The following is a 72,089-nucleotide window of genomic DNA, read 5'->3' on the forward strand; positions in this document are numbered from 1 at the left end:
TGTGACCTTGACTATTGGTCACTGAAAGGTCATTGTTTTTCATTTGCGACCTTTTTGTGACCAAAAACAGAAGGTCAAAAGTTGGCGCTCGTAAACTGAAATTAACGACCTTCTCTGGGAGAAGGTCGTAGACATTTACGGCCAAAATATGTCTATTGTTTTGTTTTGGTCACTAGCAGAGTCCCCAGGCCACATAGGCATCCGACGTGGCAATCTGATGTGGTACAAGAATCGGCCCGGTCCAATTCGATTTTCTACATGGGCCTAGCCCAACAATTCAGCCTTTTTAATGTATTTTTTCCCTGTGCTTTTATTAGCTACATGGGTCTGACCCAGTAATTCGGCCCATGTATATTTTTAGGCAAGCCCTTTTAATATATGCATTTTATGTTAATTTCGGTAAGCTACATGGGCCTGGCCTACAATTTGGCCTTTTTATTTTCTAGCGCACAACATTTTGTAGTCAATTTATTTTTTATTTCCAGCTTTTTTTCCCAGCTCCAGTTTACAGATGGGTCCCAAATGTCAAAATTTTCACAACTTATTAATAAGAAATATATATGTATATATCAAACAGGCAGAAGAGAGAAAGCATATGAAAATCTTCAAATAATAGCTAAAATAAGTTTATTACAATATGCTATACAGAACAGAACACGTGAAACTACATACACTCATTCACATCACAAAAACCAGTTTCCATACACTCATTCACATCACATCAACCAGTTTAACCATCGAATCTTGCATACTCAGGAACTTCCGCTTATGTGCAGACCTACAGGAAGGGCATCTCTCCAGCATCATCTCTCGTAACCTAAAAGAAGGAACATAAACCATCATCAGAATTTGCAACTTTTTATCCTGCCAAAATATTAATACTTGTTTAAAACAAAGGATTGATGGAAAAATTATTTCCATAGCCGTTTGTTGGATACTAATGGTAGTTTGAGTAGGTAGGCTCAATAGTTCAATGTGTTAAAGAACCAGGTGCATTTTTCTCTACAGCCGAACTAGGTTTATAGTTCAAAGTCTGTTAAGCATGTGACACAAAACATTTTTTGTATTTCAGCATGATAGACCATAAACATAACTTGCTAATTGCAGGTTTACTAACTACAGGTCCTGTTATCGGCAACCAAAAGCATTAGGCGATGAAGAATAGTATATTTGGAATGCAATTCATTAGCCAACCACATATGATAGTCCATGTGGGTATTACATCAGGGAGAAGCCAACAGATAAGTACATATGACAAGAAACAAAAACAGAGAGGTCGTACAACACAGGCACGTGCATATCTCCATGACACCAACCAAGCAAGGAATGTACAAACAAGAAGCGCACCTTCAGCGTCTCATCATCGGTCATGATAGGTGTGCTGGTAGGTGGTTGACGATCCTCCATTCTTGTCATGCTTGGTCATGATCTGGATAGCGAAAAGAGGGAGGTTAGGAACATCACAATGACAGTACTGAGATCACTCAAGCAATCCTAATGATGCACAAACCTCACAATGTTGCCAACAAGGCAAGAACTTCCTTGATATTATCCTTGATGTTATCTAGCTCCAGGTTGTTTCGCTGCAGCTCGATATTTGTTGAACTGTGTGCGTACATGCATTAGGGCATACATACAATGTTCAAGTTAATATTCTCAGCAAACTATGAGGTAACAAAAGTACGTACCAAATGAGGCAGAATATAAGCTGGCACACAATTTGCATATTCCAAGTTGTATAACATCAAAGCTAACTTTAAACAAGAACGAGTGATAAATTACTACTAGAAAGCTAAAGAAAACAATAAACATCAGTTGTGGGTTTTCTTTCCACTCAGGGCTGCAAGCCACAGCTTCAGTCAGAGCTTTTCACTTAAACACAATGAAAACTCAATCCCATGTGTAAAGTTGGATACTAGTACATGAGAATAGCTAACCTTGACGACGATGTCAGCCTTGGCTTCCACCAAGGAATCCCTGAGGTTCTGGGCCTGCGCCGGACCCTGCAAAAGCACCATAAAGAAAAATCTATTAGAGCAGCCACAGACTTGCGAACTCTGATCCTACCAAGTGGCAGAACAGAGCAAATCTGTGTGAAATTGGCCACTCCATTTGACCGCACCGACTGATGTGTACATCCAAGCAGTGCATCGAGTAGACAGACATGGTAAATCTCTCGAGTGAGGAAAGAAACTATGCAGGGGACGAAAGGGGAAGCTGGGAGTGGACCTGGGAGCCCCATCCGATGACGCCGATCTGCTTGACACCCTTGAACGCCTCCGGGAGCAGCGGGAAGAGGTTTCGCCCGCCTCTCACCTGCAGCCGCACACGGAACAAATCATAAAAATCGAGAGCAGAAGCCAGGACCGGAGGGGGGGGAGGAACGAGAGATGGGCGCGTACCTCCTCGTGGTCGGCGATGGAGACCTTCTCCTTGTTGAAGACGGCGGTGTCAAAGTCGAGCGATGGCATGGCGGCACCGACCTTGGCCGGGGCCGCGACCATGGCGGCGACCGCCCGGCGGCAGGTGGGGGCGGTTAAGGCGCATGCGGGGTGGGATGCAGCCAGGGAGAAGGCGACGACGAATCACCCATTTTCTATACCGCCCGCGTCTCTGGTCCTCGGTCTCGATGACGACTGGGCTGCCCGAGGAGGAGGGGAAGAGGAGTGGGGTGGGAGCGGTTGGAGGCGGCGGCGGATCGAAGTCAGAGAGAGAGGTTGGGGGTGGCGGCTCCACCAGATCGGAGCGAGGGAGAGTAGAGGGGCTCGCTGGTTTAGGCGGGGGAGGGAGGGAGAGAAAGAATGGAGGCGGGGGGTGGGTGGAAAATGTCCATGAGGATTGACCTAGGGTTTCGGCTCGGGTGGGTTTGGGCCGTTGGATCCAGAAGCATCCTACGGTGGTTGATGCATGATCTGCGTGATATGATCATGGTCCAATCAGAACGCAACAAACCGTTTGATGACCTTATGACCATATAAATTGGTCGTGATCGATTCAAGATAAAAAAATTCATTCCATTTTTCAGTGCTCAAAATGAGTTTTTTTTGTGAAAGTCATATCAAATATTTGTTCAAATGATATCATATTTTGCACAAGTTTACATCGTGGATTTTCAAACAATATTGACAAAGGGAGTTTTTATTTCCTTTGCACGAAAAATCAATTTTACATTTTTCAAGTGCGAAAATAAGTTTTTTTGTGAAGGACCTACAATATATTTGTTGCAAAATAAGACCAAATCATTTTCCTAAAATACTAGGCCATATTTAATGCACAATTGACAAAATGGTTGGGTGTAAAAAGTTTTGATCCACCTCTCGTGAAAAAGACAAATTTCCACCGATTCAACTGGAAGCGGGTCAAATTTGAACTACAGCTGCCTTGTAGTTTGCTCTTTGTTTCCCGAAAATCATTTCTAGGTACATAAGTATCTATTTAATCAGAGAAACACCAAAAAAATTCCAAGATTCAACCACTAGCTAGGAACGGTCATTCCCGCCGTTTTGACCGCATTTTGAAACAGGTATAAAAAATTCAAAAAAAATCAAAAAATTGGGAAACCTTCGCATTGTGTCATTATATGTGGCCAAGTTCCCAGGAAAAATAATAAACTTGTAATACGGCAATTATTTTAAAAAACTCTTCTCAGAAACGAGCTATCACATGTGGAGATCAATGGCTTTCAAGCCAAATGATCAATCTTATGGCCACATTCATGGCATAGTTTGTTCACATGATCTCATATTGTGCACAAGGGTGCATATTGGAATGGCAAACAATGTTGCCTAAGGAAGTTTTCTTTTTCTTTGGACGAAAGAACCATTTTCCATTTCTCGAGTGCCCAAAAGGAGGTTTTTTTGTGAAGGACCTCCCAAATAATTGTTGCCAAATTGGACGAAATAATTTTTCTAAAATACTAGGCCATATTTAATGCACAATTGACCAAATGGTTGGGTGTAAAAAGTTTTTATCCACCTCTGGTGAAAAAGACAAATTCCCGCCGATTCGGTTGGAAGCGGGTCAAATTTGAACTGTCGCTACCTCGTAGTTTGCTCTTTATTTTTCCCAAAAATCATTTCTAGGTACATAAGTATCTATTTAATCAGAGAAACACCAAAAAAATTCCAAGATTCAACCACTAGCTAGGAACGGTCATTCCTGCCGTTTTGACCGCATTTTGAAACGGGCATAAAAAATTCAAAAAAAAATCAAAAAATTGGGAAACCTTTGCATTGTGTCATTATATGTGGCCAAGTTCCCAGGAAAAATAATGAACTTGTAATACGACAATTATTTTTAAAAAGTGTTCTCAGAAACGAGCTATCACGTGTGGAGATCAATGGCTTTCAAGCCAAATGATCAATCTTATGGCCACATTCATGGCATAGTTTGTTCAAATGATCTCATATTGTGCACAACGGTGCATATCAGAATGGCAAACAATGTTGCCTAAGGAAGTTTTCTTTTTCTTTGGATGAAAGAACCATTTTCCATTTTTCGAGTGCCTAAAAGGAGGTTTTTTTGTGAAGGACCTCCCAAATAATTGTTGCAAAATTGTACCAAATCATTTTTCTAAAATACTAGACCATATTTAATGCACAATTGACAAAATGGTTGGGTGTAAAAAGTTTTTTTCCACCTTTGGTGAAAAAGACAAATTCCCGCCGATTTAGTTGGAAGCGGGTCAAATTTGAACTGTAGCTGCCTCGTAGTTTGCTCTTTATTTTTTACAAAAATCATTTATAGGTACATAAGTATCTATTTAATCAGAGAATCACCAAAAAAATTCAAAGATTCAACCACTAGCTAGGAACGGTCATTCCCGCCATTTTGACCGCATTTTGGAACGAGCATAAAAAATTAAAATTAAAATCAAAAAATTGGAAAACCTTCGCATTGTGTCATTATATGTGGCCAAGTTCCGAGGAAAAACAATAAACTTGTAATACGGCAATTATTTTAAAAAAGTGTTCTCAGAAATGAGCTATCATGCGTGAAGATTCATGGCTTTCAAGCCAAATAATCAATCTTATGGCCACATTCTTGGCATAGTTTGTTCAAATGATCTCATATTGTGCACGAGGGTGCATCTTGGAATTCCAAACAATGTTGCCTAAGGGAGTTTTCATTCTCTTTGCACGGAAAATACATTTTCCATTTTCCGAGTGCCCGAAATGAGTTTTTTTGTGAAGGACCTACCATATATTTGTTGCAAAATTGAACCAAATCATTTTTCTAAAATACTAGGCCATATTTAATGCACAATTGACAAAATGGTTGGGTGTAAAAAGGTTTTATCCACCTCTGGTGAAAAAGACAAATTCCCACCGATTCAGCAGGAAGCGGGTCAAATTTGAACTGTAGCTGCATCGTTGTTTGCTCTTTATTTTTTCCAAAAATCATTTATAGGTACGTAAGTATCTATTTAATCAGAGGAACACCAAAAAAATTCCATGATTCAACCACTAGCTAGGAATGGTCAAGCCCGCCGTTTTGACTGCATTTTGAAACGGGCATAAAAAATTCAAAAAAATCAAAAAATTGGAAAACCTTCGCATTGTGTCATTATATGTGACCATGTTTATAGGAAAAATAATAAACTTGTATTACGGAAATTATTTTAAAAAAGTGTTCTCAAAAATGAGTTATCGTGCGTGAAGATTCATGGCTTTCAAGCCAAATAATCAATCTTATAGCCACATTCTTGGCATCGTTTGTTCAAATGATCCCATATTGTGCACAAGGGTGCATCTTGGAATTCCAAACAATGTTGCCTAAGGGAGTTTTGAAGCGGGTCAAATTTGAACTGCAGCTGCCTCATAGTTTACTATTTATTTTTTCCAAAAATCATTTATAGTTACACAAGTACCTATTTAATCATAAATACATGGTTTGGTGGAGATACGTCGAGGTTTGGGTGGTGGCCGAGGCCCCCAACTCTAGAGCGTGTAAACTCGCATGCCCGCCGCGTGGTCACCACGTGACCATGGCGTTGCCACGTGTTCTGGGTAGCCTAGGCATGTCTAGTGGGTTGGGCACTCCCCAGGTAGGTGCTAGGAAGAAAATTACAACATAAGAATCTCACGAGGAGACCGATCGATGCTTAAACATGAATTAGCAGCCAAGTGTTTGATTAGCGGTACGGGAAATGTGCATGGCTAATGGGCGTGAGTTTTGGCTGAGGATGATCAGTTACTAAGAAGACCGTCTTCACAAATTTTCAGCTCAAAAGGAGGAGCCTAGGTGGTACTTGCTTTGCAAACTACCACACTGGACATAACTACGAATGTTGAAGCTCGGCTCAAAATAATGAATGGATTGAGCTGGCATTTGGTGGAAGATGGTTACTTGGGCATAGGAAAGCACTGTAGAAAATGGATACTATTTGGACATGCCAAAGTGGTACTTCCTTCACAAACTATTGTTCTGAACAGAATAGGAAAATGAATATTTTTGAATTATTTTTGAACTAGGCAAGGAAGGTTTTTACATATTTGATGAAGATATGACCCAAAGAATTTATGAGATTTTTTGGGAATTTTGGGAATGACAGAAATATAGGTTGCTTCACAACCGAGGGCAAATATTGCCACATGGACATGACACATAGGCAAAACTGATGAGGTGGTGCCTAGTCATAGCAACCCACCACAATTTACAAGGCTATAACCATCTATATTGGTCTTTAACAACTAGAAATAAGGTAGCGGACTAGCGCTGTTTGCTTTATGACCATTTCATGTAAGGAAATTACGACCTTTCTGACCAAAATGGTCGCAATGGTTTAGGGTTTGGATCCCCCCGAACAGCTTTTGAACAATTGGTCTGAAATGGTCATAGATCTGTGACCATTTCTTCCAGGGTCACTAACAGAAGGTCACTAGTTGACATATTTCTTGTAGTGCTTGAAGATTTCCACAACATTTGGTTCAGGTACTTTTTGGTCCTTGCGGGCTTTCCTCTGCATTTCGAACAAGTCAATATAGATCTGATAATGTGGTACAACGAAAAGAGTGAAACAGAAGCTAATTACAAGAGCCTCGCAGTGTGCAATATAGCTAGAGATCATGTCGTCTGTTGGAATTTCACTTTTATACGGTTGGCCTTGTTCTTTGAATAGTTCACCTACAAGAAGATAGATTTGTGTGGCACATGCGTAAATAGGACTTCAACATGTGATCTGATCACATATATATAATGTACCTGATACTTTGGATCAGACCAGTGTTTAACAAGGCCCCTCCAGTCTTCATCCAATATATTTTCCACTGGAGATATTTGGGAAAGTTCACTGTTAGCCTTGCCTTCAAAGTGAGTTTTCCTCAAGTTATACCGATAATGTCGCAGAGCAGACTTGAAAACATGGGTGCAAGCTTGTCTGGTTGCATCATCTTGGCTATCCAACTTGAACCTCATCTGTTGAAAATTATGGGAGTCTCATTATCAGCAACCTAGAAAGTATGGGACAGAGAAAGACGATATTACTAGTTTCCATACATAACCATACTTACAGATAAATGGTCGAGGAAGGTGTTGAACTGGGTTTCGTCTTTGTCATTCCTGTATTGAATCCATGTTGGGAGGATACGTACATGACACCTAACGGCAACCGCTGCCTCTGATACTAACTTGGCTGACTCTGTAGCATCACATGGCCTTTTTAAACCTGCCTCAAAACGGATCTCCATTCTTCCTCCTCTAGATTTAGTTAACCTATCGAGCATTATCCCTGATGTTTGTTTCCTCTTGCGCCTAGGTGCTAGTCCAACAACGAACATAGGAAGTGTTAGTGTACATCAGACTGTGAGACTACATATAAAGAAGCATGCAACTGTAACTTGACTCCAGCAACTACCTTCTTGCAGTTGAAGCTCACAAGGTTCATCTGATATTGCCAACTAGTCTTGTGTCAAGAGTGCTTGGGAAGTAGTGTCAGGTGACAAAGGAGCTTGGGAGTGTGCTGCTAGCTCAGTTGACGCACGAGTAAGTCGTGCATCTCGTAGTACTGTGGTAGGTGTTGCAAGAACTAGGGCTGTCTCTACTTGTTTGGTGGCAGCTATTTGTTTCTGTTTGGCTTTTTTGCACCTCATGTAGCATGGGATGCCATGTTCGTAGAATTTTCCGCTAGACTTTGACCTTCTATTGCACCATCAGTACCAGCAGAATCTGCAGGATTCATCCGCTTCTCATTCCCTGCCATTCTGTGTTTCTTCCTCTTTCTCTGTGCGATGTTAAGTCAAGCTGACAAGAAAAACGAATAACAATTTAGTTCTTCAGAACAAATTGATGCGTGATGCAGACGAACTGAACTTTGATGTTAGGCAACCACATGATAGGAGGATGTAATATGTATGAAAAACAGGACGTAAGAGATAACCAGAACAATGATGTGTAAACTAAGAAGAAGACATTTCACCAAATTAGAAGCAATGCAATGGAAGGAAGACACCATATGAAAGATGCTTCAAATATCGCTCTGCCAAGTTAACAATGTCTCATCATAAATGGCGTTTTTACAAATGTGAAGCAGTACAAGAAATAAATCATATGCAAGATGCAAACAACATCACACTACCATGTTAGAGGTCTCTCGTCATTAGTGCCATTGCATATTGATAGCTTATGATGTGTAAACTAAGGAGAAGGCATTTCAACAAATTAGAAGCAAAGAAAGCTAGACACCATATGAAAGATGCAACAAATATCACTCTACCAAGTAAAAAATATCTCGTCATAAGTGCCATTTCAACAAATTAGTAGTACAAGCTAGAAAAGAATGTGAGATGTAACCTATATCACACTCCGAAGTCAAACGTGTCTTATGATAAGTGATTGTTGCAGGTTACACAACAGTAGTAATTTGACGTAAGAACATGGTGTGATAGACAGATATTGTATGTTCTAGAAACAGGAACACGTGTCTTATTCAAGTATAATGTGTAAAGTAAGCAGATGGAATTCAACAAAATGAGACGCAATACAAGCTAGACATCACACATAACATGCAACCACATATAACAGTGCCAAGTTAGAGGGAGCACTGGTGATGCTGCACTAGGGGAGACGTGCTCATCATAAACATAGTTTGTTGAGTGTCTATGCATGTGTTGTCTTGGAAATCATCTTGGGGGTGTGGAGGAGTAGAAACTGTAGAGACCCTCCGTTCGGAAGGAGCACCTTCATCCGCTGCCTTGCTAACTTCCTTCTACTTTATTGATTTTGAATTGTCAAGTAAATCTGACAAGAAAAAGCAATAAAATTCTCTCTTCAGAACTAATTCATGCATGATACTGACAATCACTACTTTGATGTAAGGCAAACACATGATACCAGGATGGAATATGAACGAAAAACAGGGCATGTTCACAACTGTTTGTGTAAACTATGCCGAAACCATTCCAGCAAATAAGAAGCAATCCAAGCTAGACACCACATGAAAGATGCAACCAATATGACTCTTCCAAGTTAAAAGCGTTCCATCATAAATGGAATTTCAACAAACTAGAAGCAGTGCATGCTATAAATCATATGAAAGATGCAACTAATATCGCACTGCATATACTAAAGGTGTCCCGTCATATTGATTGATGCGGGATACAGAAAAAACAATAGTTTTATGTAAGGACATGCTTAATAGACAGATGTACTATGTACTAAATACAGGAAGCATGTCACATTAACAGGTATAATGTATAAGCTAAGCAGACTAGCACATGCAGTTAACCAGATTGGAAGAATTACAATCTAGACACCATATGCAACATGCAACCACATATCATGCTGCCAAGTTAGAGCAAGCACCTGCGATGCTAGTGTAGGGGAAATGCTGTAATCAACTACAGAGCTACGTTCACTATCTTCATCTAGCATTTCTGTTTCTTGCGAATCATGTCGGGAGGCTGACGCTGCATTCTTTAAATGAGGAGTAGTCCCCTTGCCTGCCTGCCTCGTCATAAGTGATTGATGAGGGATACACAAGAACATTAGTTTGATGTAAGAACATGGTTAATACATAGATGTACTAGTATGTACCAAAAACAGAAAGGCATGTCATAGTCAAAGGTATAATGTGTAAGCTAAGCAGATGCAATTTAACCAAATTGGAAGCAATACAAGCTAGACATCCGGCTGGAGTGGTGAGCATGATCATCTAGGACCTGAGAGCCTGGTGGGAGGCGGGCTGCTTCGCCACCACCGCAGCTTTTTAGTTGGCTTCCAGGTGATGCCTATCTTTGCTGGGCTTATCACTGGCTCGGCCAGTGCCCTGACTACCTATTTGTCTTCTGGTGCTCACGGGATGGTCGTTCATGTAAAGAAAATATCTTTCCTTATCTTACCGACTTCGGCCTTTCGAATACAAGCTAGACACCATATGGAACATGCAACCACATATGACACCACAAAGTTAAAGCAAGCACCTGGGATGGTGGTTCATTGCAAGCAAGGTCATCAACTCCAGAGCTACGTTTACCGTCTCCATCTGCTGACACTGCACCCTTTATATCGCTGTAAGGTGTCGTGCATACCCACAAAGAAAGCTGGCACGACTTCTCTCTTTTCTTTGCTGCTTCTCTTTCGGCAGACTATGAAATACCCTTGCATAAAAACACAATAGTGAGAGTATGGGTGAAGTGTGTGCAGAACTAGTGCACTGTAAAATTAGCAGATAGCAGGTGGCTAAAAAATAAATGACAGGAGACATATGATAGCTCTACAACATTGCATGGCAAACAAAATTAGATTCTACTCTGTATGATTTTGTAATATATGAGCACAGGAAATGCAGGTACTCCTCCAGCACACCACCACATGTGGTCATATCTAAGATAACAGTCGACTGAAAATAAATAGGTCAGTCGATTTTTTCTAATGAAACGTCCGATCTATAAGGAACGGGCAGATGGTCTTCGTCTGCCTCCCGCCAGTCACTGTTGACGATCTTTCTCGAACCACCAGCGACTACCGGCCCAGGCCCCTGCCCCCGCCGCCCCGCCCTCCCATCGACCTCACACCACCGTCGTGCTTGGCAGCGCCCCCAGGCCATCCCTTTAATCCCGGGCGACCTCCAGATCGGGCGCCAGTAGCTCTAGGATGCACACACCCCTAAGATAAACACCAAGGCACTGCTTCCCCGGCGTAATAGGCGTACTAGCGCCTGTTACGCCGGGGAATGCTTCCGTTAATTGGGAATCAACTGGCCAGAAATTGAAATTCAGGGGGGCAACGGACCTCTAACTAAGGTGAAATAGTATATGAGGAGAAACCTTGTGCATCGTGAGTTACTAGGAACATCTAGTATCAAGAAGAAGCGGTCAACTAGTGTCTTCTGTGGGATGAATACCGTGCAAGCAGAGACGTAAGATTTGCACGAATAAAGGAAGAGGAGTACCTTTTTCGGTTGCCGGTGTGGTCACCTCCACATGTCGCGCCGATCTTCTTCTTTTTACCGGGGAAACCGATGTTCTGGAGGGTGCAGGCTTGGACGAACCGATGGCCAAATTGTTGGCTGTGTTCCCGTGGCCGTATGTCGGCAGAGGGGAAGCAGATCCGAGGCGGCGAAGGACGGCATAGCAGGAACAGCTCCGGTGCGGTGGAGGGTGGCAAAGTTGGAGCGGCGGCGGTGAGGCGCAAGACGGCGTGGTTGAACTGGCTTGGTACGGATGGCTCGGCCTCGGCTTCAACTACTAGCCGTGGAGGGCGTTGCGGTTGAGGTTGCGGTGGATGACGACGTCGGGGTATCTGCTCCGGCCTGATGGAGGAGGGCAGCGGTTGATGGGTGGGATGGGGTGGCGGACGGAGGACGCCGGGGTTTCGCGGCTGGTGGAGAGGTAGTTTTGGCACCCACGGAGTACGAATGGGAAATTGGACAGGTGGGGGGAACCATGTTTCGATCTGGGACGCGCTTGTTTTTGGCTTTTTTGAACAAAAGATGGGACGCGCTTGTTTGAAATTTGGGGAAAGTACAAACTTTGCACCCCTCTTAAATTTCGGACCTACTATGGGTCGGGGGTTGGATGGTAATCCCAAGTGTCCCAAATAGTGGGCGGGAGCAATTTTGGCCGCGCGCATGTGTGCTTAGGCGGCCATTGTGTATGAATGTTTTTCAGAGGCGTTTGCGTGGCGTCTAGATGAAGCTACAAACCTACCCCGGTTTACACCTTTGGATGTCGGGCCGGTAGGTTTCACGGGTCGGAGTTATTAGAAAAGTAATTTCCTTGTACTACCAAACATTGGTCTCACGCGGTTTCGAGCGAGTAGAGGCTCTTTTGGCGCTTCGTTCGAAATTTTGAAACACAAGCATTCACGTTTAGAGTATTCTTGAACTATGAGGATTGACCTAAATAGACAACGTCATATTTGGCCTTGTATGTTTGAAAACCTCATTAAATTATCCGCTTCTTTTTGAAATTTTGACACTTGAAAATCCTATAACTAAGATTATTTTGGAATGGAGGAGCTAAATTTGAATCTATTTTGTACACAACTACATATGCTATTATGTACAAAATCAGAGCAAAGATTGGTGCCCTCATAATTTAGGTATGGTTTACAAATGCCATGATATCAAATTCAAATAATTGAATGGACTTCATGTTGAATTCGATTTTTTAAACCACCTTAAGTTGAATTCAAATGTATGCTAGTTCATAGGTAGCTATTTATAATGTCCATTGTGTAACTTTCGTATGTATAATGTGCTTTACACACACAACATGAACTATACTCACGTTTATATTAGATTGCTAAAGCGATGCATTGTCTGGAATTCAAAATACTAACTATGTGGATCAATTGTGTCGAATAATAACATAGACATGCTCAAATTCGATATAATCTAGATGTCTGATGGATCAATGACCGCTCCTTACGCGAATTGCAAATATCATGATCCCCATCCTAATATTTGGATACAATTTATATCTTTAATTAATGTGTAGAGCAGTCTTTTATGTGTAGTTTCAGTCTCCATCAGTGGTCTCTCACACATGCTCACACACTCTCTCCCGAGGTGTCTTTCTCGCACACATGCTCTAGATATAACCCTCCCTCCCTCTCATAACCATTTACAATTGTTTTCACTAACCTTTATCACAAGCACTCTTCCTCTCGCAAACATACACACGCACAATCCTCATTGACCCTTTCTATATACGTGGACCTGCTTACGTGTCTCATGTACGCACATTATCTTTACGCCTGTCTCTCATGCATTGTCTCACACCTCTCTTCCTAATCAACGAGTATGATTCTAGCAGAGCATTCTGTAGGATGCCCCTTAAAGTTGGGTTGGGTGAATAGTAATATCAGAGATAAAGGGGTTACCTTAGTCCGAGAACCTAGGGTTACAAATCCTAGCCGGCTTTGTCAGTGGACATAGAGTCCTTCACAATTCTGTTATCTTTGTCTTGTACGACTAGTCATCCATGGATCTTCCTAAATGTTTCATGGGCCGACCAATGTGGCATAGGGCAGAACCGAACGAAGGGCCTCACCTCGACCCACCGGACCTGATGCAGTGACACACCCTCTGCCCCCACGTCTTATTATCTTCTCACACCCACACATATCAACACAAACACCACACACAAAGAAAATTTCTCCTGGTGCCTCTATTCCCTCCCCCCCTTGCATATACACACTCAAGGGAATGGAATCTCTTGTCGTGACATCATATTCGTCTCTCTCTCTCTAGACCACTCTCATTTCTCGTGCTATCTCTCCCCCCCCCCCCCCGGTCGGCCCTTCTATCCATGCCTCTCTCAAATACGTAATACACACACATACCTCTCGAGGCCCCACCAAATGCATCAACTACACATTCACACATGTTACATCACGTACCCCATTGATCTAAAAAGCCCTCTCTTCACGTTTATTTCGCATACAACATTCCTTTTGAATAAAGTGTGGCCAAAAAATTATTTTAGAGTTTCTACATATAGACAACATTACAAAGTTATATGGAGGAGTACGAACGCTAATTTGCATTGCATGGTGCCCACAATGATATTTATTCCGCATTGTGAATTTGTATATTTTTATAATATATACAAAGTTAGTCATAATAAAGAGAAACGAAGAGCATCTCTCTCTCCATCGCATACCCCCCCTGTACGACCCTTTCACGTATGCACACAAAACTATCTCTAGGTCCTCTAAAAGTAAGCCCCCAGAAAATTCACGCGTATTTCATCTTTCTCTCGCGATATATGCAATGACGATCATTGTATTTGAAGCGAAAGCACGATACGTACATTGGACTTCATAATCCACTCATTACGGTCACCATTTATGTTTAGTGGTTATTATACAGTCACGGGCTCACCGTACAACTCTATATTTTCTCATGACATGACTAGTTGACCAGTTAAACGCTCGACGTGGCACCTCTAGTGTTGCATCACATTATCTCACTACCATCGTGCCCACCTGTCGACTTGTATCTACTCTACATCTACACTCTTATAAAATACATAAAATACACTCTTATAAAAAATAGAGTTGGTGATGATGGTGTGCCTGCCATCCTGCAATATAGGCCGTTCGATTTATATCTGACGGATAGGAAAGAAACTATGGTAATTTTGCAGAAAGGTACCCACACACCTCTCCACATTTGCAAATAAGGCCTTCCCTCATTCATCCTTTTCTCTCACAAGATAAACAAGTCATACAAATGCATCTTGATGTTACGTGCAACGCACGGGTATCTTGCTAGTAAGAATGAAAACAAAACGACAAAAAATATTTGAACGGTGGTTCGAAGTCATGACCGCGGGCACAGCGGAGAAGGTGGCCTTGTATTGGTATGCTGAGCCGTCTGTTTTAACACACAGGAGCTGGTGTGGTGATTATACACACACGCACGCATGCACATGAACTGCATCCACGCAACACTCACACAAACACATGCACCCACGCACGCACGCAACACTCACACGTACACACATAGCCACGCATGCACGCAACACTCACACGCACACACGCATGCATGCACACACCAGTACACCACACGACCAACACACACTCTCACGCTCAAGTGCTCAACCTACACGTGCATGTGCACACATCAGGCCCTGACAGACACATACACAACCAGGTGATTCCCGCACATGGGTTGGAGCCTTGTCGCGCTTGCGTAAATTTGTGTTTATCTGACCTTTTCCCTATGCGAACTGACAGGTGGGACCCACAAGGAACGTGGTCAATTTAACTAGTCAACATGGCGCCACGCAGACTATTTGGTCGGTCAACAGAGTGCAATCCGATGCTGAACTATGAGAAAGTGACCGTATAATCACCGCAAAATGTATATAGTGACCGTAATCAGCTTATTCTGAAGTTCGGTGACCGTATTACGCTTTTCTCTCTGTAGGCCCTGCAAAACACATCTCTACACGTTCTCGCATGTTACATCTAACAACTATGCAATACAACACTACTACTACACTCTAACACACTAAATCATATGTGTTTTTAGTTTTACTAGATATCATATTGTTACTTATAATTATTCAATTTGCATACATTAAAATTGCCTTTGAAATGTATGGCCAGTATCGTCTACCGCGCGGGAAAAATTCCGCACTTTCCTGTTTAATTGGGTTTGTATCGATGGATCGTGCGAAATAGCAAAACTATAGTACTATAGAGTACAAGTGACAGTTCACTGGGCCGTCGTGTCGTCTACTCCTCCGTCGTAAGAGTGGAGCGCTCGCTTTCATAAATCTTCTAGTCCCTTTCACCAACATGTGGGACATCAAGCTACCGGGTCCACGTGCCATACCGGAATACAGTGCAGAGCGCCCCGGGCGAAGCACCCCAGTCATGGCGCCGGCGTAGTAATGAGCAATGAGGCGTCAAATCACAAAGTTGCACCTTTCCTGCAGTTAAGTTGGAGGTACAAAGTAATAATGCTAAAAAAAGAAGTTGGAGGGATGAAGCAACCATCATTTCACTCGTTGCTGAATCCGCTTCTCCCTCATCTTCTTCAACTTAACCACGTGTTGCTTCTGCCATTGTTCTGCCTCATGTGGGACTCGGATCGGCTTGGTAAGGCACTGACACGTGGGACCGCATGTTAGCAAACCGCCAGGACAACGTCCTCCGAAAATAAGAAACCTCCCCCGCCATCTGCGCGGCAAAATCACCTCCTTTTTAGTCATCTTGATTCTATAATTTTTTAGATCAATATAATTGAGATTTGTATAGATAGCACACAGGAGCAAAACCAAGTGGTACGGTTAAGGGCATCCACAATGTGTAGCCAAATGTGAAAATAGCTTTTGGCATCGTCGGAACCATTGTGGATGGTGTTGCCAAAGCGAAAAAGATGGAACCGAAGCTCCCTGATTGATTGATTGAAGGAATAGAAAAATGCACCGTCTCTCCTCTTTCTCCCATGCTTGGACGCATGTAGTATAGTATAGACCATAGAGTCTACTCCCCTGGCCCTTCTATCACAAATCACAAAGCAGTGAGGCATCAAATCACAAAAGCACGGACGAAGCAACCATCATTTCACTCTTCGCTAACTCCGCTTCTCCATCGTCTTCTTCAAGAAACCATCTCACCACACTAGTACTCCTAGTAGTACTAGTGAAGGACTTCCTGGATGCAAATAAGGCGGTTGTCTCGGCTTGCAGGCGGCACTTGCGAATGACTTACCGTGGTCTCCCTCAATGGTGTTCTCCGTCGAATGCACTTCGCCAAACCACAAATAAAAATATCGTCGATGTCACAGCAATGGGGAAGGAAGTAAAATATAGTTACTACCTCCATTTTTTTGTACACAAGGCCAGTATTATCAAAATTACAATTTGCAAAGGGCCACTACACTAATCGAGGCAAAATTGATAGGGTAACAACCAAGGACATTAATATCCCCTGCATGCATGCGGAAGTGAGAAGGTTGGGTTGCATGGTGCTGCATTAATCAAGCGATGAGGAGTGAGATGGTTAGCTCTTTGGTCTTTCGAGAAAAAAATATGCATTAATTGACAAGTAAAACAAGGATTTGTATCGATTAAATCCCGCGAAGGAAAACCCCGCCTTTCTTTTTTAACACTAGTACTCCTAGTACGTACGTACTAATCCTGCTTGGGTCTAGGCCTTGCATTGCCAAACTTCGCCACACATTTTTGCCAAGCTTGCCTAAAGTTTTCAAAATGAGAAGGAGGTACACTTGTGCACGGCTGTCGCGGTCGCACCGCACCCTCACACTGTCGCTCCTGCACGTCGCAGTCGCACCGCACCCTCACATAGTCGCTCCTGCACGCCGCAAACCCAACCAAGGGAATGCACCCTCACTGACACTTGCTGTCGCATGTGAACAAACCAAACTCAGCCATCCTATCGCTGACACATAATTTTCGTTCATAGAGTATGTTATCCAACCGCATGTTGGGGAGTATCCGTACGGCCCGTGCGGTGGTCTGTTGGGGAAGAAGAAGAGGTGAGGAAGAAGGAAAGAAGGGTTAGGAGACGTAGGATATTCATCCAACCGCCTGAAATGGTAGACTGACCCAAGTCATGCGACTTGCATAACAAATATAGTATGTTTTTACACAGCAAAAGATCCATAAAAACAACAACATAAAGAAAAACTATCACTGCTCGCGGAAAGAGACGGCCTCGTCGTCTTTGGCTACCGGCGCGAACCAGCCGTCGCTGCTGACGTGTGTCTGCGCACCGTGGTTGTCCTCGACCTCCAGCTACTCATTCAAGCGGAGCGTGCGGGTGCTCTGCACGGACGAGAGCACAGCCCGGTTCAAGTCGAGGACGCCCAGTTCCGCCTGTAGGAGGGACTCGATGGAAGCGGCATCCGCGCGCTCCGCGTCGAGTCGAGCCTCTGCCGCCCGGTCCAAGTCCAGGACGTCCGGTTCCGCCTGCAGGAGGGCGTCGATCAGAGCGGCATCCGTGCACTCTGCTTCGAGTCGAGCCTCTGCCGCCCGGTTCATGTCGAGGACGTCCGGTTCCTCCTGCAAGAGGGCCTCGATGGCAGCGACATCCACGTGCTCCGCCTCAAGTTGAGGCTCCATCGCCCGGTTCACATCCACGACATCCGGTTCCACCTGCATGAGAACCTCGATGGCAGCGGCATGCGCGCGCTCCGCGTCATGTTGAGCCTCTACCTCCCGGTCCTCCTTTAGTATCGCCATGTTGAACCGCTGGTCCGCCTGCACCATGCGGGATTCGGACGCCGGCACGAAGTCGACGTCCATCGTCTCATACCCATCAGGGGCCTTCTGCGCCGCGACCTCTGCCATGAACATTGGATCGGATTCCTCCTCCTCGTAGCTTGGCTTCAGAGAACTCGGGGATTGGCCCGCCGCAAAGCGAGCTTGGGAACGGAGGTCAGTGGCGCCGACCGCCGCCGTGATTTCTGCGCGGCGCTCCGGCGTTAGCATCTTGTAGTAAGTGATCTTGCGGCGCACCATGGCTTTCCGGCGAACTAGGGGACACTTGATGCGGACTAGGGGATCGAAAGGTGGGGGAATGGGCTGGAGATTTGGTGTGGCTTTAGGGCAGTGGCTAGCGTAGGCCGAGCAGCGAAGGTTCTGGTGTGAAGAGTGGTTCCGGTGATGACCGGTCAATCGGTTTTGACTGTACATCGCTCTTGTCGCGTTCGTGTTGCAGCCCGGCACGCTGGACCCTCCACGTCGCTCACCGAATGGAACGCGCTTCGTCTTGCGTTTTCGCTCGCTTGTGGGACCGCAGTTGAGAGAAAACCGACGTCCCTCCCCCTCCCCCGCCTGCGTCATTTATTATACCACCACTTCCTCCGTTTTATGCGGAGTAAATAAAAACAGAGGGAGTGTACTACGGATGAGGATCCCCTAACGTGGCCGAACCCATTGAGTAACTGACATGTGGGGCCTAGCAAGTATGGGGTCCGCCAGTAAGTGACCAAAAGGGAGGGTAAGGCAGGGATACCTACGCCAGAGGATCCACTTCCACTATACTACCTCAGTCCTGGTTTATTGGTCCCCTTCGTATTTAGTGTCAAATTTTGACCATAGATTTAACTAATAAACTGTCAATGCATGTCACCAAGAATTATACGATTGAAAACTATGGTCCAATACAAATCCAAGGATATAATTTTTTATGACATGCAATAACATTTTATTAGTTATATTTATGGTCAAAATTTAACACAAAATACGAAGGGGACCTATAAACCAGGACGGAGGTAGTACTACTTTGACCAAATGTTAGAGTAATAATATATGACATGCAACTTACACAAATGTTAGAGTAATAATATATGACATGCAACTTACACAAAGCATACAGGGTCTAATGCGTTTTTCGAGGCTAACTTTGAAAATGTTAGAGTAATAATATATGACATGCAACTTATACACAGCATACGGTCAATTTCGTATGTGAAAGGAGTTTCTAATGATATAATTTTCACATTATACATCTCATGTACTATTAATCTTGTCAATAATCAAATTGGAAACCATCTTGAGTACAAATCTAGGAGTACGTACGAATCTAACAATATTGATTGGGCGTTGTTGAATATTGATACCCTTTTGATCATAGTAGAGATACTTTGACTACACATAAAACTTATATGTAAACTAGAAAGGATAGGAGGGAGTATATTGTACATTCAAAAATGAAACAAACATTGACTACCCTTTATATATGATTTGCGGATGCTATGATCACCGGTTCGAAATTTTGAATCCGCCTTAGGTATCACGTGCCCCCACTCGTTCCCTCTCGATTTCATCTCGGGGTCCGGAGATCTATTTTGAAAGAGGACTAGGGTGGGTACATGCGAATGATACTCCGGGGAATGTTCAAATGAGGCATGCGGGAGGATGGACTCGACTGGAGGGCGACATGATCGATGGAGAAGAGGGTTGGAGAGGAATGAGAAATAAGCAAACACCACATGATTACACTTGAACGGATCAAATAAACAATAAGTTGTCTCGCTTGGCCTACATAGTGAAAGGCCTAATGCGCAACGCGGAGCACTGACCCTCGAATATGGCCGAGAAAATAGGGAAACCAACATGTGGGGCACACCCGTCGGGACGACGTAGCGCAGACTAGTCCAATGGAGGAGCTGGCCCACGACCTCCTCGCCACCGACAACCGTTCATGTGGGTCGTTGGGGCCAACAACAGGGCGCAGCTCCAGCACCGCCTCTGGACACGGCAACCGCGGTGAGCGACATGCTCATATCGTCGCTAGACACGGTTGGTTTCAGTGTGCCGAGGGTGGCGTTAATGCTGTGGCACGACCAACGGTATGTTTGGTTTGTGCCCAAGGTTGCCCCATCAAAGCATTGGGTAGCCAAAATTTTGGTTGAGGTATTGGTTGCCCATGATTTGGCCGACATTGGCAAGAAAAATGAACTAGAGTTGGCTAGAGTTCATTGGCATGCCAAAGAAATGGCAACCATCCAAACAAAGACCAATCTTTGGGTCATGACCAAAATTTTGGTTGAGGTATTGGTTGCCCATGATTTGGCCGACATTGGCAAGAAAAATGAACTAGAGTTGGCTAGAGTTCATTGGCATGCCAAAAAAATGGCAACCATCCAAACAAAGACTAATCTTTGGGTCATGACCAAAATTTTGGTAAGGTGCACTTTGGCCACAATCCAAACACACCCCAACACCCGGCTCGTCGAGGATGCACGGGGTGCAGCAACGCGTCCGCGGAGTGGTCTAGCGCGGCCAACTGCATCCTCTGGACCCGAGACCATGCCGGGTCGTCTAGCTTTTTCAATGACAGGCGGGGATCGCATGTGAGCAAAGGGCATGTCCAACGTTGCCACGACCGCAGCTGACTACCCTGGCACAGCAAAACCCTCGTCCCTCGCGCCGTCGCGCGGTGCGTTCCCAGCCGGCGCCAGCTGCCCGCATTCATGCCATCCGTTCATATGTCGTCGTTAAGAGGCTCGGTGCCCGAGGAACCAACTCCGGCGACTTAATGACGCACCTGGAGGCTTGGCCTCACCGGAATGCGCTACTTAAAGCGGTAACGCCCAGCTAACCTCCACACCATAGCGCATTGTCCTCCTACCTGGCACCACATCCGCCATGACCGCAAATGCGAACGCTCTGCGGGAGAGCTTGTCTTCGGGGATGAAGCTCGAGGTCACCGCCCTCGCTCAAGTCGCCTCTCACGACGCAATAGCGGCATAGCCAGACGCGGACGCGACCGCACAAGCGGTGGCCACGCTGCCGGCCGACGACGGGAGCACCGTCAGCCACGCGTCCTACTTGCCGCCGTCCAACGTCCGGCACCACCGAGGTCGGGGAATCCTCCGAGGATGACTAGGGCATGGGAGGCGGCAGGGCATGGTGTGCCAACTGGCCGGTCCGTATCCCGTGTTCTACTCTTCCTCGCCGGAGACCGCACCTTCACTTCACGGGTCTTGAACCCCGCCCCTGTACATAGAGATCGCAGATGGAGGACGTCAGTCACCGCCGTAGAATAGGTTTAGGGTCGGGTTTCTTTTATTTTTCTGTCCTATAAAACTTCGAAATGTAATGAAAATCTGCCGTGTTTGCATTAATCTCGGCCGGTGTATACGAACTTGCACAATAATATACATATTGTAGGAGTACTAGCAAGATGCTCGTGCGTCGCACGGAAGATCAAGATCTTGTGGGAGAAAAGGATGAACGAGGGAAAGCCTTATCTGCAAATGTGGAGAGGAATGCGGGTAAATTGTCATAGTTTCCTTCCTATCCATTAGATATAGATCGGACAGCCTATATTGCAGGATGACAGGCACACCATCATCACCAACTCTACTTTTTATTGAACCGAGACAAATCTAACATGCGAAGTAAAATAAACACATAGGGTCTATACATACACAAATTATCTTAGGCAGTCCAATAGTAGGAGCAATGCTACATCCACGTAATGGTTTACGTAAAGTTACAAACTGATGTGATGTGGGACTATTTGATTGGATTAAAGGAGAGGATTAGGCCCACCCCACTTGAAAATCAGGGGGTAATTACGAACTGATGGAAAGTATACGTAGCAGCTACGTAGCCCTTTGTAAGTCTAGGATTAGGCTCCCAATAGTACGTCCACTACACATTCACGCATTTCACATCTTTCTACATCTACGGGATCCTATGAAAGGGTTAACGTAAATTGCCTCTCTCTCTCTCCTCCCCTGATTTTCATGGTGGTGGCCCCCTCCCTCCCCCCAATCTACAATTAATAGCTCACACGTTTCACATTATGTTAATTACGTAACTGGGATTATGTAGGTGTAGCATTACTCGTCCTAAAAACCCCAACTAAGCCAACCTCCCAGCATATCGCGCGGGAAAAGACCCGGCCGCGCCGTTTTAGTCGGGATTACCAGATTACTAGTAGTAGGATCGATGGATCGCGCGAAGCAACAATTTTTTTTGAGGGGGCGAAGCACCTAGTTTAAAAGGAAAAAAGGAGGTACACTCAAAACACTCCTGTCGCGGTCGCATTGCACCCCACACACGTTCGGTCCTATACACGGCTCATGCAAACCGAACGCACTTCGGCTTGCCTCTTCACTGACACGTGGGACTGCACTTGGAGAAACTGACCATGCGCCAAACTCCCCCCGCCCACCGCGCGAAAATCCTCCCCCCGACCCCACACACAAAAATTCCCCCCAAATTCGATTCAACCGCCCTTCGGCCAACAGGCCAATAATATTCCCCAAAACCCCCATCCCCCTCCACTCCATTCACTCCGCCAAAGCCGCCCTCCCCGCCGCGTCGATACGTTGGCGCCGCGGTTCGTCGAGGGGACGCACGGTGATCCTCTCGCTCCCACAGTATGCTCTCGTAGACTGCCGTCCTCTAGCCGCGCCGCCACCTCTGGCTACGTTCTTGTGGAGGCGCACGGCGGTCAGCGCTGTCACCGCTGGCGACATTCCTGTGGAGACGCATGGCGGTCAGCTTCTTCCATGGTACAAGCATTCTAGACCGAGGCCCCGTTCATGTCGGTGTAGCGCTGAATGTTAGCTGATGACACTGTTAATCTCACTGTTTGCTGAAGTAGTTTACTGTCAATATGCTCTGCTTAAGAAGCTTCCTTGCCCTGTTCTACACTCAATCTGCTTAGCTGAGATGGCATGCCAAGGCCAATTAGTTGCTAAAATATCCTGCCATATATTTATTGTGACGTAGATTGCCATGGTCTAGTAGCCAATCTGTTAGGTGAAATAGCTCTACACCGTTTTATACTCGATCTTTGTTGCTGCGATGGCCTTCAATAGTTTGATGGCTGTGTGCTCGGCCTCATTGACTGCTGAAACAGCCTGCCATAATTTAGCACTCAAATCTGTTTGCCGCATTAGCTTTACATATATTTTGTTACTTAGATCTGCTCGTCCAAATATCTTGCAATAGCTTTAGACATCGACCTAGGTATTTTTTCTGGACTTCATAAAAAAGCATATATGTTTTTCATGTAATATCTAGTAGAAGAACTAATTTGTATGTCTAACAGATGGACATGACTTGGATAACTTCTGCTCAAAGATTCTCTGTTGCATATGTCGAGGGGGTTGAAAACTTCATGAACTTTATCAGAGCTGAGTACGGTGGTCCGAAATCAGATGTGCTCTGCCTGTGTAGCAGTTGTATGAATTCGGTTACAAGAACCCAGCCAACTGTGCAAAATCATCTACACTTGTATGGGATGTCGGTCGCATATACTAGGTGGGTTCATCATGGTGAAGTTGTGAACGTCAATGTTATTGACTACGTGGAAGCAGCAGATCACCATCTTGATCTGCCTAATGCTCAGGTGGAAGAGGAGGAGGAGGTGGTTGTGGCGGAGCCAGTGAGTTTGACCAACATTGGAACAATGCTACGAAATGCTTGTGCATTTCATGAGCTTTCACCTACAGAAGAAAAACAGTGGGCCCGCATGTTGGAACAATGCAACATTGCTGTCACCCCAGGAAATAAGCTGTCAGTATTCTCAGCTATGGTCACCTTTCTTCAGGTGAAGACATCTGAGCGGATGACTAACAAATCATTCGATGCGATGTTGGTTGCTTTCCGGAAATCTTTCCCAGATGCGTCTAAGCTGCCACACACCTACAGTAAAATGAAGAATTTCCTTCGTGCAGTTGGAATTGGATATGATATGATCCATGTTTGTAAGAATAATTGTGTTCTGTTTCGGAAGGATTATGCCAACTTAAGTGAATGCCCGAAATGCAAATCATCAAGATGGAAAGATGGCGATGCTGTGAAGAGGATTCCTCATAATGTTCTGAGACATTTTCCAATTACACCAAGATTGCAGAGGTTGTTTCATGATGCTGAAACAAGAGAGGATATTGTGGCATTCTAGGAACCAGGAGTACAGAGATCAGAATGTAATAAGCCATCCATCTCATGGTAGTGAGTGGAAAAGCTTCAATGATAAACACAAAGAGTTTGTTGCTGACCCGAGAAGCATTAGACTTGGCTTAGCTTCAAATGGATTTAACCCATTTGGCCACCAGAGCGCCACATATAGCATGTGGTCAGTGCTTGTTATCCCTTACAACATGCCTCCAAATGTCTGCACCAAAGAATCAAACTACATGATGGCCTTGCTCATCCCAGGTCCAAAAAGTCCTGGAAAGGATTTTGATTTGTTCATGGGGCCTCTTGTGGAGGAACTTCAACAGCTATGGAAGGGTGTTCTCACTCGAGACCTATACAGCAGCCCACCAGCTGATTTCTTTCTGCGTACTGTTGTAATTTGGTGCATCCATGATTATCCGGCTTTGGGCACTATGTCAGGGCGAACGACACATGGTTACAATGCATGTGTTCGCTGTGACAGGAATCCGCTATCATACGCAATACTTAGCAAGATTTGTTACATTGAACACCGCCGTTTCCGTGCCAAGGACAAGCCGCATCCTAGAAAATACTGAAGACATGTGTTCAATGCAAAGCATGAAAACCGTGATGCGCCAAAGAGGCTCACCGCCGATGAGTTTCAAGTGGAATTAGAGAAGGTCAGGCATATTACACCAGGAAACCATCCTGGTAATGGTAGCGGGAAAAGGAAGCGTGGCACAGTAGAAGAGAGATTATTGTTTACCCGCAGGTCCACTTTGTGGGACTTGGAGTATTGGAAAGATTTGGATCTGCGGCATAATCTTGATGTGATGCACATCGAGAAAAATATATGTGACAGCATTATCGGCACACTTCTTAACATTGAAGGCAAGAGGAAAGATACCTTAAAATCTAGGATTGATTTGACAACCTAGGTATCAGAAAGGATTTGCAGGTGCAAGATGAAGGTAAACCACGGGATATGGCACCAGCTGTGTACATCTTGGACAAGGTAAAAAGAAAAGAATTCGGCGAGGTCCTGTCACATGTGAGATTCCCACATGGATTTGCTTCCAACCCTGAAAGGAGAGTCAGTGCAGATGGAAACAAGGTACAAGGGTTGAAAACTCATGACTGCCATGTCCTACTTCAAAGGGGTTTACCTGTTATCCTTAGAGGATTGGGCCGCCCTGACTTATACAAAGCAGTTGCAGAGTTGGGACAATTCTTCAGGGAACTCTGCAGTAGAAATATCAGGATAGATGCTTTGGAGCATCTTAGAGACAAGATACCAACTATCCTATGCGACCTTGAGAAGATATATCCTCCAGCCTTCTTTTATGTCATGGTACATTTGGCTGTTCATCTACCTGATGAGGCACTACTTAGAGGTCCAGTACAATATGGCTGGATGTACCCTATTGAAAGGCGGCTAAGCACTTTCAAGGGCTATGTTAGGAACAGAGCTAGACCCGAGGGTTCCATTGCAGAGGCCTACATTGCTATAGAAGCATTGGCATTCTGCTCAAAATACATTGAAACAGCTGATCAGCATAGCAAAGAGGTGGGTGAAGACAATCCCGGGTTCAATGTTTTCGATTATTCTGTTCGAGTTACAGGGAAGAGTCGACAAGAGGACAAACCTAAAGATTTGGAAAAATGGTTTGGTATGTGTTGAATAACTGTCCTGAGATACTACCTTATATCAAGTAAGTGCAGTACTGCAGCTTATACATCGTAATCTACTAAACTTGCAACACATTCTTATGTATTTAGATGTTTGACGCGATCACTATGTTGTGCAGCATCTACAAAGAGGAGTTACTGCTGCAAAATCCAAGAAACATTGACAAACTGGTTATGGCAGGATTTGCAAAATGGTTCAAGAACCATGTAAACTTTTGAAGTGCACTGTCAGTTTTTTTGATATATTGAGTACATAAGATGACCAGCTCGTCTATTTTCTAACCATAGGTTAAGAAGATGCGGGAGGATGGGCAGGCAGTTGATGATGCCCTTTACTAACTGGCAATGGGTCCTGATACTCGGGTAAGACATTATGAATCTTGCGTTGTTGGAGATGTGCGCTACAACACCCTTGCACGAGACGAAGGCAGGAAGGCACAAAACAGTGCCATCATGAGCACGGATACGTATGACAAAGAGACAACTGAAATGTATGCTAACATAACCGACATTGTTCAGTTGCAGTATATCTCCAGTTTCGAGGATCATCGGTGTGTGGTTCTGTTGTGCTGTCGTTGGTATAACCTATTTTCCAGGATCGCAAAACCCAGAGCTGATGATTATTTCAAATCCATCAATGTCAAGGCAGCGTACCAGACCAACGAGCCTTTTATTTTGGAAAATCAAGCAACATAGATATTTTTCTTGGAAGACACATTTGCACGTAGCGATGACTGGAGAGTATTGCAAAGGTTTGAGCAGAGGAATTCGTTTAATGAAGTTGCATAACAAGAAGATGCTTACACTGCTCCTCATTTACAAGATAACACAGATGTTCCTAATATCTTTGAGAACCATCACGTCAATGACGCCGGCAAAAAGATTGCCTGTCGTGCTGTGGACATACAAGAGTTGATCAAGAAGAAGCCAACGTTCGAGGACGTTGAGGACGAAGAAGAAGATGACACCGTGGGGAATTATGATTCAGACTGATACACATGGCGAAGATGTTGACGCTGCTGCTGCGGATGATGATTACATTGCTTTTGTCATATTTGCCTGTCAGAAGATGGTTTTTTATCTACTATGTGAAATTGTGTTTGCTATGACAACTGAAACCTGATGAACATGTTGTTTAGTATTTTGCTATGAGAACATCACTTGTTATGTATGCTGATTTGTGTTTGGTGATTGTATGACAACTAAAACATGATGACATTGTTGTTTAGTTGTACTCATATTTGGCTGTGAAACTTGAATTTGATGACATAGTTTGGTGTTGGACTGCAATTTGCTCGACCTCTTCGAATGAGAACAAAGCTGACCCGACAGGGCCTCTGCTATTTATTTATTTATATGAGCAAAAGGGGATACCCCTGATTTCCATTAATAGAAATCATTATATGTTCACAACACTACGCCCAGCCTGCTACACAGGTTTCATTCATTACTAGTTTCAGCAAATTGCTCATGTCGTAGCCACTGAATACATCACGAGTGCTACATACACTGCAAATAAAGAGACAATCATCCTACAGAGCACATCGATTTTACCCATTATCTTCACAAGCTCTTTCATCTCCTCATTGCTGTCAAGGCCATTCAGCAGCTGTTGCTTGGCCATGATCAGAGGAACTACATCTTTAACCTTCTGCTCTGCATCTTCCTCTATTGTCGTTCCATCAGTTACTTGTCCAACACCCCAACCTGGTGGTATTGGGATTCCTCGGCTAACCAAATAATCAGCGTAGTTGCATTCCCCCACATCAGCAACTTCCCAGAAATATCACACAAATCTTCCCTTTTCTGCACAAATCAAATTGGAAGATCATCAACCAAACTATTAAAAAAAATCAGCAACTAAAAGCAGCAGAACAACACTTAAACATATTATTACCCCATGATTCGGGCATTTGTAGAAGACTCAGCCAGGGTTGCGGATTGTGGTTCAGATGCGACAAATGACTCTGTGTGATTTGCAGTAGTGGCACCACACCAATGGCAGCGGGTTGCGATGAGCAATCGGCTGCGGTGCGCGTGGCGGCGGGGGTGTTATGAGACCCACAGGCGATGGTACAGGTGGCGACTTGGCGCATATCTGGTTGTTGCCTGCTGAAGAGCAGGTGGACGAGCAGCCAGCGGACATGGTTGCTGTGGCCAGAGCTTCTGATGCTAGGCAGAGTAAGTAGAGAAGAGGAGAAGTGAACGTTGGATATGTCAGTTTCATTACTTGCAGAGTAGCATAGCACCATATATAGTCATAGTCTAGGTTTGGATTCGAACCAGCTACAGGAGCATGTCTTTCTTTTTTCTAAAACTCGGCAACGTCTCTTTACTGGTACACTAGCTTGTTCTGTACGCCTTCCCAACTCTTTGATTTTCTTTCCCTTTTTTGCGAGGAAGGAAGGAGGACAAAATTGAGAGTTCCTAGGACCTCTCGGTTGAAAACCAAGGGTGCTAGTCACTTATGTGGCGAACGTTCCTTGTGAGGAGGACGGCAGACGAATGCATTTTCCTCGCAGTTTTCTTCCTATATATAAAAAAGTATGCTACTTGGTGTCCTCTTAGTCAACAAACGATTGTGCCAACCTTGACCGTTGGATTGACATTCAACGTCTGTCACCTTTCTTCAGACTCTTCTTCCTCGAGCCGCCAAAGCCAAACCAGCACCGGCGGGATCGCCTGCTCCCGCCTCCCACGGCTGGCTGTGATCTTCCTCGGCTCCTGTTCGTTCCCATCCGAGGCCTCACCATCGTCCTCCGCCTTGGTTCGCTCGCCACGGCGCCGCCCTCCGGTGTTGTCAACATGGTCAACAACCGAGAGGAATAAGGAGATGATTGTACATGGTGAGGATGACAGTAGGGACCCAGCAGCGCACGTAGAAATTTTGTTTTTTCAGGACGGAGAAGGGTATCAACCGGGTTGTGCGGGACCTGTGGCCCGTCTAGCCCAGGCTTTTATTTCATATGTTTAGCACATGACCAGCCCAGTTTGTTTTTTTCCTTTCTGAAAAATGGCTAGCCAGCTATTTTGTTTTTTGCAGAATAACCAACATAGGCCTACTTGCTTTTTTACGCCCTGCTGGGCCGGAAATCTTTCAAGACGAGGAGGGATACATTTTGCCCAGAAATGGGCTATAATTAATAAGAAATGGGCTATAAGTAATCAGAAATGGGCTATAAGTAATCAGAAATGGGCTGTAAAATGAAAAAATACAGCAAACAGGCAATTAGTTCCAAAATACTGTTTTCTTTCGGATTTTGATATTTTAAATTTCATTGTTTTTGTGCGGGAAAAATTTCATTGAATTTAAATTAAGGTATATTTAGATTTAAAATTAATTTGAATCTGGCTAGAAATTTCGGGTTGTATGCTGTTTGGGACAGATTTGGAGGCTGACTTGTGGGTCTACTAGGTTGACGTGTACTTTGGCTTTGTCAACTTAGTCCACAAACAATTCTAGCAGCAGTGACCGTTGGATGTTAATCCAACGGCCGTGCTGCTTCTTCAATATCTGATCTTCTTGCTCCAGCCGCCCAAACCAGCACCGGTGGGACTGCCTGCTCCCGCCTCCCGTGGCCGGCTGTGCTGCCGCACAGGCCGCACCGCCCCACCCTACTTCATCGCTGGCCAGGCCATTCCTCTACTCACCCACACCTCCTGTTATTTTCCGGCGACGGCAACCGGACCAGTAAACCCTCGTACTCCCCATCGCGTGGGCAACCATTGCCGAGTCTTCCCCGGCTCCATGTCGTTCCCTTCCTAGGCCTCGCCGTCCTCCACCGCCATGGTGCTCTCGGCGCGGCCTGGTCAACATGGTCAACGAACAACATCCATCGGCCATGGACTGTACGCGCAAAATAATGATTCCTCCACCTGACAGCTGGGACCCACCAGAAGGGCCTCTGTATTTCGCGAAAAAAACATTCCCCTCGCTGACATGTCGAATCCACCAGCTATATCTTTGCACGCAAGGAAGTGCCTCCTTATTACGCACAAAAAATGAATGCCCTGTGCTAGTTGGGACCCACCATAGTGGGAGGATGACTTGTGGGCCAACTAAGTTGACGGGGACGGAGGGCTTTGTCAACTTAGTCAATACGAACAATTCTAGCTCCAGTGACCGTATGATGTCCATCCAACGGCTGTAGTGCTTCTTCAACCTCTGGTCTTCTTTCTCCAGCCTCCCAAAGCAGCGCCGGTCGTGCCGCATGCTCCTGCCTCTCGTGGCCGGCTATGCTACCACGGAGGCCTCACCGCCCCCTACTATTCCCACCGCTGGCCAGACCCTGTGGCGATGGCAGCCTCACAACGCAACCGAACCAGTGAACCCTGGTACTACTCTCCGCGCGGGCTTCCACTGCCGCGTCTTTCTCGGCTCCATGTCGTCCCCTTCCTAGGCCTAGCCGTCATCCACCGCCGTGGTGCTCTCGGCACGGCCTGGTGAACGTGGTCAAGGAACGACTTCCATCGGATGTGGACTGTACGTGGAGAGGTTGATGGCTGGGTCCACGGCCGCAGCAAGGAAGTGCCTCCTTATTACGTGGAAAATAATGATTCCTCCACCTGACAGCTGGGACCCACCAGATGGGACACTGTATTTCGCGGAAAAAATGTTTCCCCCTGACTGCTAGGACCCACTAGCTTCATCTTCGCACGAAAGGAAGTGTGTCCGGGCAAAAAAAAACGATTCGCCCCCCTGACTACTGGGACCCACCAGCTACACCTTCGCACGCACGGATTGGGACCCACCAGCTACATCTTCGTAGGCAAGGAAGTGCCTGACAGTCGAGACCCACCTGATCGAAGCGTACGTAGCATTGTCATCCTAGTCGCGAACATGTATGTACATACTGGTCGATGTAGAGGCGCGCACGTGTCATAGTAGAGGCGGGCACGTAGCATGTACACGTACGTACAGCGGCCAGGGTGCAAGAAAGTAAATACGGCCACGTATGTGTACATACAGGCGGGGTCTCGAACGCCTACTCGCGCATACGTACGGCCAGGGCTCGTGTACATGGCTGGGTCGGAACGGAGAAACAACGTCGTCGTCGTGTTCATGGGGAGCCAACCGGCTGGGTCGGAACGGAATGCGTGGTCGTGTTCATCGGGAGTGCTTGGACGGAACAGGAGATGGAAACGAGGCATGGCGTACCATAGAACGGCGGAAACATACCTCCTACATTCGGAACGGGGTCCTGTTGATCGGGAGGGGTGTGGCGTACCGCAAAACGGAGGAAACGGACCTCCTACGGTCGAAACGGGGGTCCTGTTGATCGGGAGGGGTGTGGCGTACCGCAAAACGGACGAAACTGACCTCCTACGGTTGAAACGGGGGTCCTGTTGATCGGGAGGGGTCTGGCGTACCGCAAAACGGACGAAACGGACCCCCTACGGTCGAAACGGGGGTCCTGTTCATCAGGAGGGGTGTGGCGTACCGCAAAATGGTACTCCACGAGATACTGTTCATCTCCACCGTCGACCTCCTCCAGCCTCCACGGGCTACCGTCGACCTCCTCCAGCATCCACGGGCTCCTGTTCATCCAACCTCCACTGCGCGCTACTCCACCGGCTCCTGTTCAACCACCCCTCCACGGGCACCCCTCCTATGTCTACTGTTCATCCAGCCCTCCACACCACGGGGTCCTATTCAACCACCCCTCCACAAGCACCCATCCACCGTCTACTGTTCATCCAGCCCTCCACACCACGGGGTCCTATTCATCCAGAGGCAACGCCACCGCTCACTGTTCATCCAACCCCCCCCCCCCCCCCGCAACACTCACTATTCATCCAATCGATCGGCTTTAGTTAGCAGCAGTAGCGAAGGAATCGCTCGATCGAGTTCAGTTAACAGCCATCGATCGATCGCTCGGGTTCAGTAACGTGTATCCTGTACTGCAATCACTCGGGTTCAGTTAGAGCCCAACGCCTTGCTCGGGTTCAGTTAGAGCCAACGCCTCGCACACACACGCGTACATGTATGAGAGAAACGCGCATCGCTCGGCCCCCAACCTCCCACCGTAACCGGCAACTCCCCAAAATTTTCCTCCCCCTCACTTCTACCACGGTTTTTTCCTTCATGGACGGCCCAAAGAATGTCATGCAGCTGCGTCTCCGGCCTGCCCAGGACGAAAATCCCATTTTCTGTCATGATTTTTTGTCATAGAAGTAGGAGCCCACCACATCTATGATGATACCAGGTTTTGTCACAATTATAGTCATAGAAGTGTCATATGTATGACAGAAAAAAAATCGTTCGGCCCAAAATGTCACGGATGTGTCTTTTTTTTGTAGTGTGAGGATCTGCTTTTTAAGCACATCACAAAGAGTCTGATGCCCTTTGAGGCTTTTGTACATGCCTGTCATGCAAAATTCCTTCAGCCCTGCATCATTAGTGATACTTGCATTGTTCTCAGATGAGGAATTAGTGATAGCAAAGACAGATGAAGAATTTGTAGCGTTAGAAGCATTGGAGCATTTGGGTGAAGAATTAGCACTTTCACGTTCAATGCACTTCAGACATGGAGGAACAAATTCTTCCTGAGTAGCACTGATTTGTTGAGCAAGTAATGAATCGAGCTCCTTCTGAAGATCTTCATAATCCACTCTTAGCTTTTCAAGATCTTGCTTTCTTTGAAGAGATTCAGAAGAAAGCTTCTCGTGATCAGATAAGAGAGTATTATGATGATCTTGAAGGGCGTCAAACTTGGACTGAAGTCTCTGAAGACTCTCAGCCAAAGCTTTTGACTGATCCATTTCTTCACCAAACATATCATCGCTCTTATTTAGCATGTATTGAACTTTTTCCAAAGCTCTTTGTTGTTTAGTGGCAAGGGAAGCAAGTTTGACATAGCTAGGGCCAAATTCATCACCTGATTCATCATCACTAGATTCGGAAAGGTAGCATTCAGTTACCTTGGCACCCTCTGCCATGAGGCATAGTGAAGAGGATGACGATTCAGGTGTGAAATTCATCTCCTTCAGAGAATCCTTGTAATCCTCAAACCAAGGATCATGACGAGTACGATGACCTTCATAAACTTCAGAGAGACGGTCCTAGATTAGCTTCGCGTGATTGAGATGCATGACGTTCCTAAACTAATTTCGGGACAAATAGGAGCAGATGACATCGTTTTCTGTGAGGTTGAGTAGACTGTACTTGCAAATGTCATCAACCTCCGCCATCTTGCATAGATCGGTAAGACCAATCTCAGTGACGGTCCACAGTTCGCTGTCCATAGCCATGAGTCGCTTCTTCATCATGGCCTTCCACCGAGGATACTCATGACCGTCAAAGATGGGGCAAGATATGTTCCTCAATCCTGCAGTCGACATAACTAAAAGTTCAGGCGGTTAAACCAAAATCACACAGAACAAGGGAGTACCTTTCTTTGATACCAATTGAAAGTACGTTATATGAACTAGAGGGGGGTGAATAGGCGATTTTTATGAATTCTTCATTGAGGAATTTGCTGGTGAGGAAATTCCTAAATGAAGAATTACTAGCAGCGGAAAAAGTACTCAAATGTAATCATAACAGAGAAAAAGCATGGTCATCATAATGGAATGAAGACAAGCATAGAGTACAGAAAGCGTAAACGCCGGATAACACAGAAAGAAGACGGACAGACTAAAGAAATTGAACTGAGGAAATTGAGAAAGTCTTCAGTCAAAGTCTTCAAACAGATATGAAGAGGCACACAACAACAGAAATGAGGAAATGAAAGAGTTGAGGAAATAGAACCAGTAAGTTTGGTGAAGACAATGATTTGGTAGACCAGTTCCAACTGCTATCTCAGTTGTACATCTGGTTGGAGCGGCTGAGTATTTAAACTCGAGGACACACAGTCCCGGACACACAGTCCTCACCGTATTCTCCTTGAGCTAAGGTCACACGAACCTCGCCCAATCACTCGTGGTAAGTCTTCAGGTGACTTCCAAACCTTCACAGACTAGGTCACTCGGCGATCCACAATTCCTCTTGGATCTCTTGGATGCTCTAGACCATGACGCCTAACCGTCTGCAAGAAGCACAGTCTTCAAAGGTAACAAGCGTCGGATCCAGGCAGGATCAATCTCTTCAGTGATGCTCAATCACTTTCGGTTTGTAGGTGTTGGGTTTGAGTTTTCCTCACTTGATGATTTTCGCTCAAAGTCCTCAGAGGATGGGATGCTCTCAAATGAAAAGTGTCAGTTTCTCTCGGAGCATCCAACCAGCTAGTGGTTGAAGGGGGCGACTATTTATAGCCTAGGGAGTAGCCCGACATGATAAGACATAAATGCCCTTGTCTGATATGACCGTTAGGTGGGTAAATATTTTGGAACAACTTGCATAGCACATCAACGGTCGCAATATTTGACTCTCAAATTCCTCAGGGCTATCATGTTCCTCACTGTGTAGGCAATCCGCACTGACGAATTCCTAACTCCTTAGTCAGAACAAATTCCTCAGAGACCAGAAGAACTTCATCTCTATCACTGAAGAATATGACTGAACTGTATGAGATTTCCAATGCCTTCACTGAAGGGATTGGTAGGTGTAGGATTTTGAGTTGAGCATCACATGGAAATTTTTCCTTAGTATTTCCTCGACCCCCTTTAACAGTACGGTGTTTCCTATGAGTCAAGAAAGAGAAAATGAAACTATAAAAACAAAAGTCTTCACGCTTCGTGTTCCTCGAATGATTGCCAAGTCTTCAAGGTTACACCAATTTCTTCACTTTCAAAGTCTTCAGAAAGTCTTCGTAGATCCAAAGTCTTCAGTTGAAGAACTTCATTTTTAGGGGTCGACTTTCTCTGTAAATATCAAACTCCTCATAGACTTATAGACCTGTGTATACTCACAAACGCATCAGTCCCTTAACTTATAAGTCTTCAATACACAAAAATCACTAAGGGGCACTAGATGCACTTACAACAAGAGATGAACTAGGGTTTGAGAGGAGATGGTGCTGGTGAAGATGTTGATGAAGATTGACTGTACCTCGATGAGAGGATCATTGGTGATGACGATGGCTTTGATTTCCCCCTCCCAGAGGGAAGTTTCCCCGGCAGAATAGCTCCGCTTGAGCCCTAGATTGCTTCTACCTAGGTTTCGCCTTGAGATGGCGGCGCTTCGTCCTGAAAGCTCTTTTCTTCTTTTTCTAGGTCAAAACCCTCCTGATACGTCTCCAACATATCTATATGTTTTGCTTGTTCCATGCTGTTAGCTTATCATTCTTGGATGTTTTACAATCATTTTATATCAACTTTATATCATTTTTTGGGACTAGCCTATTGACATAGTGCCCAGTGCCAGTTGTTGTTTTTTGCTTGTTTTTGACTTCGCAGAATATCAGTACCAAACGGAGTCCAAATGCAGCAAAATGTTTTGGAGAATTTTTCTGGACCAGAAGACACCTGTTGGGCCAAAGATGTACCAGAGGGGGGCTCTGAGGGGAGGACAACCTACCAGGGCGCGCCTGACGGCCCAGGCGTGCCCTGGTTTGTTGTGCCCACCTCGGACGCCTCCCGCACCGCTTGTTTGCTCTATAAATACCACCAAAATCCAAAAACCCTAGGGGAGTCGAAGAAACACAATTCTAGCCACCGCAAGTTCCAGAACCACCAGATCCAATCTAGACACCATCACGGAGGGGTTCATCATCCTCATTGGTGCCTCTCCGATGATGCGTGGGTAGTTCATTGTAGACCTACGGGTCCATAGTTAGTAGCTAGATGGCTTCCTCTCTCTTTTGATTCTCCATACAATGGTCTCTTGGAGATCTATTTGATGTAACTCTTTCTGCAGTGTGTTTGTTGGGATCCGGTGAACTTTGAGATTATGATCATATCTATTTATCCATGAAAGTTACTTGAGTTTCTTTGATCTCTTATATGCATGATTACTTATAGCCTCATATTTCTTCTTCGAATCTTTGGTTTAGTTAGGCTAACTAGATCGGTTTTTCTTGCCAAGGAAAGAGATGCTTTATGATGGGTTCGATCATGCGGTGTTCTTTCCCAGTGACAGAAGGGGCAGCAAGACATGTATGTATCGTTGCTATTAAGGATAACAAGATGGGGTCTACTCCTACATGAATAGATCTTGTCTACATCATATCATTGTTCTTATTGCATTACTCTGTTTCTCCATGAACTTAATACACTAGATGCATGTTGGATAGCGGTCGATGTGTGGACTAATAGTAGTAGATGCAGGCAGGAGTCAGTCTATTAATCTTGGACGTGATGCCCATATAATGATCATTGCCTGGATATCGTCATAATTATTTGAAGTTATATCAATTTCCCGAAAGTAATTTGTTTACTCTCCGTATGCTATTTTTTTCGAGAGAACCCACTAGTGAAATCTACGACCCCCGGGTCTATTCTTTATCATATTTGCTTTGAGATCTATTTTTATTTGCTTTTGCTTTCAGACCTATTATTCTAAAAACCTAAAAATATTGTGTTTCACTTTTTCTTTATTTATTTTATTTTGTGTTATCGCGAGATCTATTTATCCAAAATCTTACAAACCAATCTATCTTTTACCCGAGATGGATTGACAACCCCTCTTACGCGTCGGGTTGCAAGTATTTGTTCTTTGTGTGCAGGTACCATTTACATACTGTTGCTTGGTTCTCCTACTGGTTCGAAAACCTTGGTTTCATAACCGAGGGAAATACCTAACGTAGCTATGCTGCATCATCCCTTCCTGTTCGGGGAAATACTGACGCGGACACGAGCCAGCAAGAAAGATTTCTAGCGCCATTGCCGGGGAGACATCATCAACATCTATCAGGTTCCTAATCACAAATCTCATCTCCTTGCAATTTACATTATTTGCCATTTGCCTCTCATTTTCATGTCTCCCACTTCACAAAAATTTGCCATTTTATTCGCCCTCTTTTTCCGCTAGACATTTTCTCGCCAGATGTCTTATTTGCTTGAATGTGTCTTCATGAGTGATTTTGGTATGGCAGAAACAAATGATGGCCTAACTCCTGAATTTGAAGATCTAGCAATCTGGATGCTAAAACTTTTGTCTTGGGGCAAGGAAACGTTATAGAAAAAGAGCATATCCAAGAATTTTTCGTTTGTGTTGGAAATTTGACTCATGATGAGCTCCTATACTTAAAAGAACTAAATCTTATTCGGAAGCTATTTCAGCACTAGTTCTGAAACTTGAAAATAGATTTATTTGTACCCTTCCTACCTTGCAAAGATTGTTCTATGAGCTACCTATTATAAAGAATCCCAACGCTAAAAAGTTGGCTACCCTTGTTCTTATGAATGTATTTGATTACACAATACGAGAAGCTCGGGAAATTTTTGATTTTTATAGTATGAACCATGAAAAACTTGTAATAGATGAGATCCTTTATAATAGTGATTATATGTTGAGACACCTACTTGGAAATAATCATTTTTTTATGAGAATCTTGAAAAGGAAATCCCTGTTTTAGATATAATTCAACAAGTTTTTGCCGGAAATCAAAGGGGGTATGGTGGTAAGCAACCTGATAATGCTAAAGTTTCTATGGATAATGTGTTTCAAGTTATTTTTGCAAAACCTCATGACAAAAACTAAAAGTGTGTTATATCGACTAGAGGGGGGGTGAATAGGCGATTTTTACAAATTCATCACTGAGGAAATACAGCTTGAGGAATTTGCTAAGTGACGAACTACTAGCAGTGGAGTAAGTACGCATGTCCAAACATAACATGGCAGTAACACAGTCATCATGATGATATGAAACAAACACAGAGCACAGGTAGCATGTAAACAGGATAAGCAGGCAGAAGACAAGATGAATGAAGAAATAGGATTGAGGAAATTGGGAAAATCTTCAGTCAAAGTCTTCAAACAGTAATGATCAATTTCATCAATACATGAATGAAGAAAAGGAAGGGTTGAGGAAATAGAACCAGTAGCTTGGTGAAGACACTGATTTGGTAGACCAGTTCCAACTGCTGTGACAATTGTACATCTGGTTGGAGTGGCTAGGTATTAAAACCTAAGGACACCCAGTCTCGGACACACAGTCCTCACTGTATATTGTTGAGGAAATCGTTAACTGGTAGCTGCTCGGTTGGCTGGTGAGTAGGGGATTAATCGGCTAATCGGCAAGTTAATGGGCCATTTAATCAATTAATCAGACAATTTATCGGTTTATAGGCTACTCGGTGACCCTACGACTAGGGATTAATCGGCAAGTTAACTGGTTAATCAGATGAATTCTTAAACAAGGCTGTATTGTCCTTGAGCTAAGGTCACACAGACCTCGCCCAATCACTCGTGGTAAGTCTTCAGGTGACTTCCAAACCTTCACATGCTCGCTCACTCGGCGATCCACAATTCCTCTTGGATGCTCTAGACCATGACGCCTAACCGTCTGGAAGATCCACAGTCTTCAAAGATAACAAGCGTCGATTCTACACAGGAACAATCTCTTCAGTGATGCTCAATCATTTTGGGTTTTAGGTTTTGGGTTTGGGTTTTTCCTCACTGATGATTTTCTCTCAAAGTCCTCGGAGGACGAGATGCTCTCAATGACAAGTGTCAGTTTCTCTCAGAGCAGACAACCAGCTAGTGGTTGTAGGGGGCTGCTATTTATAGCCGGGGAGCAGCCCGATATGATAAATATAAATGCTCTTCAATTATATGACCGTTAGGTGGATAAGATATTTTGGGACAGCTGGCGCGTAGCATATCAACGATAGGAAATTTGAGCTCTCAAATTCCTCAGGGCTATCATGTTCCTCACTTGTAGGCAATCTGCACTGGCGAATTCCTAACTCCTTAGTCAGAACTAATTCCTTAGAGACTAGAAGATCTTCGTCTCTGTCACTAAAGAAATTTACTGAACTATATGAGATTTCCAATGGCTTCACTCGAAAGGGTTGAATATGTGTAGGCTTTGAGATGAGCATCACTTGGAAACTTTTCCTTAGTTTACCTCGACCCCCTTTAACATTACGGTGTTTCCTACGACTCAAGAAAGAGAAAATGAAACTACAAAAACAAAAGTCTTCACGCTTCGTAATCCTCGCATCAATATCAAAGTCTTCATGGTCAGAACAACTTCCTCATTTTCAAAGTCTTTAAGAAAAATAAAGTCTTCAAATGAAGACATTCATTTTTAGGGGTCAAATTTCATCATAAATATCAAACTCCTCATAGACTTATCAAACCTGTGTACACTCACAAACACATTAGTCCCTTAACCTATAAGTCTTCAATACACTAAAATCAGTAAGGGGCACTAGATGCACTTACAATCTCCCCATTTTTGGTGATTGATGACAAATAGGTTAAGTTTTCAATGGGGCTAAACATATGAAGTGTAAATACTGATATTGAGGAATTTGATTGCAAGATATAGAAGAACTCCCCCTGAATATGTGCATATTTGAGGAATTTGCTTTGGATTGCAAATGCACATTGTAGAGTAATATCATGGAGATCTCCCCCTATATCTTGTAATCCATACACGCATTTAACATATGATATGAAGAATTTGAAATGAATGATGGAAAATGGTTGTCTGAGGAAATTCAGCATGTGTGCATTAAGGTACTTGAGGAAATAAGCATGCAGAAAGTAGTTCAAAAGTATCAGACCACCATCAGACTTAAGTTTACAACTCATCAGAGCAAACACCTCAGAAGAGCAAGAGTTGTAACTTAACGAAAACAGCCCATATATAAGATCCACTTGAAGATTAACTCAAATTTCTCCCCATTTGTCATTGAATGACCAAAAGGGACTAAAAATGAGGACTAACGCCCCTAAAGAATATCATCATGATGTTGATGGAGGAGCGCCAGCATTGTTGGGGTCATCCGTTGAAGTAGGGCCTGCCATAGTGTCTTTGAGATCTTTAGCTTCATCTGTCTCACGCGATGAAGAAAATGAACTTGTGACCAGTTGAGGAACTTTGACCTTGTAGAATTTCTTCGAAGGAGGCTGAGACCAGTCAAAGTCCTGTTGAAATCCCATCTGCTTGAGATCTTCATCACTGTAAAGATGTGACAGAATAGCCCAAGTGCGATCGAAGACTTCATGCACATAGTAATGATTCTTCTTCACAGAGTTTTGCGGGACAGTCATGTTCTGAAGAATTGAGCCAAATTGATGCTTGACCCATTTGTGATTGTGATCGACCTTCTGATGAAGACTCAGAAGAAGCTCATGATCAGTCATCACGCGTGGGTCAGTGGCTTGAGGAGTTGGCTTTGAGGCTTTGGCCGCAGAATCTTGAGTTGTAGAGTCATTATTGGTGGAATAAGCTGCAACTTTGCAAAACTAACCATCCAATGGACAAGTGCCTTCATTAATAGCAATAGCTTTGCCTTTTTCATCAACTGAAGAAATGGTCCTTTTGAGGACTTCAATAGGAGGCAAGAAGCTGTGGTGATTCTGACAATCTGCCTTGTAGTGAATTGATGACCTAGTTCTAATGAATTTCATAATCCATGGTGCATAACGTTTCAACTCAAACGGTGACAGTGCAACATTCACCAAAGTCCTTATGAAGAAATCATGGCAATTAATGGGAATACCATCTATAATGTTGAATAGAAAATTCATCATGATTCCAACAACTTCTTCTTCAGAGTTGTGGCCTTTGATAGGACCGAGGGTTTTGGTCAGAATGCAGTAGATTGTCCTTGGCACATAAAGCAACTCCTTTACTAGGAAGGTGGTTCTGGGAGCTTCACCAGCCTTTAAAGGCTTCATCAGCACTTGCATCAGGTGATTTTGAAGCTCAGGGTCTTCATACATAAGCCTTGCACCTTCAGCAGGGGGACTGACAAGAACGACATGAAGCAGTTCAGAGACCGGGGCTTTGTAGTGTGTTCAGTCATCCAATCAAGCACCCATGAATTCACATCAGCCACATTGCTAGTGAGGTGCATAGTGGCAGAGAATTTAAGAATTAACTCTTCATTCCAATCGCAGATATCAGCATAGAAATTCAGTAGCCCAGCTTCGTGAAGAACATTCAAGATAGGTTGGAAGCAAGGAATAGACTCCATATCAACATGAGGAATTTGACGGTGCTCAAATACCTTGTCCTTACCAAATAGGAGTGATGAATCTAATTTCATTTGACTTGCAGTCCAGAACCGCTTGCATCAAAGTCATGCTGAGTCATATAGATTGAAATCACTGTAGAAATGACGCTCAGCGAAGAAATCGCCAGCCTTTAATTTTGGCCTTTTTGCATGAGGATTTTGCAGCTTGGGCTGAAGATTTGCAATTGAAGGTTTCACAACCTCTTGCGTCATAATCTTTGGAGCTACTGTCTGGGGAACTGAAGCTTCAGGTTCTTCAGCTGCAGTTTGATTCTCCATTTCTTCAGCTATTCAGTTGGAATTTCTTCAGGAATGGAAAGAAGAGAAGTTTGACGTCCTTCAGATCCCATTTGAATTTCTTCAGTTTGCATAGTTTACTGAGGAATTGGATGCAAAGGTGTGGTCAATGGTGAACTGGGGTGAAGTCTTTCCCAAAAGTCATCATTCAGCACATAGCCTATATCCACGTCTTCTTCCATTTCTTCAACGCCCGCCTCTTCAGCTATGAACTGGGGCATATCCGATGATACTAGTTGGGTGGAAGGGATGTCTTCCACTTCAATTTCTTCATCCAACTACTCTGAAGAAGCAGTAGAAGGATTTTTCCTCATCAGTGTCATCTGGTATGACATATTCTTCACCAAATGGGACAGTTTCCTTTAATGGTACGATAGAAATTGGAACAACATCAATTGGATCTTTGAAAGAGCTCATCAAAGTCCTCCCTTTCTTGGGAGCCGAGGACTCTACAGAGGTTGATGCTTTCCTCTTCTTCACAGCTGCCTTCTCTGAAACCTTGGTTTTCTTCACTTCTGATGCAGAAGGAAGAGTGATATTCTTCATCTTTGAAGATTTTGCAGGAGGAGCAGATGGAGTTGGTTTGTTTCTTCAGGCACGACTGATGCAGTCGCCCCGGCATCTTGAGTTTCTTCAGGCATAGCATATGCTTTAGCTAGCCTGGGTTGTTCTTCAGGCGCAACATTGATGGTTGCCCTGGCATGCTCTTCAGGTGCTGGAATTTCTTCAGTAGCCCTGGATGTTGGGGAACGTAGCAGAAATTCAAAATTTTCCTACGTATCACCAATATCTATCTATGGAGAAACTAGCAACGAGGGGAAGGAGAGTGCATCTACATACCCTTGTAGATCTCTAAGCGGAAGCGTTCAAGTGAACGGGGATGATGGAGTCGTACTCGTCGTGATTCAAATCACGGATGATCCTAGTGCCGAACGGACGGCACCTCCGCGTTCAACACACGTACAGCCTGGTGACGTCTCCCACGCCTTGATCCAGCAAGGAGAGAGGGAGAGGTTGAGGAAGACTCCATCCAACAGCAGCACAACGACGTGGTGGTGGTGGAGGAGCGTGGCAATCCAGCAGGGCTTCGCCAAGCACCATGGGAGAGGAGGAGTAGGGAGAGAGGTAGGGCTGCGCCAGAACTTCGTGTGTAGCTCCCATGCACCTCCCCACTATATATAGGGGTGGAGGGGCTGGTTTCTTGCCCTCCAAGTCCATTGGGGCGTTGGCCAAGGTGGGAGGAAAGAAATCCCATCATTTCCTTCCCCACCGATTGTTATCCCCCCTTTTTAGGGATCTTGATCTTATCCCTTCGGGATATGATCTTATTCCTTCTAAGGGGGGATCTTGGTGCGCCTTGACCAGGGGTGTGGGGCCTTGCCCCCACTACCCACGTTCATGTGGGTCCCCCCATGCAGGTGGGCCCCACTCCGGAACCTTCTAGAACCTTCCCGGTACAATACTGAAAAATCCCGAACATTTTCCGGTGGCCAAAATAGGACTTCCCATATATAAATCTTTACCTCCGGACCATTCCGGAACTCCTCGTGATGTCCGGGATCTCATCCGGGACTCCGAACAACATTCGGTAACCACATAAAAACTTCCTTTATAACCCTAGCGTCATCGAACCTTAAGTGTGTAGACCCTACGGGTTCGGGAGACATGCAGACATGACCGAGACGTTCTCCGGTCAATAACCAACAGCGGGATCTGGATACCCATGATGGCTCCCACATGTTCCACGATGATCTCATCGGATGAACCACGATGTCAAGGACTTAATCAATCCCGTATTCAATTCCCTTTGTCTATCGGTATGTTACTTGCCCGAGATTCGATCGTCGGTATCCAATACCTTGTTCAATCTCGTTACCGACAAGTCACTTTACTCGTTCCATAACACATCATCCCGTGATCAACTCCTTGGTCACATTGCGCATATGATGATGTCCTACCGAGTGGGCCCAGAGATACCTCTCCGTTTACACGGAGTGACAAATCCCAGTCTCGATCCGCATAAAACAATAGATACTTTCGGAGATACCTGTAGTGCACCTTTATAGTCACCCAGTTACGTTGTGACGTTTGATACACCAAAAGCACTCCTACGGTATCCAGGAGTTACACGCTCTCATGGTCAAAGGAAGAGATACTTGACATTGGCAAAGCTCTAGCAAACGAACTACACGATCTTTGTGCTAGGCTTAGGATTGGGTCTTATCCATCACATCATTCTCCTAATGATGTGATCCCGTTATCAACGACATCCAATGTCCATAGCCAGGAAACCATGACTATCTGTTGATCACAACGAGCTAGTCAACTAGAGGCTCACTAGGGACATATTGTGGTCTATGTATTCACACGTGTATTACGATTTCCGGATAATACAGTTATAGCATGAATAAAAGACAATTATCATGAACAAGGAAATATAATAATAACACTTTTATTATTGCCTCTAGGGCATATTTCCAACAGTCTCCCACTTGCACTAGAGTCAATAATCTAGTTCACATCACCATGTGATTAACACTCACAGGTCACATCGCCATGTGACTAATACCCAAGAGTTTTAGGTTTGATCATGTTGCTTGTGAGAGAGGTTTTAGTCAACGGGTCCGAACCTTTCAGATCCGTGTGTGCTTTACAAATCTCTATGTCATCTCCTAGATGTAGCTACCACGCTCTATTTGGAGCTATTCCAAATAACTGTTCTACTTGGAGCTATTCTAAATTGTTGCCCCATAATACGTATCCGGTATCTCTTCTTAGAGCTATCCAGATAGGTGTTAAGCTTGCATCGACGTAACCTTTACGACGAACTCTTTTACCACCTCCATAATCGAGAAAATTCCTTAGTCCACTAGTTACCAAGGATAACTTTGACCGCTGTCTGTGATCCATTCATGGATCACTCTTGTACCCCTTGACTGACTCATGGCAAGGCACACTTCAGGTGCGGTACTCAACATGTCATACTGTAGAGCCTATGTCTTAAGCATAGGGGACGACCTTCGTCCTTTCTCTCTATTCTGCCGAGGTCGAGCTTTAAGTCTTAACTTCGTACCTTACAACTCAGGCAAGAACTCCTTCTTTGACTGGTCCATCTTGAACACCTTCAAGATCATGTCAAGGTATGTGCTCATTTGAAAGTATTATTAAGCATTTTGATCTATCCTTATAGATCTTGATGCTCAATGTTCAAGTAGCTTAATCCAGGCTTTCCATTGAAAAACACATTCAAAATAACCCTATATGCTTTCCAGAAATTCTACGTCATTTCTGATCAACAATATGTCAACAACATATACTCATCAGAAATTCTATAGTGCTCCCACTCACTTCTTTGGAAATACAAGTTTCTCATAAACTTTGTACAAACCCAAAATCTTTGATCATCATCAAAGCATACATTCCAACTCCGAGATGCTCACTCCAGTCCTTAGAAGGATTGCTGGAGCTTTGCATACTTCTTAGCATCTTTCGGGATTGACAAAACCTTCCGGTTGTATCACATACAACCTTTCCTCAAGAAAATCGTCGAGGAAACAATGTTTTGACATCCTATCTGCAAGATTTCATAAATAATGCAGTAATCGCTAATATAATTCCAACAGACTCTTAGCATCGCTACGAGTGAGAAAACCTCACCGTAATCAACTCCTTGAACTTGTCAGAAAATATCTTAACGACAAGTCGAGCTTTCTTAATGGTAATTCTTACCATCATTGTCTGTCTTCTTTTTAAAATCCATCCGTACCCAATGGCCTTACGACCATCAAGTATTTCTTCCAAAGTCATGGATCTGTTCTCGGATTTTTATGGCCTCGAGCCATTTATCGGAATCCGGGCCCACCATTGCTTCTCCATAGCTCGTAGGTTCATTGTTGTCCAGCAACATGACTTCCAAGACAGGATTACGTACCACTCTGATGTAGTACGTATCCTTGTCATCCCACGAGGTTTGGTAGTGACTTGATCCAAAGTTTCATGATCAATATCATAAGCTTCCACTTCAATTGGTGTAGGTGCCACAGGAACAACTTCCTGTGCTCTGCCACACACTAGTTGAAGAGACGGTTCAATAACCTCATCAAGTTTCCACCATCCTCCCACTCAATTCTTTCGAGAGAAACTTTTCCTCGAGAAAGGACCCGATTCAAGAAACAATCCATATTGCTTTCGGATCTGAATTTGGAGGTATACCCAACTGTTTTGGGTTTCCTATGAAGATGCATTTTATCCGCTTTGGGTTCGAGCTTATCAACCTGAAACTTTTGCATATAAGCGTCGCAGCCCCAAACTTTTAAGAAACGACAACTTAGGTTTCTCTAAACCATAATTCATACGGTGTCATCTCAACGGAATTACGTGGTGCCCTATTTAAAGTGAATGTGGTTGTCTCTAATGCCTAACCCATGGACAATAGTGGTAATTCGATAAGAGACATCATGGTACGCACCATATCCAATAGGGTGCAACTATGATGTTCGGACACACCATCACACTATGGTGTTCCAGGCGGTATTAATTGCGAAACAATTTCCACAATGTCTTAATTGTGTGCCAAAACTCGTAACTCAGATATTCATCTCTATGATCATATCATAGACATTTTATCCTCTTGTCACAATGATCTTCTACTTCACTCTGAAATTACTTGAACCATTCAATAATTCAGACTTGTGTTTCATCAAGTAAATATTCTCAACATCTACTCGAATCATCTGTGAAGTAAGAACATAATGATATTCACTGCATGCCTCAGCACTCATTGGACTGTACACATCAAAATGTGTTGCTTCCAACAAGTTGCTATCTTGTTCCATCTTACTGAAAACGAGGCTTTTCAGTCATCTTGCCCATGTGGTATGATTTGCATATCTCAAGTGATTCAAAATCAAGTGAGTCCAAACGGTCCATTTGCATGGAGTTTCTTCATGCATATACACCAATAGACATGGTTCGCATGTCTCAAACTTTTCAAAATGAGTGAGTCCAAAGATCCATCAACATGGAGCTTCTTCATGCGTTTTATACCATTATGACTTACATGGCAGTGCCACAAGTAAGTGGTACTATCATTACTATCTTATATCTTTTGGCATGAAAATGTGTATCACTACGATCGAGATTTAATAAACCATTCAGGTTTAATACTAATCTTGATGGTAGAGGGAGCGTGCGATGTTTGATCACATCAAACTTGGAAACACTTCCAACATATATCGTCAGCTCACCTTTAGCTAGTCTTCGTTTATTCCGTAGCTTTTATTTCGAGTTACTAACACTTAGCAACCGAACCGGTATCTAATACCCTGGTGCTACTAGGAGTACTAGTAAAGTACACATTAACATAATGTATATCCAATATACTTCTATCGACCTTGCCAGCCTTCTTATCTACCAAGTATCTAGGGTAATTCTGCTCCAGCGGCTATTCCCCTTATCACAGAAGCACTTAGTCTCGGGTTTGGGTTCAATCTCGGGTTTCTTCACTGGTGCAGCAGCTGATTTGCCGTTTCATGAAGTATCCCTTCTTGCACTTGCCCTTCTTGAAACTAGTGGTTTCACCAACCATCAACAATTGATGCTCCTTCTTGATTTCTACTTTCGTGGTGTCAAACATCGCGAATACCTCAAGGATCATCATATCTATCCCTGATATGTTATAGTTCATCACGAAGCTCTAGCAGCTTGGTGGCAATGACTTTGGGGAAACATCACTATCTCATCTGGAAGATTAACTCCCACTTGATTCAAGTGATTGTTGCACTCAGACAATCTGAGCACAAGCTGAATGATTGAGCTTTTCTCCCTTAGTTTGCAGGCTAAGAAAATCGTCGGAGGTCTCATACCTCTTGACGTGGGCACGAGCCTGAAATCCCAATTTCAGCCCTCGAAACATCTCATATGTTCCGCGACGTTTCGAAAATGTCTTTGGTGCCTCTACTTAAACCATTTAACTGAACTATCACGTAGTTATCAAAACGTGTTTGTTCGATGTTCGAAACATCCACAAACGACGTTTGGGGTTCAGCACACTAAGCAGTGCATTAAGGACATAAGCGTTCTACTGTCCGCATAATCGCTACTGTCAACTTTCAACTATATTTTCTCTAGGAACATATCTAAACAGTGGAACTAAAGCGCGAGCTTACGACATAATTTGCAAAAAGGTCTTTTGACTATGTTCAAGATAATTAAGTTCATCTTATGAACTCCCACTCAGATAGACATCCCTCTAGTCATCTAAGTGATTACATGATCCGAGTCAACTAGGCCGTGTCCGATCATCACGTGAGACGGACTAGTCATCATCGGTGAACATCTTCATGTTGATCGTATCTACTATACGACTCATGCTCGACCTTTCGGTCTCCGTGTTCCGAGGCCATGTCTGCACATGCTAGGCTCGTCAAGTTAACCCTAAGTGTTTTCGCTGTGTAAAACTGTCTTACACCCGTTGTATGTGAACGTAAGAATCCATCACACCCGATCATCACGTGGTGCTTAGAAGCGACGAACTGTAGCAACGGTGCATAGTTAGGGGAGAACACTTCTTGAAATTTTGTAAGGGGTCATCTTATTTACTACCGTCGTCCTAAGTAAACAAGATGCATAGTCATAATAAACATCACATGCAATTATATAGTTGTGACATGATATGGCCAATATCATATAGCTCCATTGATCTCCATCTTCGGGGCTCCATGATCATCTTGTCACCGGCTTGACACCATGATCTCCATCATCATGATCTCCATCATCGTGTCTTCATGAAGTTGTCACGCCAACGACTACTTCTACTTCTATGACTAACGCGTTTAGCAATAAAGTAAAGTAGTTTACATGGCGTTCTTCAATGACACGCAGGTCATACAATAAATTAAGACAACTCCTATGGCTCCTGCCGGTTGTCATACTCATCGACATGCAAGTCGTGAATCCTATTACAAGAACATGATCAATCTCATACATCACATATCATTCATCACATTCTTCTCGGCCATATCACATCACATAGCATACCCTGCAAAAACAAGTTAGACGTCCTCTAATTGTTGTTTGCATGTTTTACGTGGCTGCTATGGGTTTCTAGCAAGAACGTTTCTTACCTACGCAAGACCACAACGTGATATGCCAATTGCTATTTACCCTTCATAAGGACCCTTTTCATCGAATCCGTTCCGACTAAAGTGGGAGAGACTGGCACCCGCTAGCCACCTTATGCACCAAGTGCATGTCAATCGGTGGAACCTGTCTCACGTAAGAGTACGTGTAAGGTCGGTCCGGGCCGCTTCATCCCACAATACCGTCGAAACAAGATTAGACTAGTAACGGTAAGCATATTGAACAAAATCAACGCCCACAACTACTTTGTGTTCTACTCGTGCAAAGAATCTACGCAATAGACCTAGCTCTGATACCACTGTTGGGTAACGTAGCAGAAATTCAAAATTTTCCTACGTATCACCAAGATCTATCTATGGAGAAACTAGCAACGAGGGGAAGGAGAGTGCATCTACATACCCTTGTAGATCGCTAAGCGGAAGCGTTCAAGTGAACGGGGATGATGGAGTCGTACTCGTCGTGATTCAAATCACCGATGATCCTAGTGCCGAACGGACGGCACCTCCGCGTTCAACACACGTACAGCCCGGTGACGTCTCCCACGCCTTGATCCAGCAAGGAGAGAGGGAGAGGTTGAGGAAGACTCCATCCAACAGCAGCACAACGACGTGGTGGTGGTGGAGGAGCGTGGCAATCCAGCAGGGCTTCACCAAGCACCATGGGAGAGGAGGAGTAGGGAGAGAGGTAGGGCTGCGCCAGAACTTCGTGTGTAGCTCCCATGCGCCTCCCCACTATATATAGGGGTGGAGGGGCTGGTTTCTTGCCCTCCAAGTCCATTGGGGCATTGGCCAAGGTGGGAGGAAAGAAATCCCATCATTTCCTTCCCCACCGATTGTTATCCCCCCTTTTTAGGGATCTTGATCTTATCCCTTCGGGATATGATCTTATTCCTTCAAAGGGGGGATCTTGGTGCGCCTTGACCAGGGGTGTGGGGCCTTGCCCCCACTACCCACGTTCATGTGGGTCCCCCCATGCAGGTGGGCCCCACTTCGGAACCTTCTAGAACCTTCCCGGTACAATACCGAAAAATCCCGAACATTTTCCGGTGGCCAAAATAGGACTTCCCATATATAAATCTTTACCTCCGGACCATTCCGGAACTCCTCGTGACATCCGGGATCTCATCTGGGACTCCGAACAACATTCGGTAACCACATACAAACTTCCTTTATAACCCTAGCGTCATCGAACCTTAAGTGTGTAGACCCTACGGGTTCGGGAGACATGCAGACATGACCGAGACGTTCTCCGGTCAATAACCAACAGCGGGATCTGGATACCCATGATGGCTCCCACATGTTCCACGATGATCTCATCGGATGAACCACGATGTCAAGGACTTAATCAATCCCGTATTCAATTCCCTTTGTCTATCGGTATGTTACTTGCCCGAGATTCGATCGTCGGTATCCAATACCTTGTTCAATCTCGTTACCGGCAAGTCACTTTACTCGTTCCGTAACACATCATCCCGTGATCAACTCCTTGGTCACATTGCGCATATGATGATGTCCTACCGAGTGGGCCTAGAGATACCTCTCCGTTTACACGGAGTGACAAATCCCAGTCTCGATCCGCATAAAACAATAGATACTTTCGGAGATACCTGTAGTGCACCTTTATAGTCACCCAGTTACGTTGTGACGTTTGATACACCCAAAGCACTCCTACGGTATCCAGGAGTTACACGCTCTCATGGTCAAAGAAAGAGATACTTGACATTGGCAAAGCTCTAGCAAACGAACTACACGATCTTTGTGCTAGGCTTAGGATTGTGTCTTGTCCATCACATCATTCTCCTAATGATGTGATCCCGTTATCAACGACATCCAATGTCCATAGCCAGGAAACCATGACTATCTATTGATCACAACGAGCTAGTCAACTAAAGGCTCACTAGGGACATATTGTGGTCTATGTATTCACACGTGTATTACGATTTCCGGATAATACAGTTATAGCATGAATAAAATACAATTATCATGAACAAGGAAATATAATAATAACACTTTTATTATTGCCTCTAGGGCATATTTCCAACACTGGAATTCTCAGTTTCTTCAGCAGCCTAATTTTCATCAACTGTGCTTTCAGTTTCTTCAGCAGGATGAACAGAAGCATCAGCCAGAGGAATTTGTCGTTGCGATGGTGCTGCAACATTGGTCTTGAGGGATTTGGTAAGCTTGACAAATCTGACTTTGGCACCTAGCCAATCTGCATGATATTTGTCAAATTCATCACTGAGACCCTTAATTTCCTTTTGCATGTTTACAAGTTCTTTAGGAGTCATATTCAGAACATTTTTCTTCAAAAATCTCTCCTTCTTGTACTGGGCCTTCTTGACTTGTTTGGCCTTCTCAAATTTCCATTTTTATTCACTGATGAAGGCCGACAACATATGACTTTGACCAGGAGTGAGGTTCAAGTCAGGCAGTGGAGTGTTGGGATCCTTATGCCATAGGTCAATGAAGTTGAGGATCTTCTTTGGATCTAGCATGAGAGGCACAGAACTGCCTTTGGCTCTAGCGGCCCTTTCTTGCCTGTTCCTGATGATTTCAGCGAGTTCTGCGTCATCAGCTTCATCGTCATTAGACGGAACTTGAAACGCCACTTCCTTCTTATGAGGACTTGGCCTTGTTCCTCTTCTAGTAGTGGCTTTGACCTTCAGCAAGGTTGGACCTACTAAGGACTGTGGTGGAGCTGAGGAAGATGCAGAAGCTCTAGAAGCAATTGAAAATCCTGCGGTCCATTGACACGTTGCAAGATGCACAAGTGTTGAGGAATTTCAACAATATTTGAGGATTTTGTGGCAACAGAGGAAATTGGAGCTACAAGTTTCCTGAGGAATTTGCCTTGAGGGCTTTGATGTTGAAGAACCTGGCCGTCAGGGCATTGCTATTGAGGAACTCGGCTTCACGGCCGATTTCTTCGGCATAGCCTTCTTAGGCTTACCGGCAGAGGCCTTAGCAGCAGCAGCTTGAGAATCTTCATTGAATTTCCTCACTGCTTCTTTTGCAACTTTAGCCAATTTGACTTGGCGCTTAGACCATTCCTTTGGAAATTCCTCACCGCGTCTAATGCTGGTGGGATCAGCTTCTTGGCCAGCAGCCAAAGGTGGTCTTGGACATGGAGGGTTGACAACGAATTTCTACATGTATTTTGGAGTAACATAGTGCTATTCCCTCCATTCCTTCACCCATCTCCTCTCAATTCTCTGGATGCGCACTTTGTACTGATTTTTGTTTTCTTTGCCATGAGTTGCTTCATCAGGTGTGCAATATTCATCATAGATGTCCTCAAGGATTTCAAATGGTGTGTTTGTCTCCGGCCTCTTGCCTCCCTTCTGAGCTCTTTTCCCATCTGCCATTTTCCTCACTTAAAGACTTTGAACTTTGGAAGTTTTTTAGGAAGTATGCAAATTTTCTTCAAGGAACGCTATAAATGAGTTAAGTTGATGAGAACCTAGTGATTCTGCAGCGGACATTTTGTACTTGTGAACAGAGTATCGGTGCAAAGAATTTGGAGAGGTCATATGCATTCTCAGAAATTTTTCAAAAGAATCAAGTTTGAGGAATTTGACCATAGGTGTCTTGAGGAATTTCATTAAGCATTCTTGACTTAGGTTCCAGAGTTGAATAGATTTGAAAATCCACACAATTAAGGAATCTTGAAGAAAAACATAGCTTAGAGAAACAAATCAAGAACAGAAGTATTCAGGTGTTTTAAGGAGTGGGAAGTTGAAGAATAAACTCCTTTTGAGGATTTTGTGGTAATCATTGGAATCAAAGTAGGGTGTAAAATTAGATTTTAAATACCCTTGACGAAGAACACGATGAACTGGGAGTGGAGTTGGAGAAGTTCGTCCTTTCAGATCTCTCACGCCCTAACTTGGCGGCAAGAGACACCTACGGCGGCGGCGGAGTGAAGATTTCCGCGGCCGACGCAAGTACGGCGGTGAAGAGGTTGAGGCAGTGAATCTCTTCCTCACCGACGATGATGGAGAGTAGCGACAGCGCTAGGTCAGGGAGCTCGAGCGAGATTGAGGTCGAGCAGAGTAAATGAGGTCTGAGGAAAGGAAGGGGTATTTATAGCTGCAGTGAAAAACTGCTCGTCCGAAGATTTTGGACGAACATGCCCCTGACCCTTACTATTCTAACGACATGTGTCACCCATATACAGAGAGGTGGAGATCATGTTAGATCATGGGTGAATAGTTTAATCCATCGCAGGAAGTGGAACGGTTTGAGCGGCAACAGCCGGAAATTGGAGGGGAATATTTTAAAGTTTTGTTCATAAATTCTTCACCTGTCAAGGACACAGTGAAGACTTTGAACGGGATTCAAATAGAGTGCACATGAAGAATTTGTGAACAGACTGGGTTGAGTTTAGCACAGAGGGGGAACGAGTCCGATCACATTCACTTAGAAGGAAATCAACTTGAAAAATTAGCAATAAGTGAATGCTGTTGAGGACATGAAAACTCATACACACACACACACACACACACACACACACACACACACACATATATATATACATATATATATACATAGGACAAATGTTTCCTACAAGCAGTGGTAGTTACCATCACCTGGGTTTTGTATGTTGTATGTAGTATCTATCAAAATCGAGAGTATGTACGTGTAGTATGTAGTATATAACAATGATTAGGTAGTATATATACTAATTTTTAGGTAGTATATACAATGTTTTGAGTATGCTCTTTTTTACGTACAAATATGTAGTATTTCACAAATATAACAAACACTATGGGCTCATATGCAATTTTTCATGTAACTTATTTTGAAATATCTTAGATATAGTATACAAATATATTTAAAATGATAAAGTAGTATATATTGTACCACATGATAGTATATGAGACATATGGGGTAACTACCATCGGGTGGTAGGATGGATTTTCCCTATATATATATATATATATATATATATATATATATATATGCAATGAAGAACACCAGTAGAAAATTTGAAGTAACTGCAAACTTGAGGAATTTGAAAATTGAAGAATTTGCAAAATGAAGAAAAACTCAAATTTGAAGAATTTCAACTTTGGTTGGTGGCGTGTCCCATCGTGTAAGAATGATGATTTCAAACACCGTGTACAATTGTCGTAGGGCTCTAAGAATCAAATTCTTCATTAATTTCTTCGCACTTAGAGGGTTAGTCTTCTTTGATTGAAGAAAAACGTTACTTCGTGTGTTGCACGTCTAAGTCATCAGTTTTGCATAAGTGTTAGGATGTGTGTCCTTTCAAAGAACATTCGAAGATTCTGAGATATTTAGCTCACACCGCAACTTGCTAAATATCGTCTCATCCAAGATATTTGTGAAGATATCTGCTAGCTGATCTTCAGTCTTCATAGGGTCACTGGAGATGTCGCCCTTCAACAGATGATCTCAAAGAAAAGATGACGAATCTGGATGTGCTTTGTCTTCGAGTGCTGAACTTGGTTGTGAACAATCTTGATGGCACTCTTGTTGTCGCAGTAGATTGGCACATTCTTCATGTTGATTCCATAGTCCTTGAGGGTTTGTTTCATCAACAACAATTGAGCACAGCAAGAACCAGCAGCAATGTACTCAACTTCAGCAGTAGATAGTGATACGCAGTTTTGCTTCTTCGAGGACCAATATACTAAGGATCGTCCAAGGAAATTGCATGTGCCTGATATTGACTTGCAATCCACTCGATCACCGGCATAGTCAGAGTCATAATATCCAATGAGATCAAAAGCCGAGCCCTTGGGATACCATAATCCAAGTGTTGGAGTGTGATCTAGAGATCGAAGAATATATTTCACAGCCTTATGGTGTGATTCATTTGGTGTAGCTTGAAAACGGGCACACATGCAGATACTAAGCATAATATCTAGCCTAGATGCACAAAGATACAATAAAGAGCCAATGATGGATCGGTATACCTTTTGATCAAAGTCTTTACCATTTTCATCGGTGCATAGATGGCCATTTGTGGGCATAGGGATTTTGACGCCTTTGCAATCTTGCATGACGAATTTCCTCAGCACATCCTTAAGGTATTTCTCTTGAGATATGAAGATGCCATTGCATTGTTGACGAATATGAGGACCTAAGAAGAATTTCAATTCTCCCATTATGGACATTTGATATTATTCACTCATCATATAGGCAAATTTGTCACTATAACATTGGTTAGTACAGCCAAGATAATATCATCAACATATATTTGGCACACAAATAATTCATCATCATATGTTTTGGTGAAAAGAGTTGGGTCAAGTGAACCGGGTTTGAAGCCTTTCTTCATGGGGAATTCCTTCAGTGTATCATACCACACCCGAGGGGCCTGCTTGAGGCCATAGAGAGCCTTATTGAGTCTGAAGACTTTGCCAGGATGCTTAGGATCTTCAAAACCTAGGGGTTGATCAACATATACTTCTTCCTCAAGCTTACCATAGAGGAATGAACTTTTCACATCCATTTGATATAATATGATATTATGATGGTTAGCATAGGCAAGCAATATGCGAATAACCTCAAGTCTAGCAACAGGTGCAAACGTTTCATCGAAATCAATTCCTTCAACCTGTGTGTAGCCTTGAGCTACAAGACGAGCTTTGTTCCTCACTACTAGGCCATTTTCATGTTGCTTGTTGTGGTAGATCCACTTAGTACTGATGATATTGTGCTTGTGTGGGTCTGGTCACTTGACAAGTTCCCACACATTGTTGAGCTCAAATTGATGTAATTCCTTTTGCCTAGCTTGAATCCATTCAGGCTCCAAAAATGCCTCATCATCTTTGGTGGGCTCTGTGATAGAGACAAAAGCAAAGTGCCCACAAAATTTAGACACATGTGAAGCTTTTGAGCATGTGAGAGGACCTAGTGCGTTGATGTCATTGATGATTTTCTCAATCTGCACTTCATTTGCAACGCGAGGATGTGCAGGTTGACTACTTTGATTGGGTTGAGCATTTTCTTCAGTGGCATTTTCTTCAATGCACCTACATGATTTTCTTCATGACTTGGAATAACTTCTTCAGCAGATTCTTCAGTCGGTATGACATCCTCAATAGCCTTGAACTTGATGGATTCCTCGGGAGAAATTTTATCTAGCACATGAGGTAGGTGCTCTCTTTGCGAGCCGCTAGTTTCATTGAACCGCACATCTATAGTTTCAACAACCTTATTGTGATAGGTGTTGAAGACTCTGTAGGAGTGTGAGTCCTTTCCGTAACCAAGCATAAAACCTTCATGTGCTTTCAGTGCAAACTTAGAATTGTGATGAGGATCTCTAATCCAACATTTAGCACCGAAGACTTTGAAATAACTCACATTGGGTTTCTCGTCAGTGAGGAGTTCATATGAGGTCTTCTTGAAGAATTTGTGAAGATATACCCTGTTGATGATGTGGCACGCAGTATCAATGGCCTCAGACCAGAAGCGATGAGGCGTCTTGTATTCATCAAGCATAGTGCAAGCCATCTCAACAAGAGTCCTGTTCTTGCACTCCATGATGCCATTCTGATAAGGATTGTGTGGGGCAGATAACTCATGAGTAATACCAGGTTCATCAAGATAGTCATCAAGACCAGTATTCTTGAACTCGGTCCCATTGTCACTCCTGATGTGCTTGATCTTCACACTGAAATTCGTCGAGGCCCTTGAGGAAAATCATTTGAAGACTTCCTGCACTTCAGTTTTGTACATAATGATATGCACCCAGGTGTAACGAGAATAATCATCAACAATAACGAAGCCATATAGAGATGCTGCATTTGTTAGTGTGGCATAATGACTAGGGCCAAAGAGGTCCATGTGAAGCAATTCAAAAGGATGAGTGGTAGTCATGATAGTCTTCGAGGGGTGCTTGGCTCTGGTCATCTTTCTAGCCTCACAAGCCCCACAAAGATGATATTTTAGGAATTTGACACCCTCGATGCCAATGGCGTGCTTCTTCTTCGCGTGCGTATGTAAGTTCCTCATGCCAGCATGACCTAGTCGTCGATGCCATAGCCAGCCTTGTAAAGCTTCTGCAAGTAGACACGTGGCAGTTTGTGGTCCTGCAGAGAAATCAACAATATACAAGTCTCATCTCCTAAATCCTTCAAAGACTTTGGAATTGTCAGATTCCATGAGCACAATGCAATGATATTTGCCAAAGACGACAACCATATCAAGATCACAAAGCATTGAGACAGACATGAGGTTGAATCCAAGGGACTCGACAAGCATGACTTTGTCCATGTGTCGATCCTTTGAGATTGCAACCCTACCTAGACCCAATACCTTGCTTTTTTCCTTTGTCAGCGTAGGTGATATGCTTCAGATGTGATGGAGATAAAGCAGAGTCCATCAATAAGTTCTTGTCACCGATCAGGTAATTTTTCCATCCACTGTCGAGGACCCACTCAGTTGCTTTGGGTTGATCATCCTGCAGATGAATTAGTGGATCTTATGGACTCATATACTTCATCATTGAAGAATATGACATCAACTTCATCAGATATAATTTCATCAAGCAGTATAACAGATATAGCAGTATGGGGACGTGAGAAATGAGTAATTCATTTCTTTACGATTAGCTTGCGTCCTTTGAAGCATTCTCAGGTCTCAAGCGGGTCTCCAGCAAATTCTAAATACGTTCAAGTTCGTCTGGAGACCTGACACTGCATTAGAGATTAGTTCTTTTTATTCACCACCCACATTTGGAGGGTGACAAAGAATTCATCATTTTATGAGATCCATAGGAGAAAGATGGCATTGAAGCCAGTGCACTTCATTTCACAGAAGAGGGGTAGAGTACGCATAAGAATAAGCAGAGAAATTCTTCGATGACTTATAAACATAATGATTTGAAGAATAATGCACATATTCATAACTCTTAGAGTTTCCTTGTGAAACAGATGTGTTAGCACGATGATGATCATATGAGGACCTGGATCCATATGAGGAATTTGATCCACGTGAGGATTTTGATCCATATGAAGACTTTGGTCCATATGAAGAATTTGATCTGGGGTTCCTATTCTTCACAGGTGGTTTCATGAGTACATTCACCTGAAGACTTTCAAGGCACATTTTGGGAACCCAAATTTTCTTCATAGGAGGACCGTTCATGCAGTTAGTCCCAACATATCTAGCAAATACTTCACCATTCTGATTTTTGAACGGTTTATAGTTGGTGTCAAATGACTCATCAGATGAATATGAAGATTCACATGTAAAGCCAGATAAACTGGATGGATCTACGAGAGGTCCTTTCGTAGCAACCCATGAGGTTTTGGGATACTGCTCAGGTTTCCAGTAGGTCCCATCAGCATTGAGTTTCCTCTCAAAGGCAATACCCTCTTTCCTAGGGTTCCTGTTCAAGATCTGCTTTTTTAGCACATCAGAAAGAGCTTGATGCCGTTTGAGGCTTTTGTATATGCTTGTCACATACAATTCCTTCAACCCTAAATTATTGCTAGTGATACTTGTGGCATCCTCAAATGAGGAATTTGTGACCACATAAACAGTTGAAGAATTTGTAGCAATAGAAGAATTTGAACATTCAGGTGAAGAATTAGCAGGTTCATTGAAAGCACAAGTGCTCCCTGGGTGATTTTGGTAATTAATGTCAACATATCTCTTGTTGGACTAATACTTTTACCTAGTATGTTTTAGATAAGTTCAACAATGGAGTGGCATGGACTAGAGGATGTGGAACCCCTTCAAGATGCTAAGGCCAAAGGATTTGCTCAATCTCAAAGCACAAGACTCTACATTTTACTTTTAGTGATCCAAGATCACATTGAGTCCATAGGAAAGCCAATACTATCAAGAGGGGATGTGGTGTTGCTCAGTGGCTTGCTTGCTCAGAGTGCTTAGTGATATGCTCCAAAGCCTTCAACCACTTTCTCACATCCATATATGTCCCAAACCAAAAGTCAAACTCAGCCATACCGAATCATTCTATCCGGCGCCACCGAGTTCTCATGACATAGCCACTGCCACAAAACCCTAGTCTTTTCGGTCTCACCCGTAGGGATCTCGGTCTCACTGAGATGGGATCGCAATCTCTCTATGTATGTCCATTACCAAAATCGGTCTCACCGAGTTTGTGTAATCGGTCCTACCGAGATTACAATGCAAACTCTCTGTTCCTCTTCGTAACATTTCGATCTAACCAAGATGAGCGAATTGGTCCCACCGAGTTTGCCTGACCAACCCTCTGTGTGTCCATTACCAAAATCGGTCACACCGAGTTTGTGTAATCGGTCCCACCGAGATTACGTTATGCCCTAACCCTAACCATATCGGTCCCACCGAGATGACATGTCGGTCCCACCGAAAATCCTAATGGTCACATTATTTCCTAAATCGGTCCGACCGAGTTTCATGATTCGGTCCCACCGAGTTTGGTAAGTTGTGTGTAATGGTTAGATTTTGTGTGGAGGCTATATATACCCCTCCACCCACTCTTCACTCGTGGAGAGAGCCATCAGAACGTGCCTACACTTCCAGCATACATTTTCTGAGAGAGAACCACCTACACTTGTGTTGAGGTCAAGATCTTCTATTCCTACCACCTAAATCTTGATCTCTAGCCTTCTCCAAGTTGCTTTCCACTCAAATCTTCTTTCCACCAAATCCAAATCCTATGAGAGAGAGTTGAGTGTTGGGGATACTATCATTTGAAGCACAAGAGTAAGGAGTTCATCATCAACACACCATTTGTTACTTCTTGGAGAGTGGTGTCTCCTAGATTGTGGAGTTGAACCAAGGAGTTTGTAAGGGCAAGGAGATCGCCTACTTTGTGAAGATCTACCCCTAGTGAGGCAAGTCCTTCGTGGGTGACGGCCATGGTGGGATAGAGAAGGTTGCTTCTTCGTGGACCCTTCGTGGGTGGAGCTCTCCATGGACTCGCGCAACATTACCCTTCGTGGGTTGAACTCTCCATCAACGTGGATGTACGATAGCACCACCTATCGGAACCACGGCTCAAAAATCTATGTGCTTCCAAATTGCGTTTGCACACTCCAATCCCATCCCTTTACATTCTTGCAATTTGCATGATTTACTTTCCGCTGCTCATATACTCTTTGCATGCTTGCTTGATATGTATTGTGAATGTTAAACTTGTGCCAAAACTCCACTTCAACTTAAAGAAATTAAAAACCGGAACTTTTCTTGCTTAGTGTCTATTTACCCCCCCCCCTCTAGACACCTCTTCTTGATCCTTTCATTCATGCTCAATGCATTTCAAACATGGTGGAATGAATTCTTCCTGAGCGGAACTGATCTGTTGAGCAAGTAATGAATTGTTTTCCTTCTGAAGATCTTCATGACTCACCCTTAGCTTCTCAAGATCTTGCTTTCTTTGAAAAAAATTCATAAGAAAGGTTCTCATGATCACCTAAGAGTGTTACATGATGACCTTGAAGGTTATCAAACTTAGACTGTAGTCGCTGAAGATTATCAGTCAGAGTTTGAGTTTGATCCGTTTCCTCACCCAACAGGTCATCTATTTTGTCTAGAAAATTTTGAACCTTTTCCAAAGCCTTTTGTTGTTTCACAACAATTTTAGCAAGTTTGGAATAGCTAGGTTTTAGATTTTCATCAGATTCGTCCTTGCTTGATTCAGAGGAGGGATATTTGAGTACCTTGGCACCTTTTGCCATGAAGCAATGGGTGGGAGCATAGTCATCGTTGCTATCGTCAACAGTGTTGGGGAAGCCATTTTCCTCAATGTATAAGATGGACTTGCTGATGAAAGCAGTAGCGAGAGCTAGGCTTGCCACACCAGAGTCTGACTCCTCAGATGCCTCCTCTTCCTCATTTTCCTCAGATTCAGCTTCAGAATCCATTTCCTTAGCAATGAATGCTCGAGCCTTATTGGAACTGCTCTTCTTGTGAGATGAAGACTTTGAAGATTCTGATGATGAGGACTTTGAAGATTTCTTCTTTTTCTTTGAGTCATCTGAACTATCATCCTTGTACTTCTTCTTCTTTGATTCCTTTGCCCACTGAGGACAATCAGGTATGTAGTGACCAAGTTTATTGCATTTGTGGCAAGTCCTCTTCTTGTAATCATGGGATGAGGAATCTGATCTCAAGTCATCACCTCTTGAAGATTTTCCAAAGCGACCACGCCTTGAGAACTTCTGGAATTTCCTCACAAGCACTGCTAGCTCCTGGCTTAGTTCTTGAGGGTCACCAAGGCTGCTATCAGAATCTTCTCCTTAAGATGAGGAAACTACCTTGGCCTTCAGTGCGCATGATCTTCCATAGCTTGGCCCGTAGGGATCTCTCTTCTCAGCTTGTTGGAATTCATGAGTGTTCAGTCTCTCAAGGATATCAACAGTATCAAGTGACTTGTAGTCTCCACGTTCCTGAATCATCAGTGCCAATGTATCGAATGAGGAATCAAGTGATCTCAACAATTTCTTCACCACCTCATGGTCGCTGATGTTAGTGGCACCAAGTGCTTGAAGATCATTTGAGATGTCAGTGAGGCGATTGAAGGTTTGCTGAACATTTTCATTGTCGAGTCTTTTGAAGCGGTTGAAGAGATTGCAAAGAACGTCAACTCGAGAGTCACGTTGAGTTGAGACTCCTTTGTTGACCATGGACAACATATCCTAGATAAGCTTTGTAGCCTCCAACGCCCTCACTATGTCGTAATGTCCTTTGCTTAGATGGCCACATATGATATTCTTCGCTCGAGAGTTGAATTGCTTGAATCTCTTCACATCAATAGCATTCATGAAAGGAGTGACAGAGGGGACACTATTTTCCACAACGTACCAGAGATTGTTGTCAATTGCCTCAAGATGCATGCACATCTTATTCTTCCAGTAGGGGTAGTCCATCCCATCGAAGGTAGGACACCCAACCGAGACCTTGATCATGCCTGTAGTCGACATAACTAAAACTCCAGGTGGTTAAACCAAAATCACACAGAACAAGGCAGTACCTTGCTCTAATACCAATTGAAAGTGCATTATATCGACTAGAGGGGGGTGAATAGGCGATTTTTACAAATTCGTCACTGAGGAAATACAAATTGAGGAATTTGCTAAGTGATGAACTACTAGCATCGGAATAAGTACTCAGGTGCAAGCATAACATGGTACTAACATAGTAATCACGATGATATGAAACAAGCATAGAGCACATGTAGCATGTAAATAGGATAAGCAGGCAGAAGACGAGATGACTGAAGAAATAGGATTGAGGAAATTGAGAAAATCTTCAGTCAAAGTCTTCAAACAATAATGATCAAGCTCACCAACACATGAATGAAGAAAAGGAAGGGTTAAGGAAATAGAACCAATAGCTTGGTGAAGACAATGATTTGGTAGACCAGTTCCAATTGCTATGACAGTTGTACGTCTGGTTGGAGAGACTAGGTATCTAAACACGAGGACACCCAGTCTCGGTCACACAGTCCTCACCGTATTCTCCTTGATCTGAGGTCACACAGACCTCGCCCAATCACTCGTGGTAAGTCTTCAGGTGACTTCCAAACCTTCACAGACTCGGTCACTCGGCGATCCACAATTCCTCTTGGATGCTCTAGACCATGACGCCTAACCGTCTGGAAGATGCACAGTCTTCAAAGGTAACAAGTGTCGGTTCCACATAGGAACAATCTCTTCAGTGATGCTCAATCACTCTGGGTTTTAGGTGTTGGGTTTGGGTTTTTCCTCACTGATGATTTTCTCTGAAAGTCCTCGGAGGATGGGATGCTCTCAATGACAAGTGTGAGTTTCTCTCAGAGCAGCCAACCAGCTAGTGGTTGTAGGGGGGGGGCTATTTATAGCCGGGGAGCAGCCTGACATGATAATACACAAATGCCCTTCAATGATATGACCGTTAGGTGGATAAGAAGGTTTGGGACAGCTGGCGTGTAGCACATCAACGGTTGGAAATTTTAGGTCTCAAATTCCTCAGGGCTATCATGTTCCTCACTTTAGGAAATCCCCACTATCGAATTCCTAACTCCTCAGTCAGAACAGATTCCTCAGAGACCAGAAGATCTTCGTCTCTATCACTGAAGAAATTGACTGAACTATATGAGATTTCCAATGGCTTCACTCAAAAGGGTTGAATATGTGTAGGCTTTGAGATGAGCATCACTTGGAAACTTTTCCTTAGTTTACCTCGACCCCCTTTAACATTACGGTGTTTCCTATGACTCAAGAAAGAGAAAATGAAAGTACAAAAACAAAAGTCTTCACGCTTCATAATCCTCGCATCAATATCAAAGTCTTCAAGGTCACACCAACTTCCTCATTTTCAAACTCTTCAAGAAAACCAAAGTCTTAAAATGAAGACATTCATTTTTAGGGGTCGACTTTCATCGTAAATATCAAACTCCTCATAGATAGAACCTGTGTACACTCACAAACACATTAGTCCTTTAACCTATAAGTCTTCAGTGCACCAAAATCACTAAGGGGCACTAGATGCACTTACAAAAACATATCTAAGGAAAATAAGGAGAAAGATGGCATACTTAGATCTATGCATGTTTTATTTAGTGCCGGTTAGCGCCGGTTAGCTAGGGGCGTAAAACGATAGCGCCGGTTGGGTGGCAACCCAATTAATAAAATTTATTTTTGCCTTTTTCTTTCTTTTATTGAGTGTTTTCACAATGATGCTACTGTTATTATTGTGTTTTTCATGTTTTATTTAGTGTTTGGGCCAAGCAAAGCCTTTGGGATCATGTTGGGTGATAGTTGATTTGGTCTGGTTGAAAAACGGAAACTTTGTGCGCTGGTGACAGAATTGTTTAAAATTACAGAAGCATGATAAAATTCTGAATTTATTACAAAAGATTGATATACAAATTTCCTACATTGCCCTAATGTTTCATAACTTTTGGAGCTACATAAGTATACGAAGTTTTCAGATTGCTCCAGACTGTTTTGTTTTTGACAGATTCTGTTTTCTTTGCGTTGTGTGCTTATTTTGATGAATCTGTGGACTTTATCTGGGGGTATAAGCCGTAGCAAAGTTGGAATACAGTAGATACAATGCAAAAATAAAATATGAATGGGTTTGCAACAATACTTAGAGTGGTGATTTTCTTTGTTATACTAACGGATCTCACAAAGGTTTTTGTTGAGTTTTGTGTGATTGAAGTTTTCAAGTTTTGGGTGAGACCAGATGTGTGAAGGAATAAGGAGTAAGAAGAGCCTAAGCTTAGGGATTCCCCATGGCACCCCAAGGCAATATTAAAGGAGAAACAAGCAACTAAGCTTGGGGATGCCCCAAGTGGCATCCCCTCTTTCTTCTAACGATCATCGGTATTTTACTTGGAGCTATATTTTTATTCGTCACATGTCATGAGTTTTGCTTGGAGCATATTGTATTATATGAGTCTTTGCTTGTTTGGTTTTTTAGTTTTTCACAAGTAACCTTGCTTGGCGTCGGCCATGGCTGGGGCGTGCGAGGGGAAGGAGCTGGGGAGGAGAGGGGGTGTCTGGGGGGTTCGGGGGAGAGAGGGAGGCCGGTTCACGGCGTTAGCCGGGCGAGGGAGGCGGCGAGGCGGCGAGCAGCTGCGTGGCGAGCTGCAGTGCCGCCGCTGAGCACCTTGGCTGCCTGCCTGGGAAGCCAAGCAGCTCGCTGGAGCGGTGGCCGGGCTGGGCCGGCCAGGTGGGCTGGCTGGTGGGCGACAGGTAAGCTTTTTCATTTTCTTCTGCTTCTGTTTTTATTTAATATATCTGCAACTTTGTTGAATTTAATAAAATACCTAGGCAACTTCAAAAATCACCAAACTATTCCTGGCCCATAGTTGGATTATTTCCAACATGAAACATTTTAGTTTGGAGATATTTGGGCATTTAAATATTTTATATTATTTTAAATGCCCCAATTCAAATATTTATGATTTAATTCAAAAACCCTAGGATGGCCTAGGAAAATGTGCACCACTTTTGGCAGAGGTTCTGAACCAAGGCAAAAATGATGGGCATTTTAGAAGGGCATTTCAGGTTCATTGAAAAATTATTTTAGTAACCCTAGTTGGTTTCAGAGGGGACTGGGGGTTCTGTCATCCCCATTTCAAGTTTCTGATGGAAGAGTAAACATGATGCAACACTCTAATGCATGACTAGCTAGGGTGTGACAACTCACCCCCACTCAAAAGAATCTCGTCCCGAGATTTGGGTTCCTCCGGGAAGAAGGCGGGATATTCAAGTCGAAGACGATCCTCCCTTTCCCAAGTTGCTTCATCCTCAGAATGGTGCGACCATTGAACCTTGAGAAACTTGATATTATGACGTCGCGTGGTACGTTCGGCCTGATCGAGGATACGAATGGGGTACTCTCGATATGTAAGATCATCTTGGAGATCAAGCGTTTCGTGGTCCACTCCACGGATAGGATCCGAGAAGCAACGCCTGAGTTGAGAAACATGGAAGACATCGTGAACTCTGGAGAGGTGCGGAGGTAGTTCCAACTGGTAGGCAACTTCTCCTCGTTTGGAAAGAATGCGAAAAGGTCCAATGTAACGAGGAGCCAATTTGCCTTTGATACCGAAACGATGGGTTCCCTTCAAAGGGGTGACCCAAAGATAAGCCTTCTCGTCAACCTCGAAAGTCATAGCCTTATGTTTTCGGTCATATTGACTCTTTTGACGAGATTGGGCTGTTTTCAACTTTTCACGAACGATACGAACTTGTTCTTCTGCTTCCTGAATCATATCCGGGCCAAAGAATTGTCTTTCCCCGGTCTCTGACCAGTTAAGGGGTGTTCGACATCGTCGTCCATAGAGAACTTCAAAAGGGGCTTTACCCAAGCTAGATTGATAGCTGTTGTTGTAAGCGAATTCGGCAAATGGAAGGCACTTCTCCCAGTCTATTCCGAACGAGATAACAGAGGCTCGAAGCATGTCTTCTAGAATTTGGTTGACGCGTTCCACTTGACCACTTGACTGAGGGTGGAAAGCGGTGCTAAAGGAGAGACGAGTTCCCATAGCATTTTGGAAACTTTCCCAAAATCGAGAGGTGAAAAGACTTCCTCGATCCGAGTTAATTTCCAAAGGAACACCATGGAGAGACACTATTCGGGAGATGTACAAATCTGCCAGCTGACTAGCGGTTATACTCTCACGAACAGGTAAGAAATGAGCTACTTTGGAAAGACGATCGACCACGACGAAAATAGCATTATTCCCTCTTTTGGTCCTGGGAAAACCGGTAATGAAATCCATACCAATTTTATCCCATTTCCATTCAGGAATAGCTAATGGTTGAAGGGTGCCAGCAGGCCGTTGATGCTCTGCTTTTACACGACGACAGACGTCGCAATTTGCAATATACTGAGCAATTTCTCTCTTCATCCTAGTCCACCAGAACCTCTGGCGTAGGTCCTGATACATTTTAGTGCTACCGGGATGAATGGTGAGAGGAGATTCATGAGCTTCCTTAAGGATTAATCGCCTTAGGTTGCGCACTTTGGGAACCACTAGTCGATTCCCGAAGTATACGACTCCTTGATCATTAATGGAGAAACAATTCGCAATTCCTTTCTGAATGTTCCTCTTGATGCGGGAGATTCCCGGATCTACCTTCTGTGCTTTGATAATTTGATCCGTAAGGGTAGGTTTCACCACCAAGGTGGAAAGAAAACCTTGAGGTACAATGTGAAGGTTAAGCTTCCGAAATTCCTCATGGAGAAGTGGTTGACTTTGTTGTAACATCAGGTTGTTACAATAAGATTTACAACTTAGCGCATCAGCCATGACGTTGGCTTTCCCTGGGGTGTAGGTTATTCCTAAATCGAAGTCTGTGATCAATTCAACCCAACGTCTTTGCCTGAGATTCAAATCCGGTTGGGTGAAAATGTACTTCAGACTTTGGTGATCAGTGAATATTTCGCAACGATTACCAAGGAGGTAATGTCGCCAGGTCTTAAGTGCATAGACTACGGCTGCAAGCTCTAGATCATGAGTAGGATAGTTCTCCTCATGTGGGTGCAATTGCCGTGAAGCGTAAGCAATTATGTGTCGATCTTGCATGAGAATGCAACCTAGTCCTTGTCGCGAGGCGTCGCAGTAGATAACGAAGTCCTTGGAGAAGTCTGGTGGTACCAGCACGGGAGCAGAGGTCAGGCGTCTTTTCAGTTCCTGAAAGCTGTGCTCACATTGTGGAGTCCATTCGAACTTCTTATCTTTCTTGAGAAGTTCGGTTAGAGGTTTAGCAACCTTGGAGAAGTTCTCGACAAAGCGACGACAATAGCTCGCTAAGCCTAGAAAACTCCGAACTTGCTTGACCGATTCAGGCGGAGTCCAATTAAGGACGGCTTGAACTCGCTCAGGGTTAACAGCAATACCTTTACCAGATATTACATGACCCAGATAGGTCACTTCTGACAACCAGAATTCACATTTTGAAAATTTGGCATAAAGGCGATGCTCTCGAAGTTTCTTCAACACTAGCCTTAAATGTTCAGCATGTTCTTCCTCGTTCTTGGAGTAGATGAGTATATCATCGAGATAAACTACGACGAATTTATCCAAATACTCCATGAAGATTGAGTTCATTAACCGAGAAAAAGTGGCTGGAGCGTTGGTTAAACCGAAGGACATGACGGTGTACTTGTATTGGCCATAACGAGTAACAAAGGCCGTTTTAGGAATGTCCCCGTTTCTGATTTTGATTTGATGGTAGCCCAACCTCAAATCCATCTTGGAGAAGACTGAGGATCCAACGAGCTGATCATACAGATCGTTGATCCTGGGAAGTGGATATTTGTTCTTGATTGTGACCAAATTGACAGGTCGGTAATCTACAACCATCCGGTCCGTACCATCCTTCTTCTTGACGAATAGGACGGGGCAAGCCCACGGAGATGAACTAGGGCGGATGAAACCCTTTTTCAAGGATTCATCGAGTTGTTTCTTAAGCTCGGCCAGTTCTAGTGGTGCCATCTTATAGGGTCTTCTAGCAATCGGAACGGTTCCGGGGATGAGGTCGATTACGAACTCAACATCCCTGTCAGGTGGAACACCTGGCAATTCCTCTGGAAAGACATCCGGGAAGTCACAGACTACCGGCACGTCCTCAAGGTCTGGCAAGGGGCTGGCGTTAAGAGAATATAATTGTCGCTTGGCTATTCGGGTCAAGACATTGACTATCTTCCCCGAAGGATGGGTGAGTTGAACAGTCCTAGAGAAGCAATCAATTTTGGCTTGATGAGCTGACATCAAGTCCATACCCAAAATGATGTTAATATCTGAAGATTTAAGGCTATCAAAGATGCGAGAAAAACAAGTCTGTCGACTTGGATTTCATTTCCATGGCTTACTCTAGAAGTTTGCCATTTGGATCCCGGAGTTTGAATTACCATAGAGGTTGGCATATCACCGAATGCGACGTTATGCAAGCGAGCATAGTTTTCAGATATAAAAGAATGAGAGGCTCCTGTATCGAAAAGAACAGATGCCGGGTGGCAATTAACAAGAAGCGTACCGAGAACGACGTTGGGATCCTCTTGAGCTTCTTCGGCAGAGATACAGTTGACATGGCCACGTGAAGCGGTGACCGGCTTGGCGTGGAATATTTTTCCTGTCGGCTTGCCACGGCCAACAGCTTTAGCAGACTGGTTGGGGTTGGTCTGGGGACACTCACGCATATAGTGACCAGATTCCCCACATTTGAAACAAGTCACGGAACTGGTACGTGGAGGAGCATTATTGGTTGGACCCCCATAGGGCTTGGCTGGAGCAGACTGTTGAACGGGGCGAGGCGCCTGGAAAGATGGCCTCGGTGTGAACCTGGGTGGCAGGGCGGTGTTGGGCACCCACACGCGGCGCTTCTGAGGACCAGCACCGGATGAGGAACCCATATCACGGCCATGCTTGCGTGTTGCGTCATAGTCAGTCTGACCAGTTTCAGCACTGATGGCTTTGTTGACAAGTTTCTGAAAAGATGTGCACTCATGCAGACGGAGGTCGCGGCGAAGCTCAGGACTAAGGCCCTTACGGAACCTTGCTTGCTTCTTGGCGTCAGTAGAAACTTCCTCAGTTGCATATCGTGCGAGATTACCAAACTCCCTACTGTAAACATCCACAGAAAGTCGGCCTTGGGTGAAACTGCAAAATTCTTCACGTTTACGGTCCATGAGACCCTCCGGAATGTGATGTTCACGGAAAGCCTCGCTGAACTCAGCCCAAGTAGTGACATGGCCCGCTGGGCGCATAGCTCCATAATTCTCCCACCATAGACTGGCGGGGCCTTCAAGATGATATGCAGCAAAGGTGACCTTGTCAGCCTCCGCTACCAGCACGGAACGCAGTTTGTGAGAGATACTGCGAAGCCAGTCATCAGCGTCGAGAGGCTCGACGGAGTGGTGGAACGTGGGTGGATGCAATTTGATAAAATCACTGAGTGACACCACGTTAGCCCTCTGATGGTGTGCTGTATTCTGTTCAATACGCTCCAACAAACGGTTTGTCTCCCGCTTGTTTCTCTCAGCTTCCATCATAACCTCGGCTAGTGAAGGAGGATGAGGCAGATTTGCATCCCTGGCTTCACTGCCTTCGGCCTGCTCTTGGGAAGCAGGGTTAGCGCGCGTGTTGACCATCCTAGGTAAGCAAGACAATGATTTAGTCAGGATGGTAGAATTCCGACATAGGTTACATAATGTAAGGAATAACTCGGAATGCAAGATGATCATCCGTATGACATGGTAGATACAGAAACTGCTTCTTTTATTCCATCGTCATACACACCATACAGGGTTTAGTACAAGACCAAACAAAGTACTATTACGGTGACAAGAGGATTACATCTCATCGGAGGCATTCCAAGCTCTTATACATTATTTTTCTACATCTCCGGAAAGAGTACAAACTAGGTCATATCCCACGAGTCACGCAGGACGATAGACGACACAGCTAGTGCGAACTAGTGATACTACCGCTAACTCAGACCGATCCGTAGTAGTCCTCGTAGAAGTCGCCTCCATAGCCTGGAAGTTCAACATGATCATCCGGAAACAGACGGTCTCGCGGAGCCTGTGGACCATAGGGGCTAGGATGAGGCCTTGGACCAACAAACGGTGGCCTGCGGGGACCGCGAGGTGGGGTGATGCCTCCTACATCATGCCAAACCATCACGTCCGGCGGAGCAGATCTCACGGGATAGAGATCGCGCATATCTGAATATCCAGCTTGCACCGCCGGTGCGAACCGAGTCAAAGTGGCCCAGTGGTCAGCACGGGTATTGAAGAGCTCTAACCTTAAGGCCCGATTTTCACGGTCCTTATCCTCGAGCATCTCAGCAGTGGTGCGAGTCCGTGAATCCTCCTGAGTGGGGTCAGCATAGATAGCCTGGAGATACCCTTGTGCTCCCGGAAGTGATCCTGGCATATACCGGAAATCAGAGTCCCGAAATAAACCAGATCTGACTCGCATAATGGTCATCATAGAGTAGGCGGCGTCCTGCACAGCCATCTCAATAGTAACCCCGAGTCCATAGGAACAGTGAAGAGGCTCGGTGGATCCAGGATAAGATGGAAATATCCTGACAGTGCAGAGATACTGGCTTTGATTAAAATCTCGGAATTGCTCTTCGACCGTGTACTCGGGATACCAGCGGTATCCAGCCTCAGTCATTACCCTGACCAACTTAGCAGTATGGCCGGGTACATCTAGACATCGAGTCAGGCGAACCACTTGATTGAGGTCGTGAGTGGCCATCTGAAAGCACAATCATAATGCAAAGGCATTAGAATTTCTAGCAAAATTTCGGCAGCATAACAGCTGTAAATGCTCAAAAAGGATTTTGAGACATTTGACAAAGGATTTCGTACATACTCAACATCATCATATCAAAGTTCTAAAACCATTCTAACAACATAATGTGGTAGTAGATCTGAACTAGGCTTGTATCCATCAAACTTATAAGGTACTACTGATTAGCAACACGTGATCCTGATAGAGAGAATAGATCCTAATTCCTTAACCCCCGGTGGAAGAATGGACTGACTCAGATCAGAAAGTCATAAGGTATAAGGAGTAAAGAGAGCCTTACGTTCCAACCCACAAACAATTCCCCTACATATAACTAAAGAATTTCTAGACTCAACATCGACCAGTTTGGCTTGGAGAACCTACAGGCAGTCCGGCTCTGATGCCAACGCTGTCAGGACCCCGACTCGATGTCACATCGATCTAGCCGGTAACACCTCATATCACTTTGCGGCCTCACGCACGGTATCCCCACGGGTGTCGTCTTACCTTTTCCCGGGACCGTTTGCGCCTTTTGGCTCACGTATATGATAGTGTCGCTAGCATCCATATGATAAGGAGCCCGGGCTGACATGACTAGTCGTAAACCCAAAGTGGCACAGACTTACAGGGACAGGCATCCATGACCCAGCTTCGAACGTGTCGGTCATCAGCAAGTGGGTCCGGGCTGTAGCACTGGGCTAGCAGGACTCCGGTAAACCGGGCTGTAGCGGGCTAACAGGACTCCGGTACTCAAAGCGTGACATTTCCCCGAAGGGACAGACACAGGAACGAAGAAGGACACATGCCGGCCAGCCTAAGTGTTCCAGAGCAGTAGCAAGCTACCATGGCTCAGCGGTAACACTAGGAGACATTTCCCGGTAAGAGAGGCTACCAAAGATAAACAACTAGGTAGTCAGATCCCACACATACCAAGCATTTCAATCATACACACAATATGCTCGATATGTGCAAATACAACGAAGCATCACAACATGACTCTACGACACAAGTACTTTATTTAAGGCTCAGGGAGCCATACATAACATACACAAAGGTACGGGTCTCACGACCCAACATACAAGTCATACAGTCATACAAACCAGCAGCGGAAGTAACTTGTCTGAGTACAGACAACTAGTAAAATAAAAGAGGCTTGGAAAGCCTAGCTATACTACATGGTCCATCACAAGCTCAGGGTCACCACCTGGGTCTTTAGCCTACTCGTTGATGTCAACGTCTACATAGAACCCATCAGAAGGGGTTGCAGCGTCTTCTGTAAAAATGTAGATTATAGCAACATGAGTACAAAGGTACTCAGCAAGACTTACATCAGATCCTACATACATGCATAGTATCAAGAAGGGTTGGTGGAGTTATTGCAGCAAGCCAGCTTTGACTCTTGGCTAGGCTATCCTACGATACTCCAACTGAAATGGTTTTGCGCACACGAGTCCACTACTCACCACTTCAATACACTACCGAGGATCCACCTCCGTCTTCCTACGGAAGAGCCATCCTCGGCACTCACACTTATCTTGAGGCTTTTAGTAGTTTCCATTTACTTGTCTATGAACTGTATAGGCAACCAAGTAGTCCTTTACCGCGGACGCGGCTATTCGAATAGATCATGTTAACCCTGCAGGGGTGTACTTCTTCATACACGCTCTCACCACTTACCGTCGCTTACACGACATGTACTCGGCAACCTTCAAGCGGAAGCCCAACGTGGGTGTCGGCCACGACCTACCTAATCACCTAAGCCTCCGGTCCAGGTTTATCGCCTATTCAGGTTCCATCCGCAGGGAGTCCGGCCGAGGTTTCCCATACGGCCCC

The sequence above is a fragment of the Triticum aestivum genome, chromosome 6B (genome assembly GCF_018294505.1).
Source record: "Triticum aestivum cultivar Chinese Spring chromosome 6B, IWGSC CS RefSeq v2.1, whole genome shotgun sequence".
In the NCBI taxonomy this organism is placed as follows: domain Eukaryota; kingdom Viridiplantae; phylum Streptophyta; class Magnoliopsida; order Poales; family Poaceae; genus Triticum; species Triticum aestivum.